Below are 72,089 nucleotides of genomic sequence, written 5' to 3' on the forward strand. Positions count from 1 at the left end.
GCTGCAACATCACCTCACGACTCTTGAATTCAATCCCTCTGCTAATGAACGATAATACTCCATAGGCCTTCTTACAAACTCTATCCACCTGAGTGGCAACCTTCAAAGATCTATGTACATAGACCCCAAGATCCCTCTGTTCCTCCACCTGACCAAGAACCCTACCATTAACCCTGTATTCCGCATTCTTATTTGTTCTTCCAAAATGGACAACTTCACACTTGGCAGGGTTGAACTCCATCTGCCACTCCTCAGCCCAGCTCTGCATCATATCTAAGTCCCTCTGCAGCCGACAACAGCCCTCCTCACTGTCCACAACTCCACCTATCTTTGTATCATCTGCAAATTTACTGACCCACCCTTCGACTCCCTCATCTAAGTCATTAATAAAAATTACAAACAGCAGAGGACCCAGAACTGATCCCTGCGGAACTCCACTTGTAACTGGACTCTATGCTGAATATTTACCATCTACTACCACTCTCTGACTTCGACCGGTTAGCCAGTTTTCTATCCAATTGGCCAAATTTCCCTCTATCCCATGCCTCCTGACTTTCCGCATAAGCCTACCATGGGGAACCTTATCAAATGCCTTACTAAAATCCATGTACACTACATCCACTGCTCTACCCTCATCCACATGCTTGGTCACCTCCTCGAAGAATTCAATAAGACTTGTAAGGCAAGACCTACCCTTCACAAATCCGTGCTGGCTGTCCCTAATCAAGCAGTGCCGTTCCAGATACTCGTAAATCCTATCCCTCAGTACCCTTTCCATTACTTTGCCTACCACAGAAGTAAGACTAACTGGCCTGTAATTCCCGGGGTTATCCCTATTCCCTTTTTTGAACAGGGGCACAACATTCGCTACTCTCCAGTCCCCTGGTACCACCCCAGTTGCCAGTGAAGACGAGAAGATCATTGCCAACGGTACTGCAATTTCCTCTCTTGCTTCCCACATAATCCTAGGATATATCCCGTCAGGCCCGGGGGACTTGTCTATCCTCAAGTTGTTCAAAATGTCCAACACATCTTCCTTCCTAACAGATATCTCTTCTAGCTTATCAGTCCGTTTCTCACTCTCCTCTTCAACAATACAGTCCCTCTCATTCGTAAATACTGAAGAGAAGTACTTGTTCAAGACCTCTCCTATCTCTTCCGACTCAATACACAGTCTCCCACCACTGTCCTTGATCGGACCTACCCTCGTTCTCGTCATTCTCAGGTTTCTCACATACGCATAGAATGCCTTGGGGTTATCCTTGATCCTATCCGCCAGGGATTTTTCATGCCCTCTCTTAGCTCTCCTAATCCCTTTCTTCAGGTCCCTTCTGGCTATCCTGTATCCCTCCAATGCTCTGTCTGAACCTTGTTTCCTCAACCTTATGTAAGCCTCCTTCTTCCTCTTTACTAGACATTCAACCTCCCTCGTCAACCAAGGCTCCCTCACACGACCATTTCTTTCCTGCCTGATCGGTACATACATATCAAGGACACGTCGTATCTGCTCCTTGAAAAAGTCCCACATTTCCACCACATCCTTCCCTGACAGCCTATGCTCCCAACGTATGCTCCTCAAATCCTGTCTTACAGCATCGTAATTTCCCTTCCGCCAATTGTAAAAACTTCCTTGTTGTGCGCACCTATCCCTCTCCATAACCAAGGTGAAAGTGACAGAATTGTGGTCGCCATCACCAAAATGTTCACCCACTAACAAGCCCACCACTTGTCCCGGTTCGTTACCGAGTACCAAATCCAATATGGCCTCCCCTCTGGTTGGACAATCTACATACTGCGTTAGAAAAGCTTCCTGGACACACTGCACAAACACCGCCCCATCCAATCTACTTGATCTAAAGAGCTTCCAATCAATATTTGGGAAGTTGAAGTCGCCCATGACTACGACCCTGTGGCTTCTGCACCTTTCCAAAATCTGTTTCCCAATCTGTTTCTCCACATCTTTGCTGCTATTGGGGGGCCTATAATAAACACCCAACAAGGTGACTGCACCTTTCCTATTTCTGACTTCAGCCCATACTACCTCCAGAGGCAGATCTCCCTCAAACTTCCTTTCTGCAGCCGTTATACCATTTCTAATTAGCAATGCCACCCCCCCTCCTTTTTTGCCACCCTCCCTAATCTTACTGAAACATCTGTAACCAGGAACCTCCAACAGCCATTCTTGTCCCTCATCTATCCATGTTTCCGTGATGGCTACAACATCGTAGTCCCAGGTACCGATCCATGCCTTAAGTTCACCCACCTTATTTCTGATACTCCTTGCATTGAAGTATACGCACTTGAGCCCATCTCTGTGTCCGTAAGTAGTCCCTGTCAGTGCTACCTTCTCCACAGCCTCCCTACAGTCTTGGACATCCTGACACACAGCTAGCTTACTTGCTGGACTACAAGTCCGGATCCCATCCCCCTGCCAAATTAGTTTAAACCCCCCCGAAGAGTGCTAGCAAACCTACCCCCCAGGATATTGGTGCCCTTCTGGTTCAGGTGCAACCCGTCCTGTTTATACAGGTCCCACCTTCCCCAGAATGCAGTCCAATTGTCCAAATATCTGAAGCCCTCCCTCCTACACCATCCTTGCAGCCACGTGTTCAACTGCACTCTCTCCCTATTCTTTGCCTCTCTGTCACGTGGCACCGGCAACAACCCAGAGATGACGACTCTGTCTGTCCTAGCTTTTAGCTTCCAGCCTAACTCCTTGAGCTCTTGAATGACCTCCCCGCCCCTCTTCCTACCTATGTCGTTGGTGCCAATGTGTACCACGACTTCTGGCTGCACACCCTCCCCCTTAAGGATTCTGAAGACACGGTCCGAGACGTCTCGGACCCTAGCACCCGGGAGGCAACAAACCATCCGAGAGTCTCGCCCATGTCCACAGAACCGCCTGTCCGTCCCTCTAACTAGAGAGTCCCCTATAACTAGCGCTCTCTTCTTCTCTCCCTTTCCCTTCTGAATCTCAGAGCCACAGACCCCTTCACTGCAGCTTACACCTGCAAGGCTGTCCCCCCCAACAGTTTCCAAAGCTGCATACTTATTTTTTAGGGGAACGACTACAGGGGAACCCTGCACTGCCTGTTTCTTCCCCTTCCCACCTCTAACTGTTACCCAGCTACCTCTGTTCTCTGGCGTAACTATGTCCCTGTAGCTTCTATCGATCACCCTCTCAGCCTCTCGAATAATCCTCAGCTCATCCAGTTCCAGTTCCAGTTCCCTAACTCGTTCGGTGAGGATCAGGATCTGACTGCATTTCCTGCACACAAAGTCGGCAGGAGTATCGGTGGTCACCCCTACCTCAAACATCCTGCAGGAGGAACATTCCACCGCCTGTGCTGCCATGACTGTACACTGTCTCCAAAAACAAGAACACTGAGTCAATAACCTGTGGACTTTAAAGTTAGGTTAGAGGAGGAGGGTGGGAGGGAGGCCCTACGAAAGTAGGACCTGGGGTCTAGAACACACCCACTCAAATACTAATCACTTACCTTCCCGCCCAGCTATGCGCTCCAACCTCACTTCCGCTGCCCGCTACAGGTAAGTAATTTTGAAACAAACTGTCTTACCTTAGCTGTAGTCTCCCGGGTTCGTTTTTCCTCGGCCGCTGCTCCCACTCAAATGACCGTTGGTGAATTAAAGAGGGAGTATTTATGTCAATGTAACACACCCAGGGAAGAGCAGACTGACCTCACTCTGTCAATGTAACACACACAGGGAAGAGCAGACTGACCCCACTCTGTCAATGTAACACACCCAGGGAAGAGCAGACTGACCCCACTCTGTCAATGTAACACACCGAGGGAAGAGCAGACTGACCCCTTTCTGTCAACGTTTCACACCCAGGGAAGATCAGACTGACCCAACTCTGTCAATGTAACACATTCTGGGAAGAGCAGACTGACGCAACTCTGTCATTGTCACACACCCAGGGAAGAGCAGACTGACCCATCTCTGTCATTGTAACACACCCAGGGAAGAGCAGACTGACCTCACTCTGTCAATGTAACACACCCAGGGAAGAGCAGACTGAACCCCCTCTGTCAATGTAACACACCCAGGGAACAGAAGATTGAACTGGCTAGGTCAATGTAACATACCCAGGAAAGAGCAGACTAAACCCAATCTGTCAATGTAACACACCCAGGGAAGAGCAGACTGACCCCACTCTGTCAATGTAACACACCCAGGGAAGAGCAGATTGACCCCACTCTGTCAATGTCACGCACCCAGGGAAGAGCAGACTGACCGCACTCTGTCAATGTCACGCACCCAGGGAAGAGCAGACTGACCCCACTGTGTCAATATAACATACACAGGGAAGAGCTGACTGACCACACTCTGCCATTGCAACACACCCAGGGAAGAGCAGACTGAGTTCTCTCTGTCAATGTAACACACCCAGGGAAGAGCAGACTGACCTCACTCTGTCAATGCAACACACCCAGGGAAGAGCAGACTAACCCCACTCTGTCAATGTAACACACCCAGGGAAAGGCAGACGGACCCTGTTCTGTCAATGTAACACACCCAGGGAAGAGCATACTGACCCCACTCTGTCAGTATAACACACACAGGGAAGAGCAGACTGACCCCACTCTGTCAATGTAACACACCCAGGGAAGAGCAGACTGACCCCACTCTGTCAAAGTAACACACTCAGGGAAGAGCAGACTGTCCCCACTCTGTCAAAGTAACACACTCAGGGAAGAGCAGACTGACCCCACTCTGTCATTGTAACACACCCAGGGAAGAGCAGACTGACCTCACTCTGTCAATGTAACACACCCAGGGAAGAGCAGACTAACCCCACTCTGTCAATGTAACACACCCAGGAAAAGGCAGACGGACCCTGTTCTGTCAATGTAACGCACCCAGGGAAGAGCAGACTGACCCCACTCTGTCAGGATAACACACCCAGGGAAGAGCAGACTGACCCCACTCTGTCAATGTAACACACCCAGGGAAGAGCAGACTGACCCCACTCTGTCAATGTAAGACACACAGGGAAGAGTAGACTGACCCCACTCTGTCAATGTAACACACCCAGGGAAGAGCAGACTCACCCCACTCTGTCAATGTAAAACACCCAGGGAAGAGCAGACTGACCCCTTTCTGTCAACGTTACACACCCAGGGAGGATCAGACTGACCCAACTCTGTCAATGTAACACATTCTGCGAAGAGCAGACTGACCCCACTCTGTCAATGCAACACACCCAGGGAAGAGCAGACTGACCCCACTCTATCATTGTAACACACCCAGGGAAGAGCAGACTGACCTCACTCTGTCAATGTAACACACCCAGGGAAGAGCCGACTGACCCCATTCTGTCAATGTAACACACACAGGGAAGAGCAGACTGACCCCACTCTGTCAATGTAACTCACCCAGGGAAGAGAAGATTGCCCCCCCTTTGTCAATGTAACACACCCAGTGGAGACCAGACTGACCCCTCTATCTCAATGTAACTCACCTAGGGAAGAGCAGACTGACCCCACTCTGTCAAAGTAACACACTCGGGGAAGTGCAGACTGACCCCTCTCTGTCAATGTAACACACCCAGGGAAGAGCAGACTGACCCCACCCTGTCAATGTAACACACCCAGGGAAGAGCAGACTGACCCCACTCTGTCAATGTAACACACCCAGGGAAGAGCAGACTGACCCCACCCTGTCAATGTAACACACCCTGGAAAGAGCAGACACACCCCACTCTGTCAATGTAACATACTCAGGGAATAGTAGTCTGACCCCACTCTGTCAATGTATCACACCCAGGGGAGAGCAGACTGAACCAACCCTGTCAATGAAACTCACCCAGGGAAGAGCAGACGGACCCCACTCTGTCAATGTCACACACCGAGGGAAGAGCAGACTGACCCCACTCTTGCAATGTAACAAACCCTGGGAGAACAGACTGACCCCACTCTGTCAATGTAACACACCCAGGGAAGAGCAGACTGAAACCACTCAATCAATGTAACACACCCAGGGAAGAACAGACTGACCCCACTCTGTCAATGTAATACACCCAGGGAAGAGCAGACTGACCCCACTCTGTCAATGTAACAAACCATGGGAGAACAGACTGACCCCACTCTGTCAATGTAACACACCCAGGGAAGGGCAGACTGACACCACTCTGTCAATGTAACACACCCAGGGAAGGGCAGACTGACACCACTCTGTCAATGTAACACACCCAGGGAAGAGCAGACTGACACCACTCTGTCAATGTAACCCACCCAGGGAAGAGCAGATTGACCCCACTCTGTCAATGTAACACACCCAGGGAAGAGCAGACTGACCCCATTCTGTCAATGTAACACACCCAGGGAAGAGCAGACTGACCCCACTCTGTCAAAGTAACACACCCAGGGAAGAGAAGACTGACCCCACTCTGTCAATGTAACAGCCAGGGAAGAGCAGACTGACCCCTCTCTGTCAATGTAACACACCCAGGGAAGAACAGACTGACCCCACTGTGTCAATGTAACAAACTTGGGGAAGAGCAGACTGACCCCAATCTGTCAATGTAACACACCCAGGGATGAGCAGACTGACCCCACTCTGTCAATGTAACCCACCCATAAAAGAGCAGACTTTCCCCACTCTGTCAATGTGACACGCCCTGGGAAGAGCACACTGACCCAACTCTGTCAATGTAACACACCCTGGGAAGAGCAGACTGACCAAACTCTGTCAATGTAACAAACCCAGGGAAGAGCAGTCTGACCCCACTCTTTCAATGTATCACACCCAGGGGAGAGCAGACTGAACCAACCCTGTCAATGTAACTCACCCAGGGAAGAGCAGACTGACCTCACTCTGTCAATGTAACACACCCAGGGAAGAGCAGACTGACCCCATTCTGTCAATGTAACACACACAGGGAAGAGCAGACTGACCCCACTCTGTCAATGTCACTCACCCAGGGAAGAGAAGATTGCCCCCCCTTTGTCAATGTAACACACCCAGGGGAGACCAGACTGAACCCTCTATCTCAATGTAACTCACGTGGGGAAGAGCAGACTGACCCCACTCTGTCAAAGTAAAACACTCAGGGAAGAGCAGACTGTCCCCACTCTGTCAAAGTAACACACTCAGGGAAGAGCAGACTGACCTCACTCTGTCAATGTAACACACCCAGGGAACAGCAGACTGTCCCCACTCTGTCAAAGTAACACACTCGGGGAAGTGCAGACTGACCCCCCTCTGTCAATGTAACACACCCAGGGAAGAGCAGACTGACCCCACCCTGTCAATGTAACACACCCAGGGAAGAGCAGACTGACCCCACTCTGTCAATGTAACACACCCAGGGAAGAGCAGACTGACCCCACTCTGTCAATGTAACACACTCAGGGAAGAACACACTGACCCCACTCTGTCAATGTAACGCACCCAGGGAAGAGAAGATTGACCCCCCACTGTCAATGTAACGCACCCAGGGTAGAGCGGAATGACCCCACTCTGTCAATTTAAATCACCCAGGGAAGAGCAGACTGACACCACTCTGTCAGTATATCACACCCAGGGAAGAGCAGACTGACCCCACTCTGTCAATGTAACACACCCAGGGAAGAGCAGACTGACCCCACTCTGTCAATGTAAGACACCCAGGGAAGAGTAGACTGACCCCACTCTGTCAATGTAATACACCCAGGGTAGAGCAGACTGACCTCACTCTGTCAATGTAACACACCCAGGGAAGAGCAGACTGTCCCCACTCTGTCAATGTAACACACCCAGGGAAGAGCAGACTGACCCCAATCTGTCAATGTAACACACCCTGGGAAGAGCAGACTGACCCCACTCTGTCACTGTAACACACCCAGAGAAGAGCAGAATGACCTCTTCTGCAAAGTTACTCACACAGTGAACTGCAGACTTACCCCACTCTGTCAATGTAACCCACCCAGTGAAGTGCACATTGACCCCACTCTGTCATTGTTACACACCCAGAGAATAACAGACTGACCCCACTCTGTCAATTTAACACACCCAGGGAAGAGCAGACTGACCCCACTCTGTCAATGGAACACACCCAGGGGAGAGCAGACTGACACCACCCTGTCACTGTTACACTCCCAGGGAAAAACAGACTGACGCCACTCTGTCAATATAACACACCCAAGGAAGAGCAGACTGACCCAACACAGTCAATTCAACACACCCAAGGAAGAACAGACTGACCCCACTCTGTCAATGTAACACACTCAGGGAAGAGCAGACTGACCCCAATCTGTCAATGTAACACACCCAGGGAAGAGAAGACTGACCCCACTCTGTCAATGTAACAAACCCAGGGAAGAGCAGACGGACCTCACTCTGTCAATGTAACACACCCAGGGAAGAGCAGACTGACCCCACTCTGTCAATGTAACACACCCAGGGAAGAGCAGACTGAACTCACTCTGTCAATGTAACACAACCAGGGAAGATCAGACTGACCCCACTCTGTCAATGCAACACACGCAGGGAAGAGCAGACTGAATTCATTCTGTCAATGTAACCCACACATAAAAGAGCAGACTGAACCCACTCTGTCAATGTGACACGCCCTGGGAAGAGCAGACTGACCACACTCTGTCAATGTAACACACCCTGGGAAGAGCAGACTGACCCCCACTCTGTCAATGTAACACACTCAGGCAAGTGCACACTGACCCCACTCTGTCATTGTAACACAGCAAGGGAAGAGCAGACTGACCCCACTCTGTCAATGTAACAAACCCTGGGGGAAAAGACTGACCCCACTCTGTCAATGTAACACACCCAGGGAAGAGCAGACTGACCCCAATCTGTCAATGTAACACACCCAGGGAAGAGAAGACTGACCCAACACAGTCAATTCAACACACCCAAGGAAGAACAGACTGACCCCACTCTGTAAATGTCACGCACCCAGGGAAGAGCAGACTGACCCCACTCTGTCAATGTAACACACCCAGGGAAGAGCAGACTGACCCCACTCTGTCAATGTCACGCACCCAGGGAAGAGCACACTGACCGCACTCTGTCAATGTAACACACCCAGGGAAGAGCAGACTGACCCCACTCTGTCAATGTAACACGCCCTGGGAAGAGCAGACTGACCCCAATCTGTCAATGTAACACACCCTGGGAAGAGCAGACTGACCCCACTCTGTCACTGTAACACACCCAGAGAAGAGCAGAATGACCTCTTCTGCAAAGTTACTCACACAGTGAACTGCAGACTTACCCCACTCTGTCAATGTAACCCACCCAGTGAAGTGCACATTGACCCCACTCTGTCATTGTTACACACCCAGGGAATAACAGACTGACCCCACTCTGTCAATTTAACACACCCAGGGAAGAGCAGACTGACCCCACTCTGTCAATGGAACACACCCAGGGGAGAGCAGACTGACACCACCCTGTCACTGTTACACTCCCAGAGAAGAACAGACTGACGCCACTCTGTCAATGTAACACACCCAAGGAAGAGCAGACTGACCCAACACAGTCAATTCAACACACCCAAGGAAGAACAGACTGACCCCACTCTGTCAATGTAACACACTCAGGGTAGAGCAGACTGACCCCAATCTGTCAATGTAACACACCCAGGGAAGAGAAGACTGACCCCACTCTGTCAATGTAACAAACCCAGGGAAGAGCAGACGGACCTCACTCTGTCAATGTAACACACCCAGGGAAGAGCAGACTGACCCCACTCTGTCAATGTAACACACCCAGGGAAGAGCAGACTGAACTCACTCTGTCAATGTAACATAAACAGGGAAGATCAGACTGACCCCACTCTGTCAATGCAACACACGCAGGGAAGAGCAGACTGAATTCATTCTGTCAATGTAACCCACACATAAAAGAGCAGACTGAACCCACTCTGTCAATGTGACACGCCCTGGGAAGAGCAGACTGACCACACTCTGTCAATGTAACACACCCTGGGAAGAGCAGACTGACCCCCACTCTTTCAATGTAACACACTCAGGGAAGTGCACACTGACCCCACTCTGTCATTGTAACACAGCAAGGGAAGAGCAGACTGACCCCACTCTGTCAATGTAACAAACCCTGGGAGAAAAGACTGACCCCACTCTGTCAATGTAACACTCCCAGGGAAGAGCAGACTGACCCCAATCTGTCAATGTAAAACACCCAGGGAAGAGCAGACTGACCCCACTCTGTCATTGTAACACACCCAGGGAAGAGCAGACGGACCTCAATCTGTCAATGTAACACACCCAGGGAAGAGCAGACTAACCTCACTCTGTCAATGTAACACACCCAGGGAAAGTCAGACGGACCCTGTTCTGTCAATGTAACACACCCAGGGAAGAGCATACTGACCCCACTCTGTCAATGTAACGCACCCAGGGAAGAGCAGACTGACCCCACTCTGTCAATATCACAGACCCAGGGAAGAGCAGACTGACCCCACTCTGTCAATGTAACACACCCAGGGAAGAGCAGACTGACCCCACTCTGTCAATGTAACACACTCAGGGAAGAACACACTGACCCAACTCTGTCAATGTAACGCACCCAGGGAAGAGAAGATTGACCCCCCTCTGTCAATGTAACGCACCCAGGGTAGAGCGGAATGACCCCACTCTGTCAATTTAAATCACCCAGGGAAGAGCAGACTGACCCCACTCTGTCAATGTAATACACCCAGGGTAGAGCAGACTGACCTCACTCTGTCAATGTAACACACCCAGGGAAGAGCAGACTGTCCCCACTCTGTCAATGTAACACTCCCAGGGAAGAGCAGACTGACCCCAATCTGTCAATGTAAAACACCCAGGGAAGAGCAGACTGACCCCACTCTGTAAATGTCACGCACCCAGGGAAGAGCAGACTGACCCCACTCTGTCAATGCAACACACCCAGGGAAGAGCAGACTGACCCCACTCTGTCAATGTAACACACCCAGGGAAGAGCAGACTGACCCCACTCTGTCAATGTAACACACCCTGGGAAGAGCAGAATGACCCCAATCTGTCAATGTAACACACCCTGGGAAGAGCAGACTGACCCCACTCTGTCACTGTAACACACCCAGAGAAGAGCAGAATGACCTCTTCTGCAAAGTTACTCACACAGTGAACTGCAGACTTACCCCACTCTGTCAATGTAACCCACCCAGTGAAGTGCACATTGACCCCACTCTGTCATTGTAACACACCCAGGGAAGAGCAGACTGACCCCACTCTGTCAATGTAACACACAATGGGAGAACAGACTGACCCCACTCTGTCAATGTAACACACCCAGGGAAGAGCAGACAGATACCACTCTGTCAATGTAACACACCAAGGGAAGAACAGACTGACCCCACTCTGTCAATTTAACACACCCAGGGAAGAGCAGACTGACCCCACTCTGTCAATGGAACACACCCAGGGGAGAGCAGACTGACACCACCCTGTCACTGTTACACTCCCAGGGAAGAACAGACTGACGCCACTCTGTCAATTTAACACACCCAAGGAAGAGCAGACTGACCCAACACAGTCAATTCAACACACCCAAGGAAGAAGAGACAGACCCCACTCTGTCAATGTAACACACTCAGGGAAGAGCAGACTGACCTCAATCTGTCAGTATATCACACCCAGGGAAGAGCAGACTGACCCCACTCTGTCAATGTAACACACCCAGGGAAGAGAAGACTGACCCCACTCTGTCAATGTAACAAACCCAGGGAAGAGCAGACGGACCTCACTCTGTCAATGTAACACACCCAGGGAAGAGCAGACTGACCCCACTCTGTCAATGTAACACACCCAGGGAAGAGCAGACTGAACTCACTCTGTCAATGTAACACAACCAGGGAAGGTCAGACTGACCCCACTCTGTCAATGCAACACACGCAGGGAAGAGCAGACTGAATTCATTCTGTCAATGTAACCCACACATAAAAGAGCAGACTGAACCCACTCTGTCAATGTGACACGCCCTGGGAAGAGCAGACTGACCACACTCTGTCAATGTAACACACCCTGGGAAGAGCAGACTGACCCCCACTCTGTCAATGTAACACACACAGGGAAGTGCACACTGACCCCACTCTGTCATTGTAACACAGCAAGGGAAGAGCAGACTGACCCCACTCTGTCAATGTAACAAACCCTGGGAGAAAAGACTGTCCCCACTCTGTCAATGTAACACACCCAGGGAAGAGCAGACTTAACCCACTCTGTCAATGTAACACACCCAGGGAAGAACAGACTGACCCCACTCTGTCAATATAAAACACCCAGGGAAGAGCAGATTGACCCCACTCAGTCAATGTAACCCTCCCATAAAAGAGCAGACTGACCCCACTCTGTCAATGTGACACGCCCTGGGAAGAGCAGACTCACCACACTCTGTCAATGCAACACACCCTGGGAAGAGCAGACTTACCCCCACTCTGTTAATGTAACACACCCAGGGAAGTGCGCACAGACCACACTCTGTCATTGTAACACACTAAGGGAAGAGCAGACTGACCCCACTGTGGCCATGTAACACACTTGGGGAAGAGCAGACTGACCCCAATCAGTCAATGTAACACACCCAGGGAAGAGAAGACTGACCCCACTCTGTCAATGTAACCCTCCCAGGGAAGAGCAGACTGACCCCACTCTGTCAATGTAACACACCCAGGGAAGAGCAGACTGACCCCACTCTGTCAATGTAACCCACCCATAAAAGAGCAGACTGACCCCACTCTGTCAATGTAACACAGCCAGGGAAGAGCAGACTGACCCCAATCTGTCAATGTAACACGCCCAGGGAAAAACAGACTGACCCACATGTGTCAATGTAACACACCCAGGGAAGAGCAGACTGACCCCACTCTGTCAGTATATCACACCCAGGGAAGAGCAGACTGACCCCACTCTGTCAATGTAACACACCCAGGGAAGATCAGACTGACCCCACTCTGTCAATGTAACACACCCAGGGAAGAGTAGACTGACCCCACTCTGTCAAGGTAATACACCCAGGGTAGAGCAGACTGACCTCACTCTGTCAATGTAACACACCCAGGGAAGAGCAGACTGTCCCCACTCTGTCAATGTAACACACCCAGGGAAGAGCAGACTGACCCCACTCTGTCAATGTAAAACACCGAGGGAAGAGCAGACTGACCCCACTCTGTCAATGTCACGCACCCAGGGAAGAACAGACTGACCCCACTCTGTCAATGTAACACACCCAGGGAAGAGCAGACTGACCCCACTCTGTCAATGTCACGCAACCAGGGAAGAGCACACTGTCCGCTCTCTGTCAATGTAACACACCCAGGGAAGAGCAGACTGACCCCACTCTGTCAATGTAACACACCCTGGGAAGAGCAGACTGACCCCACTCTGTCACTGTAACACACCCAGGGAAGAGCAGACTGACCCCACTCTGTCAATGTAACAAACCCAGGGAAGAGCACACTGACCCCACTCTGTCAATGTAACAGACGCAGGGAAGAGCAGACTGACCGCACTCAGTCAACGTAACCCACCCAGGGAAGAGCAGACTGACCCCAGTCTGTCAATCTAACGCACCCTGGGAAGAGCAGACCGACCCCACTCTGTCACTGTAACACACCCAGGGACGAGCAGACTCACCCCACTCTGTCAATGTAACACGCCCAGGGAAGGGTAGACTGACCCCACTCTGTCAATGAAACACACCCAAGGAAGAGCAGACTGACCCCACTCTGTCAATGTAACACACCCTGGGAAGAGCAGACTGACCGCACTCTGTCAATGTAACACATGCAGGGAAGAGTAGACTGACCCCACTCTGTCAATGTAACACACCCAGGGAAGAGCAGACGGACCTCACTCTGTCAATGTAACACACCCTGGGAAGAGCAGACTGACCACACTCTGTCAATGTAACACACCCAGGGAAGAGCAGACTGACCCCAGTCTGTCAATGTAAGACACCCAGTGAAGAGTAGACTGACCCCACTCTGTCAATGTAACACACCCAGGGAAGAGCAGACTGACCCCACTCTGTCAATGTAACACACCCAGGGAAGAGCAGACTGACCCCACTCTGTCAATGTAACACACCCAGGGAAAAGCAGACTGACCCCACTCTGTCAATGTAAAACACCCAGGGAAGAGCAGACTGACCCCTTTCTGTCAACGTTTCACACCCAGGGAAGATCAGACTGACCCAACTCTGTCAATGTAACACATTCTGGGAAGAGCAGACTGACCCCACTCTGTCATTGTAACACACCCAGGGAAGAGCAGACTGACCCCTCTCTGTCATTGTAACACACCCAGGGAAGAGCAGACTGACCTCACTCTGTCAATGTAACACACCCAGGGAAGAGCAGACTGAGCCCCCTCTGTCAATGTAACGCACCCAGGGAACAGAAGATTGACCTGGCTAGGTCAATGTAACATACCCAGGGAAGAGCAGACTGACCCCAATCTGTCAATGTAACACACCCAATGAAGAGCAGACTGACCCCACTCTGTCAATGTCACGCACCCAGGGAAGAGCAAACTGACCGCACTCTGTCAATGTCACGCACCCAGGGAAGAGCAGACTGACCCCCCTGTGTCAATGTAACACACCCAGGGAAGAGCAGACTGACCCCACACTTTCAATGTAACACATCCAGGGAAGAGCACACTGACCCCTCTCTGTCAATGTAACACACCCAGGGAAGAGCAGACTGACCCCACTCTGTCAATGTAACACACCCAGGGAAGAGCAGACTGACCCCACTCTGTCAATGTCACGCACCCAGGGAAGAGCAGACTGACCACACTCTGTCAATGTAACACACCCTGGGAAGAGCAGACTGACCCCCACTCTGTCAATGAAACACACACAGGGAAGTGCACACTGACCCCACTCTGTCATTGTAACACAGCAAGGGATGAGCAGACTGACCCCACTCTGTCAATGTAACAAACCCTGGGAGAAAAGACTGTCCCCACTCTGTCAATGTAACACACCCAGGGAAGAGCAGACTGAACCCACTCTGTCAATGTAACACACCCAGGGAAGAACAGACTGACCCCACTCTGTCAATATAAAACACCCAGGGAAGAGCAGATTGACCCCACTCAGTCAATGTAACCCTCCCATAAAAGAGCAGACTGACCCCACTCTGTCAATGTGACACGCCCTGGGAAGAGCAGACTGACCACACTCTGTCAATGCAACACACCCTGGGAAGAGCAGACTTACCCCCACTCTGTTAATGTAACACACCCAGGGAAGGGCGCACAGACCACACTCTGTCATTGTAACACACTAAGGGAAGAGCAGACTGACCCCACTGTGTCAATGTAACACAATTGGGGAAGAGCAGACTGACCCCAATCAGTCAATGTAACACACCCAGGGAAGAGAAGACTGACCCCACTCTGTCAATGTAACCCTCCCAGGGAAGAACAGACTGACCCAACTCTGTCAATGTAACACACCCAGGGAAGAGCAGACTGACCCCACTCTGTCAATGTAACCCACCCATAAAAGAGCAGACTGACCCCACTCTGTCAATGTAACACAGCCAGGGAAGAGCAGACTGACCCCAATCTGTCAATGTAACACGCCCAGGGAAAAACAGACGGACCCATATGTGTCAATGTAACACACCCAGGGAAGAGCAGACTGACCCCACTCTGTCAGTATATCACACCCAGGGAAGAGCAGACTGACCCCACTCTGTCAATGTAACACACCCAGGGAAGATCAGACTGACCCCACTCTGTCAATGTAACACACCCAGGGAAGAGTAGACTGACCCCACTCTGTCAATGTAATACACCCAGGGTAGAGCAGACTGACCTCACTCTGTCAATGTAACACACCCAGGGAAGAGCAGACTGAACCCACTCTGTCAATGTAACACACCCTGGGAAGAGCAGACTGACCCCACTCTGTCAATGTAAAACACCGAGGGAAGAGCAGACTGACCCCACTCTGTCAATGTAACACACCCAGGGAAGAGCAGACTGACCTCACTCTGTCAATGTAACACACCCAGGGAAGAGCAGACTGACCCCACTCTGTCAATGTAACAAACCCAGGGAAGATCACACTGACCCCACTCTGTCAATGTAACAGACGCAGGGAAGAGCAGGCTGACCGCACTCAGTCAACGTAACCCACCCAGGGAAGAGCAGACTGACCTCACTCTGTCAATGTAACACACCCTGGGAAGAGTTGACTGACCCCACTCTGTCACTGTAACACACCCAGGGAAGAGCAGACTGACCCCACTCTGTCAATGTAACAAACCCAGGGAAGAGCACACTGACCCCACTCTGTCAATGTAACACACCCAGGGAAGAGCAGACTGACCTCACTCTGTCAATGTAACAAACCCAGGGAAGAGCACACTGACCCCACTCTGTCAATGTAACAGACGCAGGGAAGAGCAGGCTGACCGCACTCAGTCAACGTAACACACCCAGGGAAGAGCAGACTGACCCCAGTCTGTCAATCTAACGCACCCTGGGAAGAGCAGACCGACCCCACTCTGTCACTGTAACACACCCAGGGACGAGCAGACTGACCCCACTCTGTCAATGTAACACGCCCAGGGAAGGGTAGACTGACCCCACACTGTCAATGAAACACACCCAAGGAAGAGCAGACTGACCCCACTCTGTCAATGTAACACACCCTGGGAGGAGCAGACTGACCCCACTCTGTCAATGTAACACACCCTGGGAAGAGCAGACTGGCCGCACTCTGTCAATGTAACACATGCAGGGAAGAGTAGACTGACCCCACTCTGTCAATGTAACACATCCAGGGAAGAGCAGACGGACCTCACTCTGTCAATGTAACACACCCTGGGAAGAGCAGAATGACCACACTCTGTCAATGTAACACACCCAGGGAAGAGCAGACTGACCCCACTCTGTCAATGTAAGACACCCAGTGAAGAGTAGACTGACCCCACTCTGTCAATGTAACACACCCAGGGAAGAGCAGACTGACCTCACTCTGTCAATGTAACACACCCAGGGAAGAGCAGACTGACCCCACTCTGTCAAAGTAACACACCCAGGGAACAGCAGACTGACCCCACTCTGTCAATGTAAAACACCCAGGGAAGAGCAGACTGACCCCTTTCTGTCAACGTTTCACACCCAGGGAAGATCAGACTGACCCAACTCTGTCAATGTAACACATTCTGGGAAGAGCAGACTGACCCAACTCTGTCATTGTAACACACCCAGGGAAGAGCAGACTGACCCCTCCCTGTCATTGTAACACACCCAGGGAAGAGCAGACTGACCTCACTCTGTCAATGTAACACACCCAGGGAAGAGCAGACTGAGCCCCCTCTGTCAATGTAACGCACCCAGGGAACAGAAGATTGACCTGGCTAGGTCAATGTAACATACCCAGGGAAGAGCAGACTGACCCCAATCTGTCAATGTAACACACCCAGGGAAGAGCAGACTGACCCCACTCTGTCAATGTCACGCACCCAGGGAAGAGCAGACTGACAGCACTCTGTCAATGTCACGCACCCAGGGAAGAGCAGACTGACCCCTCTCTGTCGATGTAACACACCCAGGGAAGAGCAGACTGACCCCTCTCTGTCAATGTAACACACCCAGGGAAGAGCAGACTGACCCCACTCTGTCAATGTAACACACCCAGGGAAGAGCAGACTGACCCCACTCTGTCAATGTCACGCACCCAGGGAAGAGCAGACTGACCGCGCACTGTCAATGTAACACACCCAGGGAAGAGCAGATTGACCCCACTGTGTCAATGTAACACACCCAGGGAAGAGCAGACTGACCCCATACTTTCAATGTAACCCACCGAGGGAAGAGCAGACTGACCTCTCTCTGTCAATGTAACACACCCAGGGAAGAGCAGACTGAAACCACTCTGGCAATGTAACACAGCCAGGGAAGAGCATACTGACCCCTTTCTCTCAACGTTATAAACCCAGGGCAGATCAGACTGACCCAACTCTGTCAATGTAACACACACTGGGAAGAGCAGACTGACCCCACTCTGTCAATGTAACACACCCAGGGAAGAGCAGACTGACCCCACTCTGTCATTGTAACACACCCAGGGAAGAGCAGACGGACCTCAATCTGTCAATGTAACACACCCAGGGAAGAGCAGACTAACCTCACTCTGTCAATGTAACACACCCAGGGAAAGTCAGACGGACCCTGTTCTGTCAATGTAACACACCCAGGGAAGAGCATACTGACCCCACTCTGTCAATGTAACGCACCCAGGGAAGAGCAGACTGACCCCACTCTGTCAATATCACAGACCTAGGGAAGAGCAGACTGACCCCACTCTGTCAATGTAACAAACCCAGGGAAGAGCAGACTGACCCCACTCTGTCAATGTAACACACTCAGGGAAGAACACACTGACCCCACTCTGTCAATGTAACGCACCCAGGGAAGAGAAGATTGAACCCCCTCTGTCAATGTAACGCACCGAGGGTAGAGCGGAATGACCCCACTCTGTCAATTTAAATCACCCAGGGAAGAGCAGACTGACCCCACTCTGTCAGTATATCACACCCAGGGAAGAGCAGACTGACCCCACTCTGTCAATGTAACACACCCAGGGAAGAGCAGACTGACCCCACTCTGTCAATGTAAGACACCCAGGGAAGAGTAGACTGATCCCACTCTGTCAATGTAATACACCCAGGGTAGAGCAGACTGACCTCACTCTGTCAATGTAACACACCCAGGGAAGAGCAGACTGTCTCCACTCTGTCAATGTAACACACCCTGGGAAGAGCAGACTGACCCCAATCTGTCAATGTAAAACACCCAGGGAAGAGCAGACTGACCCCACTCTGTAAATGTCACGCACCCAGGGAAGAGCAGACTGACCCCACTCTGTCAATGTAACACACCCAGGGAAGAGCAGACTGACCCCACTCTGTCAATGTAACACACCCTGGGAAGAGCAGACTGACCCCACTCTGTCAATGTAACACACCCAAGGAAGAGCAGACTGACCCCACTCTGTCAATGTAACGCACCCAGGGAAGAGCAAACTGACCCCACTCTGTCAATGAAACACACCCAGGGAAGAGCAGACTGACCCCACTCTGTCAATGTCACGCACCCAGGGAAGAGCAGACTGACCACACTCTGTCAATGTAACACACCCTGGGAAGAGCAGACTGACCCACACTCTGTCAATGAAACACACACAGGGAAGTGCACACTGACCCCACTCTGTCATTGTAACACAGCAAGGGAAGAGCAGACTGACCCCACTCTGTCAATGTAACAAACCCTGGGAGAAAAGACTGTCCCCACTCTGTCAATGTAACACACCCAGGGAAGAGCAGACTGAACCCACTCTGTCAATGTAACACACCCAGGGAAGAACAGACTGACCCCACTCTGTCAATATAAAACACCCAGGGAAGAGCAGATTGACCCCACTCAGTCAATGTAACCCTCCCATAAAAGAGCAGACTGACCCCACTCTGTCAATGTGACACGCCCTGGGAAGAGCAGACTGACCACACTCTGTCAATGCAACACACCCTGGGAAGAGCAGACTGACCCCCACTCTGTTAATGTAACACACCCAGGGAAGGGCGCACAGACCACACTCTGTCATTGTAACACACTAAGGGAAGAGCAGACTGACCCCACTGTGTCAATGTAACACAATTGGGGAAGAGCAGACTGACCCCAATCAGTCAATGTAACACACCCAGGGAAGAGAAGACTGACCCCACTCTGTCAATGTAACCCTCCCAGGGAAGAACAGACTGACCCAACTCTGTCAATGTAACACACCCAGGGAAGAGCAGACTGACCCCACTCTGTCAATGTAACCCACCCATAAAAGAGCAGACTGACCCCACTCTGTCAATGTAACACAGCCAGGGAAGAGCAGACTGACCCCAATCTGTCAATGTAACACGCCCAGGGAAAAACAGACGGACCCATATGTGTCAATGTAACACACCCAGGGAAGAGCAGACTGACCCCACTCTGTCAGTATATCACACCCAGGGAAGAGCAGACTGACCCCACTCTGTCAATGTAACACACCCAGGGAAGATCAGACTGACCCCACTCTGTCAATGTAACACACCCAGGGAAGAGTAGACTGACCCCACTCTGTCAATGTAATACACCCAGGGTAGAGCAGACTGACCTCACTCTGTCAATGTAACACACCCAGGGAAGAGCAGACTGAACCCACTCTGTCAATGTAACACACCCTGGGAAGAGCAGACTGACCCCACTCTGTCAATGTAAAACACCGAGGGAAGAGCAGACTGACCCCACTCTGTCAATGTAACACACCCAGGGAAGAGCAGACTGACCTCACTCTGTCAATGTAACACACCCAGGGAAGAGCAGACTGACCCCACTCTGTCAATGTAACAAACCCAGGGAAGAGCACACTGACCCCACTCTGTCAATGTAACAGACGCAGGGAAGAGCAGGCTGACCGCACTCAGTCAACGTAACCCACCCAGGGAAGAGCAGACTGACCTCACTCTGTCAATGTAACACACCCTGGGAAGAGCAGACTGACCCCACTCTGTCACTGTAACACACCCAGGGAAGAGCAGACTGACCCCACTCTGTCAATGTAACAAACCCAGGGAAGAGCACACTGACCCCACTCTGTCAATGTAACACACCCAGGGAAGAGCAGACTGACCTCACTCTGTCAATGTAACAAACCCAGGGAAGAGCACACTGACCCCACTCTGTCAATGTAACAGACGCAGGGAAGAGCAGGCTGACCGCACTCAGTCAACGTAACCCACCCAGGGAAGAGCAGACTGACCCCAGTCTGTCAATCTAACGCACCCTGGGAAGAGCAGACCGACCCCACTCTGTCACTGTAACACACCCAGGGACGAGCAGACTGACCCCACTCTGTCAATGTAACACGCCCAGGGAAGGGTAGACTGACCCCACACTGTCAATGAAACACACCCAAGGAAGAGCAGACTGACCCCACTCTGTCAATGTAACACACCCTGGGAGGAGCAGACTGACCCCACTCTGTCAATGTAACACACCCTGGGAAGAGCAGACTGACCGCACTCTGTCAATGTAACACATGCAGGGAAGAGTAGACTGACCCCACTCTGTCAATGCAACACATCCAGGGAAGAGCAAACGGACCTCACTCTGTCAATGTAACACACCCTGGGAAGAGCAGACTGACCACACTCTGTCAATGTAACACACCCAGGGAAGAGCAGACTGACCCCACTCTGTCAATGTAAGACACCCAGTGAAGAGTAGACTGACCCCACTCTGTCAATGTAACACAACCAGGGAAGAGCAGACTGACCTCACTCTGTCAATGTAACACACCCAGGGAAGAGCAGACTGACCCCACTCTGTCAAAGTAACACACCCAGGGAACAGCAGACTGACCCCACTCTGTCAATGTAAAACACCCAGGGAAGAGCAGACTGACCCCTTTCTGTCAACGTTTCACACCCAGGGAAGATCAGACTGACCCAACTCTGTCAATGTAACACATTCTGGGAAGAGCAGACTGACCCAACTCTGTCATTGTAACACACCCAGGGAAGAGCAGACTGACCCCTCCCTGTCATTGTAACACACCCAGGGAAGAGCAGACTGACCTCACTCTGTCAATGTAACTCACCCAGGGAAGAGCAGACTGAGCCCCCTCTGTCAATGTAACGCACCCAGGGAACAGAAGATTGACCTGGCTAGGTCAATGTAACATACCCAGGGAAGAGCAGACTGACCCCAATCTGTCAATGTAACACACCCAGGGAAGAGCAGACTGACCCCACTCTGTCAATGTCACGCACCCAGGGAAGAGCAGACTGACAGCACTCTGTCAATGTCACGCACCCAGGGAAGAGCAGACTGACCCCTCTCTGTCAATGTAACACACCCAGGGAAGAGCAGACTGACCCCACTCTGTCAATGTAACACACCCAGGGAAGAGCAGACTGACCCCACTCTGTCAATGTCACGCACCCAGGGAAGAGCAGACTGACCGCGCACTGTCAATGTAACACACCCAGGGAAGAGCAGATTGACCCCACTGTGTCAATGTAACACACCCAGGGAAGAGCAGACTGACCCCATACTTTCAATGTAACCCACCGAGGGAAGAGCAGACTGACCTCTCTCTGTCAATGTAACACACCCAGGGAAGAGCAGACTGAAACCACTCTGGCAATGTAACACAGCCAGGGAAGAGCATACTGACCCCTTTCTCTCAACGTTATAAACCCAGGGCAGATCAGACTGACCCAACTCTGTCAATGTAACACACACTGGGAAGAGCAGACTGACCCCACTCTGTCAATGTAACACACCCAGGGAAGAGCAGACTGACCCCACTCTGTCATTGTAACACACCCAGGGAAGAGCAGACGGACCTCAATCTGTCAATGTAACACACCCAGGGAAGAGCAGACTAACCTCACTCTGTCAATGTAACACACCCAGGGAAAGTCAGACGGACCCTGTTCTGTCAATGTAACACACCCAGGGAAGAGCATACTGACCCCACTCTGTCAATGTAACGCACCCAGGGAAGAGCAGACTGACCCCACTCTGTCAATATCACAGACCTAGGGAAGAGCAGACTGACCCCACTCTGTCAATGTAACAAACCCAGGGAAGAGCAGACTGACCCCACTCTGTCAATGTAACACACTCAGGGAAGAACACACTGACCCCACTCTGTCAATGTAACGCACCCAGGGAAGAGAAGATTGACCCCCCTCTGTCAATGTAACGCACCGAGGGTAGAGCGGAATGACCCCACTCTGTCAATTTAAATCACCCAGGGAAGAGCAGACTGACCCCACTCTGTCAGTATATCACACCCAGGGAAGAGCAGACTGACCCCACTCTGTCAATGTAACACACCCAGGGAAGAGCAGACTGACCCCACTCTGTCAATGTAAGACACCCAGGGAAGAGTAGACTGATCCCACTCTGTCAATGTAATACACCCAGGGTAGAGCAGACTGACCTCACTCTGTCAATGTAACACACCCAGGGAAGAGCAGACTGTCTCCACTCTGTCAATGTAACACACCCTGGGAAGAGCAGACTGACCCCAATCTGTCAATGTAAAACACCCAGGGAAGAGCAGACTGACCCCACTCTGTAAATGTCACGCACCCAGGGAAGAGCAGACTGACCCCACTCTGTCAATGTAACACACCCAGGGAAGAGCAGACTGACCCCACTCTGTCAATGTAACACACCCTGGGAAGAGCAGACTGACCCCACTCTGTCAATGTAACACACCCAAGGAAGAGCAGACTGACCCCACTCTGTCAATGTAACGCACCCAGGGAAGAGCAAACTGACCCCACTCTGTCAATGAAACACACCCAGGGAAGAGCAGACTGACCCCACTCTGTCAATGTCACGCACCCAGGGAAGAGCAGACTGACCACACTCTGTCAATGTAACACACCCTGGGAAGAGCAGACTGACCCACACTCTGTCAATGAAACACACACAGGGAAGTGCACACTGACCCCACTCTGTCATTGTAACACAGCAAGGGAAGAGCAGACTGACCCCACTCTGTCAATGTAACAAACCCTGGGAGAAAAGACTGTCCCCACTCTGTCAATGTAACACACCCAGGGAAGAGCAGACTGAACCCACTCTGTCAATGTAACACACCCAGGGAAGAACAGACTGACCCCACTCTGTCAATATAAAACACCCAGGGAAGAGCAGATTGACCCCACTCAGTCAATGTAACCCTCCCATAAAAGAGCAGACTGACCCCACTCTGTCAATGTGACACGCCCTAGGAAGAGCAGACTGACCACACTCTGTCAATGCAACACACCCTGGGAAGAGCAGACTTACCCCCACTCTGTTAATGTAACACACCCAGGGAAGGGCGCACAGACCACACTCTGTCATTGTAACACACTAAGGGAAGAGCAGACTGACCCCACTGTGTCAATGTAACACAATTGGGGAAGAGCAGACTGACCCCAATCAGTCAATGTAACACACCCAGGGAAGAGAAGACTGACCCCACTCTGTCAATGTAACCCTCCCAGGGAAGAACAGACTGACCCAACTCTGTCAATGTAACACACCCAGGGAAGAGCAGACTGACCCCACTCTGTCAATGTAACCCACCCATAAAAGAGCAGACTGACCCCACTCTGTCAATGTAACACAGCCAGGGAAGAGCAGACTGACCCCAATCTGTCAATGTAACACGCCCAGGGAAAAACAGACGGACCCATATGTGTCAATGTAACACACCCAGGGAAGAGCAGACTGACCCCACTCTGTCAGTATATCACACCCAGGGAAGAGCAGACTGACCCCACTCTGTCAATGTAACACACCCAGGGAAGATCAGACTGACCCCACTCTGTCAATGTAACACACCCAGGGAAGAGTAGACTGACCCCACTCTGTCAATGTAATACACCCAGGGTAGAGCAGACTGACCTCACTCTGTCAATGTAACACACCCAGGGAAGAGCAGACTGAACCCACTCTGTCAATGTAACACACCCTGGGAAGAGCAGACTGACCCCACTCTGTCAATGTAAAACACCGAGGGAAGAGCAGACTGACCCCACTCTGTCAATGTAACACACCCAGGGAAGAGCAGACTGACCCAACTCTGTCAATGTAACACACCCAGGGAAGAGCAGACTGACCCCACTCTGTCAATGTAACAAACCCAGGGAAGAGCACACTGACCCCACTCTGTCAATGTAACAGACGCAGGGAAGAGCAGGCTGACCGCACTCAGTCAACGTAACCCACCCAGGGAAGAGCAGACTGACCTCACTCTGTCAATGTAACACACCCTGGGAAGAGCAGACTGACCCCACTCTGTCACTGTAACACACCCAGGGAAGAGCAGACTGACCCCACTCTGTCAATGTAACAAACCCAGGGAAGAGCACACTGACCCCACTCTGTCAATGTAACACACCCAGGGAAGAGCAGACTGACCTCACTCTGTCAATGTAACAAACCCAGGGAAGAGCACACTGACCCCACTCTGTCAATGTAACAGACGCAGGGAAGAGCAGGCTGACCGCACTCAGTCAACGTAACCAACCCAGGGAAGAGCAGACTGACCCCAGTCTGTCAATCTAACGCACCCTGGGAAGAGCAGACCGACCCCACTCTGTCACTGTAACACACCCAGGGACGAGCAGACTGACCCCACTCTGTCAATGTAACACGCCCAGGGAAGGGTAGACTGACCCCACACTGTCAATGAAACACACCCAAGGAAGAGCAGACTGACCCCACTCTGTCAATGTAACACACCCTGGGAGGAGCAGACTGACCCCACTCTGTCAATGTAATACACCCTGGGAAGAGCAGACTGACCGCACTCTGTCAATGTAACACATGCAGGGAAGAGTAGACTGACCCCACTCTGTCAATGTAACACATCCAGGGAAGAGCAAACGGACCTCACTCTGTCAATGTAACACACCCTGGGAAGAGCAGACTGACCACACTCTGTCAATGTAACACACCCAGGGAAGAGCAGACTGACCCCACTCTGTCAATGTAAGACACCCAGTGAAGAGTAGACTGACCCCACTCTGTCAATGTAACACAACCAGGGAAGAGCAGACTGACCTCACTCTGTCAATGTAACACACCCAGGGAAGAGCAGATTGACCCCACTGTGTCAATGTAACACACCCAGGGAAGAGCAGACTGACCCCATACTTTCAATGTAACCCACCGAGGGAAGAGCAGACTGACCTCTCTCTGTCAATGTAACACACCCAGGGAAGAGCAGACTGAAACCACTCTGGCAATGTAACACAGCCAGGGAAGAGCATACTGACCCCTTTCTCTCAACGTTATAAACCCAGGGCAGATCAGACTGACCCAACTCTGTCAATGTAACACACACTGGGAAGAGCAGACTGACCCCACTCTGTCAATGTAACACACCCAGGGAAGAGCAGACTGACCCCACTCTGTCATTGTAACACACCCAGGGAAGAGCAGACGGACCTCAATCTGTCAATGTAACACACCCAGGGAAGAGCAGACTAACCTCACTCTGTCAATGTAACACACCCAGGGAAAGTCAGACGGACCCTGTTCTGTCAATGTAACACACCCAGGGAAGAGCATACTGACCCCACTCTGTCAATGTAACGCACCCAGGGAAGAGCAGACTGACCCCACTCTGTCAATATCACAGACCTAGGGAAGAGCAGACTGACCCCACTCTGTCAATGTAACAAACCCAGGGAAGAGCAGACTGACCCCACTCTGTCAATGTAACACACTCAGGGAAGAACACACTGACCCCACTCTGTCAATGTAACGCACCCAGGGAAGAGAAGATTGACCCCCCTCTGTCAATGTAACGCACCGAGGGTAGAGCGGAATGACCCCACTCTGTCAATTTAAATCACCCAGGGAAGAGCAGACTGACCCCACTCTGTCAGTATATCACACCCAGGGAAGAGCAGACTGACCCCACTCTGTCAATGTAACACACCCAGGGAAGAGCAGACTGACCCCACTCTGTCAATGTAAGACACCCAGGGAAGAGTAGACTGATCCCACTCTGTCAATGTAATACACCCAGGGTAGAGCAGACTGACCTCACTCTGTCAATGTAACACACCCAGGGAAGAGCAGACTGTCTCCACTCTGTCAATGTAACACACCCTGGGAAGAGCAGACTGACCCCAATCTGTCAATGTAAAACACCCAGGGAAGAGCAGACTGACCCCACTCTGTAAATGTCACGCACCCAGGGAAGAGCAGACTGACCCCACTCTGTCAATGTAACACACCCAGGGAAGAGCAGACTGACCCCACTCTGTCAATGTAACACACCCTGGGAAGAGCAGACTGACCCCACTCTGTCAATGTAACACACCCAAGGAAGAGCAGACTGACCCCACTCTGTCAATGTAACGCACCCAGGGAAGAGCAAACTGACCCCACTCTGTCAATGAAACACACCCAGGGAAGAGCAGACTGACCCCACTCTGTCAATGTCACGCACCCAGGGAAGAGCAGACTGACCACACTCTGTCAATGTAACACACCCTGGGAAGAGCAGACTGACCCACACTCTGTCAATGAAACACACACAGGGAAGTGCACACTGACCCCACTCTGTCATTGTAACACAGCAAGGGAAGAGCAGACTGACCCCACTCTGTCAATGTAACAAACCCTGGGAGAAAAGACTGTCCCCACTCTGTCAATGTAACACACCCAGGGAAGAGCAGACTGAACCCACTCTGTCAATGTAACACACCCAGGGAAGAACAGACTGACCCCACTCTGTCAATATAAAACACCCAGGGAAGAGCAGATTGACCCCACTCAGTCAATGTAACCCTCCCATAAAAGAGCAGACTGACCCCACTCTGTCAATGTTACACGCCCTAGGAAGAGCAGACTGACCACACTCTGTCAATGCAACACACCCTGGGAAGAGCAGACTTACCCCCACTCTGTTAATGTAACACACCCAGGGAAGGGCGCACAGACCACACTCTGTCATTGTAACACACTAAGGGAAGAGCAGACTGACCCCACTGTGTCAATGTAACACAATTGGGGAAGAGCAGACTGACCCCAATCAGTCAATGTAACACACCCAGGGAAGAGAAGACTGACCCCACTCTGTCAATGTAACCCTCCCAGGGAAGAACAGACTGACCCAACTCTGTCAATGTAACACACCCAGGGAAGAGCAGACTGACCCCACTCTGTCAATGTAACCCACCCATAAAAGAGCAGACTGACCCCACTCTGTCAATGTAACACAGCCAGGGAAGAGCAGACTGACCCCAATCTGTCAATGTAACACGCCCAGGGAAAAACAGACGGACCCATATGTGTCAATGTAACACACCCAGGGAAGAGCAGACTGACCCCACTCTGTCAGTATATCACACCCAGGGAAGAGCAGACTGACCCCACTCTGTCAATGTAACACACCCAGGGAAGATCAGACTGACCCCACTCTGTCAATGTAACACACCCAGGGAAGAGTAGACTGACCCCACTCTGTCAATGTAATACACCCAGGGTAGAGCAGACTGACCTCACTCTGTCAATGTAACACACCCAGGGAAGAGCAGACTGAACCCACTCTGTCAATGTAACACACCCTGGGAAGAGCAGACTGACCCCACTCTGTCAATGTAAAACACCGAGGGAAGAGCAGACTGACCCCACTCTGTCAATGTAACACACCCAGGGAAGAGCAGACTGACCCAACTCTGTCAATGTAACACACCCAGGGAAGAGCAGACTGACCCCACTCTGTCAATGTAACAAACCCAGGGAAGAGCACACTGACCCCACTCTGTCAATGTAACAGACGCAGGGAAGAGCAGGCTGACCGCACTCAGTCAACGTAACCCACCCAGGGAAGAGCAGACTGACCTCACTCTGTCAATGTAACACACCCTGGGAAGAGCAGACTGACCCCACTCTGTCACTGTAACACACCCAGGGAAGAGCAGACTGACCCCACTCTGTCAATGTAACAAACCCAGGGAAGAGCACACTGACCCCACTCTGTCAATGTAACACACCCAGGGAAGAGCAGACTGACCTCACTCTGTCAATGTAACAAACCCAGGGAAGAGCACACTGACCCCACTCTGTCAATGTAACAGACGCAGGGAAGAGCAGGCTGACCGCACTCAGTCAACGTAACCCACCCAGGGAAGAGCAGACTGACCCCAGTCTGTCAATCTAACGCACCCTGGGAAGAGCAGACCGACCCCACTCTGTCACTGTAACACACCCAGGGACGAGCAGACTGACCCCACTCTGTCAATGTAACACGCCCAGGGAAGGGTAGACTGACCCCACACTGTCAATGAAACACACCCAAGGAAGAGCAGACTGACCCCACTCTGTCAATGTAACACACCCTGGGAGGAGCAGACTGACCCCACTCTGTCAATGTAATACACCCTGGGAAGAGCAGACTGACCGCACTCTGTCAATGTAACACATGCAGGGAAGAGTAGACTGACCCCACTCTGTCAATGTAACACATCCAGGGAAGAGCAAACGGACCTCACTCTGTCAATGTAACACACCCTGGGAAGAGCAGACTGACCACACTCTGTCAATGTAACACACCCAGGGAAGAGCAGACTGACCCCACTCTGTCAATGTAAGACACCCAGTGAAGAGTAGACTGACCCCACTCTGTCAATGTAACACAACCAGGGAAGAGCAGACTGACCTCACTCTGTCAATGTAACACACCCAGGGAAGAGCAGACTGACCCCACTCTGTCAAAGTAACACACCCAGGGAACAGCAGACTGACCCCACTCTGTCAATGTAAAACACCCAGGGAAGAGCAGACTGACCCCTTTCTGTCAACGTTTCACACCCAGGGAAGATCAGACTGACCCAACTCTGTCAATGTAACACATTCTGGGAAGAGCAGACTGACCCAACTCTGTCATTGTAACACACCCAGGGAAGAGCAGACTGACCCCTCCCTGTCATTGTAACACACCCAGGGAAGAGCAGACTGACCTCACTCTGTCAATGTAACTCACCCAGGGAAGAGCAGACTGAGCCCCCTCTGTCAATGTAACGCACCCAGGGAACAGAAGATTGACCTGGCTAGGTCAATGTAACATACCCAGGGAAGAGCAGACTGACCCCAATCTGTCAATGTAACACACCCAGGGAAGAGCAGACTGACCCCACTCTGTCAATGTCACGCACCCAGGGAAGAGCAGACTGACAGCACTCTGTCAATGTCACGCACCCAGGGAAGAGCAGACTGACCCCTCTCTGTCAATGTAACACACCCAGGGAAGAGCAGACTGACCCCTCTCTGTCAATGTAACACACCCAGGGAAGAGCAGACTGACCCCACTCTGTCAATGTAACACACCCAGGGAAGAGCAGACTGACCCCACTCTGTCAATGTCACGCACCCAGGGAAGAGCAGACTGACCGCGCACTGTCAATGTAACACACCCAGGGAAGAGCAGATTGACCCCACTGTGTCAATGTAACACACCCAGGGAAGAGCAGACTGACCCCATACTTTCAATGTAACACACCGAGGTAAGAGCAGACTGACCTCTCTCTGTCAATGTAACACACCCAGGGAAGAGCAGACTGAAACCACTCTGGCAATGTAACACAGCCAGGGAAGAGCATACTGACCCCTTTCTCTCAACGTTATAAACCCAGGGCAGATCAGACTGACCCAACTCTGTCAATGTAACACACACTGGGAAGAGCAGACTGACCCCACTCTGTCAATGTAACACACCCAGGGAAGAGCAGACTGACCCCACTCTGTCATTGTAACACACCCAGGGAAGAGCAGACGGACCTCAATCTGTCAATGTAACACACCCAGGGAAGAGCATACTGACCCCACTCTGTCAATGTAACGCACCCAGGGAAGAGCAGACTGACCCCACTCTGTCAATATCACAGACCTAGGGAAGAGCAGACTGACCCCACTCTGTCAATGTAACAAACCCAGGGAAGAGCAGACTGACCCCACTCTGTCAATGTAACACACTCAGGGAAGAACACACTGACCCCACTCTGTCAATGTAACGCACCCAGGGAAGAGAAGATTGACCCCCCTCTGTCAATGTAACGCACCGAGGGTAGAGCGGAATGACCCCACTCTGTCAATTTAAATCACCCAGGGAAGAGCAGACTGACCCCACTCTGTCAGTATATCACACCCAGGGAAGAGCAGACTGACCCCACTCTGTCAATGTAACACACCCAGGGAAGAGCAGACTGACCCCACTCTGTCAATGTAAGACACCCAGGGAAGAGTAGACTGATCCCACTCTGTCAATGTAATACACCCAGGGTAGAGCAGACTGACCTCACTCTGTCAATGTAACACACCCAGGGAAGAGCAGACTGTCTCCACTCTGTCAATGTAACACACCCTGGGAAGAGCAGACTGACCCCAATCTGTCAATGTAAAACACCCAGGGAAGAGCAGACTGACCCCACTCTGTCAATGTAACACACCCAGGGAAGAGCAGACTGAACCCACTCTGTCAATGTAACACACCCTGGGAAGAGCAGACTGACCCCACTCTGTCAATGTAAGACGCCCTGGGAAGAGCAGACTGACCCCACTCTGTCAATGTAACACGCCCTGGGAAGAGCAGACTGACCCCAATCTGTCAATGTAACACACCCTGGGAAGAGCAGACTGACCCCACTCTGTCACTGTAACACACCCAGAGAAGAGCAGAATGACCTCTTCTGCAAAGTTACTCACACTGTGAACTGCAGACTTACCCCACTCTGTCAATGTAACCCACCCAGTGAAGTGCACATTGACCCCACTCTGTCATTGTAACACACCCAGGGAAGAGCAGACTGACTCCACTCTGTCAATGTAAAACACAATGGGAGAACAGACTGACCCCACTCTGTCAATGTAACACACCCAGTGAAGAGCAGACAGATACCACTCTGTCAATGTAACACACCAAGGGAAGAACAGACTGACCCCACTGTGTCAATTTAACACACCCAGGGAAGAGCAGACTGACCCAACACTGTCAATGGAACACACCCAGGGGAGAGCAGACTGACACCACCCTGTCACTGTTTCACTCCCAGGGAAGAACAGACTGACTCCACTCTGTCAATGTAACACACCCAGGGAAGAGCAGACTGACCCAACACAGTCAATTCAACACACCCAAGGAAGAACAGACTGACCCCACTCTGTCAATGTAACACACTCAGGGAAGAGCAGACTGACCCCAATCTGTCAATGTAACACACCCAGGGAAGAGAAGACTGACCCCACTCTGTCAATGTAACAAACCCAGGGAAGAGCAGACGGACCTCACTCTGTCAATGTAACACACCCAGGGAAGAGCAGACTGACCCCACTCTGTTAATGTAACAAACCCAGGGAAGAGCAGACTGAATTCACTCTGTCAATGTAACACAACCAGGGAAGATCAGACTGACCCCACTCTGTCAATGCAACACACGCAGGGAAGAGCAGACTGAATTCATTCTGTCAATGTAACCCACACATAAAAGAGCAGACTGAACCCACTCTGTCAATGTGACACGCACTGGGAAGAGCAGACTGACCACACTCTGTCAATGTAACACACCCTGGGAAGAGCAGAATGACCCCCACTCTGTCAATGTAACACACTCAGGGAAGTGCACACTGACCCCACTCTGTCATTGTAACACAGCAAGGGAAGAGCAGACTGACCCCACTCTGTCAATGTAACAAACCCTGGGAGAAAAGACTGACCCCATTCTGTCATTGTAACAGACCCAGGGAAGAGCAGACGGACCTCAATCTGTCAATGTAACACACCCAGGGAAGAGCAGACTAACCTCACTCTGTCAATGTAACACACCCAGGGAAAGTCAGACGGACCCTGTTCTGTCAATGTAACACACCCAGGGAAGAGCATACTGACCCCACTCTCTCAATGTAACGCACCCAGGGAAGAGCAGACTGACCCCACTCTGTCAATATCACAGACCCAGGGAAGAGCAGACTGACCCCACTCTGTCAATGTAACACACCCAGGGAAGAGCAGACTGACCCCACTCTGTCAATGTAACACACTCAGGGAAGAACACACTGACCCAACTCTGTCAATGTAACGCACCCAGGGAAGAGAAGATTGACCCCCCTCTGTCAATGTAACGCACCCAGGGTAGAGCGGAATGACCCCACTCTGTCAATTTAAATCACCCAGGGAAGAGCAGACTGACCCCACTCTGTCAGTATATCACACCCAGGGAAGAGCAGACTGACCCCACTCTGTCAATGTAACACACCCAGGGAAGAGCAGACTGACCCCACTCTGTCAATGTAAGACACCCAGGGAAGAGTAGACTGACCCCACTCTGTCAATGTAATACACCCAGGGTAGAGCAGACTGACCTCACTCTGTCAATGTGACACACCCAGGGAAGAGCAGACTGTCCCCACTCTGTCAATGTAACACACCCAGGGAAGATCAGACTGACCCAACTCTGTCAATGTAACACATTCTGGGAAGAGCAGACTGACCCAACTCTGTCATTGTAACACACCCAGGGAAGAGCAGACTGACCCCTCTCTGTCATTGTAACACACCCAGGGAAGAGCAGACTGACCTCACTCTGTCAATGTAACACACCCAGGGAACGGCAGACTGAGCCCCCTCTGTCAATGTAACGCACCCAGGGAAGAGCAGACTGACCCCACTCTGTCAATGTCACGCACCCAGGGAAGAGCACACTGACCGCACTCTGTCAATGTAACACACCCAGGGAAGAGCAGACTGACCCCACTCTGTCAATGTAACACACCCTGGGAGAGCAGACTGACCCCACTCTGTCATGTAACACACCCAGGGAAGAGCAGACTGACCCCACTCTGTCAATGTAACACACCCAGGGAAGAGCAGACTGACCCCACTCAGTCAACATAACCCACCCAGGGAAGAGCAGACTGACCCCAGTCTGTCAATCTAACGCACCCTGGGAAGAGCAGACCGACCCCACTCTGTCACTGTAACACACCCAGGGAAGAGCAGACTGACCACACTCTGTCAATGTAACACACCCTGGGAGGAGCAGACTGACCCCACTCTGTCAATGTAACACACCCTGGGAAGAGCAGACTGACCGCACTCTGTCAATGTAACACATGCAGGGAAGAGTCGACTGACCCCACTCGGTCAATGTAACAAATCCAGGGAAGAGCAGACGGAACTCACTCTGTCAATGTAACACACCCTGGGAAGAGCAGACTGACCACACTCTGTCAATGTAACACACCCAGGGAAGAGCAGACTGACCCCACTCTGTCAATCTAAGACACCCAATGAAGAGTTGACTGACCCCACTCTGTCAATGTAACACACCCAGGGAAGAGCAGACTGACCTCACTCTGTCAATGTAACACACCCAGGGAAGAGCAGACTGACCCCACTCTGTCAATGTAACACACCCAGGGAAAAGCAGACTGACCCCACTCTGTCAATGTAAAACACCCAGGGAAGAGCAGACTGACCCCTTTCTGTTAACGTTTCACACCCAGGGAAGATCAGACTGACCCAACTCTGTCAATGTAACACATTCTGGGAAGAGCAGACTGACCCAACTCTGTCATTGTAACACACCCAGGGAAGAGCAGACTGACCCCTCTCTGTCATTGTAACACACGCAGGGAAGAGCAGACTGACCTCACTCTGTCAATGTAACACACCCAGGGAAGAGCAGACTGAGCCCCCTCTGTCAATGTAACGCACCCAGGGAACAGAAGATTGACCTGGCTAGGTCAATGTAACATACCCAGGGAAGAGCAGACTGACCCCAATCTGTCAATGTAACACACCCAGGGAAGAGCAGACTGACCCCACTCTGACAATGTCACGCACCCAGGGAAGAGCAGACTGACCACACTCTGTCAATGTCACGCACCCAGGGAAGAGCAGACTGACCCCACTGTGTCAATGTAACACACCCAGGGAAGAGCAGACTGACCCCACACTTTCAATGTAACACATCCAGGGAAGAGCAGACTGACCCCTCTCTGTCAATGTAACACACCCAGGGAAGAGCAGACTGACCCCACTCTGTCAATGTAACACACCCAGCGAAGAGCAGACTGACCCCACTCTGTCAATGTCACGCACCCAGGGAAGAGCAGACTGACCGCGCACTGTCAATGTAACACACCCAGGGAAGAGCAGATTGACCCCACTGTGTAAATGTAACACACCCAGGGAAGAGCAGACTGACCCCATACTTTCAATGTAACCCACCGAGGGAAGAGCAGACTGACCTCTCTCTGTCAATGTAACACACCGAGGGAAGAGCAGACTGAAACCACTCTGGCAATGTAACACAGCCAGGGAAGAGCAGACTGACCCCTTTCTCTCAACGTTATAAACCCAGGGCAGATCAGACTGACCCAACTCTGTGAATGTAACACACACTGGTAAGAGCAGACTGACCCCACTCTGTCAATGTAACACACCCAGGGAAGAGCAGACTGACCCCACTCTGTGATTGTAACACACCCAGGGAAGAGCAGACGGACCTCAATCTGTCAATGTAACACACCCAGGGAAGAGCAGACTAACCTCACTCTGTCAATGTAACACACCCAGGGAAAGTCAGACGGACACTGTTCTGTCAATGTAACACACCCAGGGAAGAGCATACTGACCCAACTCTGTCAATGTAACGCACCCAGGGAAGAGCGGACTGACCCCACTCTGTCAATATCACAGACCCAGAGAAGAGCAGACTGACCCCACTCTGTCAACGTAACACACCCAGGGAAGAGCAGACTGACCCCACTCTGTCAATGTAACACACTCAGGGAAGAACACACTGACCCCACTCTGTCAATGTAACGCACCCAGGGAAGAGAAGATTGACCCCCCCTCTGTCAATGTAACGCACCCAGGGTAGAGCGGAATGACCCCACTCTGTCAATGTAACTCACCCAGGGATTAGCAGACTGACCCCACTCTGTCAATGTAAGAAACACAGGGAAGAGCAGACTGACCTCACTCTGTCAATGTAACACACCCAGGGAAGAGCAGACTGTCCCCACTCTGTCAATGTAACACACCCAGGGAAGAGCAGACTGACCCCAATCTGTCAATGTAAAACACCCATGGAAGAGCAGACTGACCCCACTCTGACAATGTCACGCACCCAGGGAAGAGCAGACTGACCCCACTCTGTCAATGTAACACACCCAGGGAAGAGCAGACTGACCCCACTCTGTCAATGTCACGCACCCAGGGAAGAGCACACTGACAGCACTCTGTCAATTTAACACACCCAGGGAAGAGCAGACTGACCCCACTCTGTCAATGTAACACACCCTGGGAAGAGCAGACTGACCCCAATCTGTCAATGTAACACACCCTGGGAAGAGCAGACTGACCCCACTCTGCCACTGTAACACACCCAGAGAAGAGCAGAATGACCTCTTGTGCAAAGTTACTCACACAGTGAACTGCAGACTTACCCCACTCTGTCAATGTAACCCACCCAGTGAAGTGCACATTGACCCCACTCTGTCATTGTAACACACCCAGGGAAGAGCAGACTGACCCCACTCTGTCAATGTAACACACAATGGGAGAACAGACTGACCCCACTCTGTCAATGTAACACACCCAGGGAAGAGCAGACAGATACCACTCTGTCAATGTAACACACCAAGGGAAGAACAGACTGACCCCACTCTGTCAATTTAACACACCCAGGGAAGAGCAGACTGACCCCACTCTGTCAATGGAACACACCCAGGGGAGAGCAGACTGACACCACCCTGTCACTGTAACACTCCCAGGGAAGAACAGACTGACGCCACTCTGTCAATGTAACACACCCAAGGAAGAGCAGACTGACCCAACACAGTCAATTCAACACACCCAAGGAAGAACAGACTGTCCCCACTCTGTCAATGTAACACACTCAGGGAAGAGCAGACTGACCCCAATCTGTCAATGTAACACACCCAGGGAAGAGAAGACTGACCCCACTCTGTCAATGTAACAAACCCAGGGAAGAGCAGACTGACCTCACTCTGTCAATGTAACACACCCAGGGAAGTGCAGACTGACCCCACTCTGTCAATGTAACGAACCCAGGGAAGAGCAGACTGAACTCACTCTGTCAATGTAACACAACCAGGGAAGATCAGACTGACCCCACTCTGTCAATGCAACACACGCAGGGAAGAGCAGACTGAATTCATTCTGTCAATGTAACCCACACATAAAAGAGCAGACTGAACCCACTCTGTCAATGTGACACGCCCTGGGAAGAGCAGACTGACCACACTCTGTCATTGTAACACAGCAAGGGAAGAGCAGACTTACCCCACTCTGTCAATGTAACAAAACCCTGGGAGAAAAGACTGTCCCCACTCTGTCAATGTAACACACCCAGGGAAGAGCAGACTGAACCCACTCTATCAATGTAACACACCCAGGGAAGAACAGACTGACCCCACTCTGTCAATATAAAACACCCAGGGAAGAGCAGATTGACCCCACTCAGTCAATGTAACCCTCCCATAAACGAGCAGACTGACCCCACTCTGTCAATGTAACACACCCAGGGAAGAGCAGACTGACCCCACTTTGTCAATGTAAAACACCCAGGGAAGAGCAGACTGACCCCTTTCTGTCAACATTTCACACACAGGGAAGATCAGACTGACCGAACTCTGTCAATGTAACACATTCTGGGAAGAGCAGACTGACCCAACTCAGTCATTGTAACACACCCAGGGAAGAGCAGACTGACCCCTCTCTGTCATTGTAACACACCCAGGGACGAGCAGACTGACCTCACTCTGTCAATGTAACACACCCAGGGAAATGCAGACTGAGCCCCCTCTGTCAATGTAACACACCCAGGGAACAGAAGATTGGCCTGGCTAGGTCAATGTAACATACCCAGGGAAGAGCAGACTGACCCCACTCTGTCAATGTAACACACCCAGGGAAGAGCAGACTGACCCCACTCTGTCAATGTCACGCACCCAGGGAAGAGCAGACTGACCCCACTGTGTCAATGTAACACACCCAGGGAAGAGCAGACTGACCCCATACTTTCAATGTAACCCACCGAGGGAAGAGCAGACTGACATCTCACTGTCAATGTAACACACCCGGGGAAGAGCAGACTGAAACCACTCTGGCAATGTAACACACCCAGGGAAGAGCAGACTGACCCCTTTCTCTCAACGTTATAAACCCAGGGAAGATCAGACTGACCCAACTCTGTCAATGGAACACACACTGGGAAGAGCAGACTGACCCCACTCTGTCAATGTAACACACCCAGGGAAGAACAGACTGACCCCACTCTGTCAATGTAACACACACAGGGAAGAGCAGACGGACCCCACTCTGTCAATGTAACACTCCCAGGGAAGAGCAGACTAACCTCACTCTGTCAATGTAACACACCCAGGGAAAGGCAGACGGACCCTGTTCTGTCAATGTAACACACTCAGGGAAGAGCATACTGACCCCACTCTGTCAATGTAACGCACCCAGGGAAGAACAGACTGACCCCACTCTGTCAATAGCTCAGACCCAGGGAAGAGCAGACTGACCCCACTCTGTCAATGTAACACACCCAGGGAAGAGCAGACTGACCCCACTCTGTCAATGTAACACACTCAGGGAAGAACACACTGACCCCACTCTGTCAATGTAACGCACCCAGGGAAGAGAAGATTGACCCCCCTCTGTCAATGTAATGAACCCAGGGTAGAGCGGAATGACCCCACTCTGTCAATTTAAATCACCCAGGGAAGAGCAGACTGACCCCACTCTGTCAGTATATCACACCCAGGGAAGAGCAGACTGACCCCACTCTGTCAATGTAACTCACCCAGGGAAGAGCAGACTGACCACACTCTGTCAATGTAACTCACCCAGGGAAGAGCAGACTGACCCCACTCTGTCAATGTAAGACACCCAGGGAAGAGTAGACTGACCCCACTCTGTCAATGTAATACACCCAGGGTAGAGCAGACTGACCTCACTCTGTCAATGTAACACACTCAGGGAAGAGCAGACTGTCCCCACTCTGTCAATGTAACACACCCAGGGAAGAGCAGACTGACCCCAATCTGTCAATGTAAAACACCCAGGGAAGAGCAGACTGACCCCACTCTGTCAATGTCACACACCCAGGGAAGAGCAGACTGACCCCACTCTGTCAATGTAACACACCCAGGGAAGAGCAGACTGACCCCACTCTGTCAATGTCGCGCACCCAGGGAAGAGAAGACTGACCGCACACTGTCAATGTAACACACCCAGGGAAGAGCAGATTGACCCCACTGTGTCAATGTAACACACCCAGGGAAGAGCAGACTGACCCCACACTTTCAATGTAACCCACCGAGGGAAGAGCAGACTGACCCCTCTCTGGCAATGTAACACACCCAGGGAAGAGCAGACTGACCTCACCCGGTCAAATATAACAGACACAGGGAAGAGCAGACTGACCACACTCTGTCATTGCAACACACCCTGGGAAGAGCAGACTGACCCCTTTCTGTCAACGTTATACACCCAGGGAAGATCAGACTGACCCAACTCTGTCAATGTAACACACCGCGGGAAGAGCAGACTGACCCCACTCGGTCAATGTAAAACACCCAAGGAAGAGCAGACTGACCCCACTCTGTCATTGTAACACACCCAGGGAAGAGCAGACTGACCCCTCTCTGTCAATGTAACACACCCAGGGAAGAGCAGACTGACCCCGCTCTGTCAATGTAACACACCCAGGGAAGAGCAGACTGACCCCACTGTATCAATGTAACACACCCAGGGAAGAGCAGACTGACCCCACACATTCAATGGAACACATCCAGGGAAGAGCAGACTGACCCCTCTCTGTCAATGTAACACACCCAGGGAAGAGCAGACTGACCCCACTCTGTAAATGTAACACACCCAGGGAACAGCAGACTGACCCCACTCTGTCAATGTCACGCACCCAGGGAAGAGCAGACTGACCCCACCCTGTCAAAGTAACACACCCAGGGAAGATCAGACTGACCCAACTCTGTCAATGTAACACATTCTGGGAAGAGCAGACTGACCCAACTCTGTCATTGTAACACACCCAGGGAAGAGCTGACTGACCCCTCTCTGTCATTGTAACACACCCAGGGAAGAGCAGACTGACCTCACTCTTTCAATGTATCACACCCAGGGAAATGCAGACTGAGCCCCCTCTGTCAATGTAACACACCCAGGGAACAGAAGATTGACCTGGCTGGGTCAATATAACATACCCAGGGAAGAGCAGACTGACCCCACTCTGTCAATGTAACACACCCAGGGAAGAGCAGACTGACCCCACTCTGTCAATGTCACGCACCCAGGGAAGAGCAGACTGACCGCACTCTGTCAATGTCACGTCCCCAGGGAAGAGCAGACTGACCCCACTGTGTCAATGTAACAAACCCAGGGAAGAGCAGACTGACCCCACACTTTCAATGTAACACATCCAGGGAAGAGCAGACTGACCCCTCTCTGTCAATGTAACACACCCAGGGAAGAGCAGACTGACCCCACTCTGTCAATGTAAAACACCCAGGGAAGAGCAGACTGACCCCACTCTGTCAATGTCACGCACCCAGGGAAGAGCAAACTGACCGCGAACTGTCAATGTAACACACCCAGGGAAGAGCAGATTGACCCCACTGTGTCAATGTAACACACCCAGGGAAGAGCAGACTGACCCCATACTTTCAATGTAACCCACCGAGGGAAGAGCAGACTGACCTCTCTCTGTCAATGTAACACACCCAGGGAAGAGCAGACTGAAACCACTCTGGCAATGTAACACACCCAGGGAAGAGGAGACTGACCCCTTTCTCACAACGTTATAAACCCAGGGAAGATCAGACTGACCCAACTCTGTCAATGTAACACACACTGGGAAGAGCAGACTGACCCCACTCTGTCAATGTAACACACCCAGGGAAGGACAGACTGACCCCACTCTGTCATTGTAACACACCCAGGGAAGAGCAGTCGGACCTCAATCTGTCAATGTAACACTCCCAGGGAAGAGCAGACTAACCTCACTCTGTCAATTTAACACACCCAGGGAAAGGCAGACGGACCCTGTTCTGTCAATGTAACACACTCAGGGAAGAGCATACTGACCCCACTCTGTCAATGTAACGCACTCAGGGAAGAACAGACTGACACCACTCTGTCAATAGCACAGACCCAGGGAAGAGCAGACTGACCCCACTCTGTCAATGTAACACACCCAGGGAAGAGCAGACTGACCCCACTCTGTCAATGTAACACACTCAGGGAAGAACACACTGACCCCACTCTGTCAATGTAACGCACCCAGGGAAGAGAAGATTGACCCCCCTCTGTCAATGTAACGCACCCAGGGTAGAGCGGAATGACCCCACTCTGTCAATTTAAATCACCCAGGGAAGAGCAGACTGACCCCACTCTGTCAGTATATCACACCCAGGGAAGAGCAGACTGACCCCACTCTGTCAATGTAACTCACCCAGGGAAGAGCAGACTGACCCCACTCTGTCAATGTAAGACACCCAGGGAAGAGTAGACTGACCCCACTCTGTCAATGTAATACACCCAGGGTAGAGAGGACTGACCTCACTCTGTCAATGTAACACACCCAGGGAAGAGCAGACTGTCCCCACTCTGTCAATGTAACACACCCAGGGAAGAGCAGACTGACCCCACTCTTTCAATGTAAAACACCCAGGGAAGAGCAGACTGACCCCACTCTGTCAATGTCACGCACCCAGGGAAGAGCAGACTGACCCCACTCTGTCAATGTAACACACCCAGGGAAGAGCAGACTGACCCCACTCTGTCAATGTCACGCACCCAGGGAAGAGCACACTGACCGCACTCTGTCAATGTAACACACCCAGGGAAGAGCAGACTGACCCCACTCTGTCAATGCAACACACCCTGGGAAGAGCAGACTGACCCCAATCTGTCAATATAACACACCCTGGGAAGAGCAGACTGACCCCACTCTGTCACTGTAACACACCCAGGGAAGAGCAGACTGACCCCACTCTGTCAATGTAACAAACCCATGGAAGAGCAGACTGACCCCACTCTGTCAATGTAACAGACGCTGGTAAGAGCAGACTGACCGCACTCAGTCAATGTAACCCACCCAGGGAAGAGCAGACTGACCCCACTCTGTCACTGTAACACACCCAGGGAAGAGCAGACTGACCCCACTCTGTCAATGTAACAAACCCATGGAAGAGCAGACTGACCCCACTCTGTCAATGTAACAGACGCTGGTAAGAGCAGACTGACCGCACTCAGTCAATGTAACCCACCCAGGGAAGAGCAGACTGACCCCACTCTGTCAATGTAACACACCCAGGGAAGAGCAGACTGACCCCAATCTGTCAATGTAACACACCCAGGGAAGAGCAGACTGACCACACTCTGTCAATGTAACTCACCCAGGGAAGAGCAGACTGACCCCACTCTGTCAATGTAAGACACCCAGGGAAGAGTAGACTGACCCCACTCTGTCAATGTAATACACCCAGGGTAGAGCAGACTGACCTCACTCTGTCAATGTAACACACCCAGGCAAGAGCAGACTGTCCCCACTCTGTGAATGTAACACACCCAGGGAAGAGCAGACTGACCCCAATCTGTCAATGTAAAACACCCAGGGAAGAGCAGACTGACCCCACTCTGTCAATGTAACACACTCAGGGAAGAACACACTGACCCCACTCTGTCAATGTAACGCACCCAGGGAAGAGAAGATTGACCCCCCTCTGTCAATGTAACGCACCCAGGGTAGAGCGGAATGACCCCACTCTGTCAATTCAAATCACCCAGGGAAGAGCAGACTGACCCCACTCTGTCAGTATATCACACCCAGGGAAGAGCAGACTGACCCCACTCTGTCAATGTAACTCACCCAGGGAAGAGCAGACTGACCACACTCTGTCAATGTAACTCACCCAGGGAAGATCAGACTGACCCCACTCTGTCATTGTAAGACACCCAGGGAAGAGTAGACTGACCCCACTCTGTCAATGTAATACACCCAGGGTAGAGCAGACTGACCTCACTCTGTCAATGTAACACACTCAGGGAAGAGCAGACTGTCCCCACTCTGTCAATGTAACACACCCAGGGAAGAGCAGACTGACCCCAATCTGTCAATGTAAAACACCCAAGGAAGAGCAGACTGACCCCACTCTGTCAATGTCACGCACCCAGGGAAGAGCAGACTGACCCCACTCTGTCAATGTAACACACCCAGGGAAGAGCAGACTGACCCCACTCTGTCAATGTCACGCACCCAGGGAAGAGCACACTGACCGCACTCTGTCAATGTAACACACCCAGGGAAGAGCTGACTGACCCCACTCTGTCAATGTAACACACCCTGGGAAGAGCAGACTGACCCCAATCTGTCAATATAACACACCCTGGGAAGAGCAGACTGACCCCACTCTGTCACTGTAACACACGCAGGGAAGAGCAGACTGACCCCACTCTGTCAATGTAACAGACGCTGGTAAGAGCAGACTGACCGCACTCAGTCAATATAACCCACCCAGGGAAAAGCAGACTGTCCCCACTCTGTCAATCTAATGCACCCTGGGAAGAGCAGACTGACCCCACTCTGTCACTGTAACACACCCAGGGACGAGCACACTGACCCCACTCTGTCAATGTAACACGCCCAGGGAAGGGTAGACTGAAGCCACTCTGTCAATGAATCACACCCAAGGAAGAGCAGACTGACCCCACTCTGTCAATGTAACATACCCGGGGAGGAGCAGACTGACCCCACTCTGTCAATGTAACACACCCTGGGAAGAGCAGACTGACCGCACTCTGTCAATGTAACACACGCAGGGAAGAGTAGACTGCCCCAACCCTGTCAATGTAACACACACAGGGAAGAGCAGACGGACCCCACTCTGTCAATGTAACACACCCTGGGAGGAGCAGACTGACCCCACTCAGTCAATGTAACACACACAGGGAAGAGCAGACGGACCCCACCCTGTCAATGTAAGACACCCAGTGCAGAGTAGACTGATCCCACTCTGTCAATGTAACACACCCAGGGAAGAGCAGACTGACCTCACTCTGTCAATGTAACACACCCAGGGAAGAGCAGACTGACCCCACTCTGTCAAAGTAAAACACCCAGGGAAGAGCAGACTGACCCCTTTCTGTCAACGTTTCACACACAGGGAAGATCAGACTGACCCAACTCTGTCAATGTAACACATTCTGGGAAGAGCAGGCTGACCCAACTCTGTCATTGTAACACACCCAGGGAAGATCAGACTGACCCCTCTCTGTCATTGTAACACAACCAGGGAAGAGCAGACTGACCTCACTCTGTCAATGTAACACACCCAGGGAAGAGCATACTGAGCCCCCTCTGTCAATGTAACACAACCAGGGAACAGACGATTGACCTGGCTAGGTCAATGTAACATACCCAGGGAAGAGCAGACTAACCCCACTCTGTCAATGTAAAACACCCAGGGAAGAGCAGACTGACCCCACTCTGTCAATGTAACACACCCAGGGAAGAGCAGACTGACCCCACTCTGTCAATGTCACGCACCCAGGGAAGAGCAGACTGACCGCACTCTGTCAATGTCACGCACCCAGGGAAGAGCAGACTGACCCCACTGTGTCAATGTCACACACCCAGGGAAGAGCAGACTGACCCCACACATTCAATGTAACACATCCAGGGAAGAGCAGACTGACCCCTCTCTGTCAATGTAACACACCCAGGGAAGAGCAGACTGACCCCACTCTGTCAATGTAACACACCCAGGGAAGAGCAGACTGACCCCACTCTGTCAATGTCGCGCACCCAGGGAAGAGAAGACTGACCGCACACTGTCAATGTAACACACCCTGGGAAGAGCAGATTGACCCCACTGTGTCAATGTAACACACCCAGGGAAGAGCAGACTGACCCCACACTTTCAATGTAACCCACCGAGGGAAGAGCAGACTGACCCCTCTCTGGCAATGTAACATACCCAGGGAAGAGCAGACTGACCTCACCCAGTCAAATATAACAGACACAGGGAAGAGCAGACTGACCACACTCTGTCATTGCAACACACCCAGGGAAGAGCAGACTGACCCCTTTCTGTCAACGTTATACACCCAAGGAAGATCAGACTGACCCAACTCTGTCAATGTAACACACCGCGGGAAGAGCAGACTGACCCCACTCGGTCAATGTAAAACACCCAAGGAAGAGCAGACTGACCCCACTCTGTCATTGTAACACACCCAGGGAAGAGCAGACTGACCCCTCTCTGTCAATGTAACACACCCAGGGAAGAGCAGACTGACCCCACTCTGTCAATGTAACACACCCAGGGAAGAGCAGACTGACCCCACTGTATCAATGTAACACACCCAGGGAAGAGCAGACTGACCCCACACATTCAATGGAACACATCCAGGGAAGAGCAGACTGACCCCTCTCTGTCAATGTAACACACCCAGGGAAGAGCAGACTGACCCCACTCTGTAAATGTAACACACCCAGGGAACAGCAGACTGACCCCACTCTGTCAATGTCACGCACTCAGGGAAGAGCAGACTGACCCCACCCTGTCAAAGTAACACACCCAGGGAAGATCAAACTGACCCAACTCTGTCAATGTAACACATTCTGGGAAGAGCAGACTGACCCAACTCTGTCATTGTAACACACCCAGGGAAGAGCAGACTGACCCCTCTCTGTCATTGTAACACACCCAGGGAAGAGCAGACTGACCTCACTCTGTCAAAGTAACACACCCAGGGAAATGCAGACTGAGCCCCCTCTGTCAATGTAACACACACAGGGAACAGAAGATTGACCTGGCTAAGTCAATATAACATACCCAGGGAAGAGCAGACTGACCCCACTCTGTCAATGTAACACATCCAGGGAAGAGCAGACTGACCCCACTCTGTCAATGTCACGCACCCAGGGAAGAGCAGACTGACCCCACTCTGTCAATGTCACGTCCCCAGGGAAGAGCAGACTGACCCCACTGTGTCAATGTAACACACCCAGGGAAGAGCAGACTGACCCCACACTTTCAATGTAACACATCCAGGGAAGAGCAGACTGACCCCTCTCTGTCAATGTAACACACCCAGGGAAGAGCAGACTGACCCCACTCTGTCAATGTAAAACACCCAGGGAAGAGCAGACTGACCCCACTCTGTCAATGTCACGCACCCAGGGAAGAGCAAACTGACCGCGAACTGTCAATGTAACACACCCAGGGAAGAGCAGATTGACCCCACTGTGTCAATGTAACACACCCAGGGAAGAGCAGACTGACCCCATACTTTCAATGTAACCCACCGAGGGAAGAGCAGACTGACCTCTCTCTGTCAATGTAACACACCCAGGGAAGAGCAGACTGAAACCACTCTGGCAATGTAACACACCCAGGGAAGAGCAGACTGACCCCTTTCTCACAACGTTATATACCCAGGGAAGATCAGACTGACCCAACTCTGTCAATGTAACACACACTGGGAAGAGCAGACTGACCCCACTCTGTCAATGTAACACACCCAGGGAAGAACAGACTGACCCCACTCTGTCATTGTAACACACCCAGGGAAGAGCAGTCGGACCTCAATCTGTCAATGTAACACTCCCAGGGAAGAGCAGACTAACCTCACTCTGTCAATGTAACACACCCAGGGAAAGGCAGACGGACCCTGTCCTGTCAATGTAACACACTCAGGGAAGAGCATACTGACCCCACTCTGTCAATGTAACGCACTCAGGGAAGAACAGACTGACACCACTCTGTCAATAGCACAGACCCAGGGAAGAGCAGACTGACCCCACTCTGTCAATGTAACACACCCAGGGAAGAGCAGACTGACCCAACTCTGTCAATGTAACACACTCAGGGAAGAACACACTGACCCCACTCTGTCAATGTAACGCACCCAGGGAAGAGAAGATTGACCCCCCTCTGTCAATGTAACGCACCCAGGGTAGAGCGGAATGACCCCACTCTGTCAATTTAAATCACCCAGGGAAGAGCAGACTGACCCCACTCTGTCAGTATATCACACCCAGGGAAGAGCAGACTGACCCCACTCTGTCAATGTAACTCACCCAGGGAAGAGCAGACTGACCCCACTCTGTCAATGTAAGACACCCAGGGAAGAGTAGACTGACCCCACTCTGTCAATGTAATACACCCAGGGTAGAGAGGACTGACCTCACTCTGTCAATGTAACACACCCAGGGAAGAGCAGACTGTCCCCACTCTGTCAATGTAACACACCCAGGGAAGAGCAGACTGACCCCACTCTGTCAATGTAAAACACCCAGGGAAGAGCAGACTGACCCCACTCTGTCAATGTCACGCACCCAGGGAAGAGCAGACTGACCCCACTCTGTCAATGTAACACACCCAGGGAAGAGCAGACTGACCCCACTCTGTCAATGTCACGCACCCAGGGAAGAGCACACTGACCGCACTCTGTCAATGTAACACACCCAGGGAAGAGCAGACTGACCCCACTCTGTCAATGCAACACACCCTGGGAAGAGCAGACTGACCCCAATCTGTCAATATAACACACCCTGGGAAGAGCAGACTGACCCCACTCTGTCACTGTAACACACCCAGGGAAGAGCAGACTGACCCCACTCTGTCAATGTAACAAACCCATGGAAGAGCAGACTGACCCCACTCTGTCAATGTAACAGACGCTGGTAAGAGCAGACTGACCGCACTCAGTCAATGTAACCCACCCAGGGAAGAGCAGACTGACCCCACTCTGTCACTGTAACACACCCAGGGAAGAGCAGACTGACCCCACTCTGTCAATGTAACAAACCCATGGAAGAGCAGACTGACCCCACTCTGTTAATGTAACAGACGCTGGTAAGAGCAGACTGACCGCACTCAGTCAATGTAACCCACCCAGGGAAGAGCAGACTGACCCCACTCTGTCAATGTAACACACCCAGGGAAGAGCAGACTGACCCCACTCTGTCAATGTAACACACCCAGGGAAGAGCAGACTGACCCCACCCTGTCAATGTAAGACACCCAGTGCAGAGTAGACTGATCCCACTCTGTCAATGTCACGCACCCAGGGAAGAGCACACTGACCGCACTCTGTCAATGTAACACACCCAGGGAAGAGCTGACTGACCCCACTCTGTCAATGTAACACACCCTGGGTAGAGCAGACTGACCCCAATCTGTCAATATAACACACCCTGGGAAGAGCAGACTGACCCCACTCTGTCACTGTAACACACCCAGGGAAGAGCATACTGACCCCACTCTGTGAATGTAACAGACGCTGGTAAGAGTAGACTGACCGCACTCAGTGAATGTAACCCACCCAGGGAAGAGCAGACTGACCCCACTCTGTCAATGAAACACACCCAAGGAAGAGCAGACTGACCCCACTCTGTCACTGTAACACACCCAGGGAAGAGCAGACTGACCCCACTCTGTCAATGTCACGCACCCAGGGAAGAGCACACTGACCGCACTCTGTCAATGTAACACACCCAGGGAAGAGCAGACTGACCCCACTCTGTCAATGCAACACACCCTGGGAAGAGCAGACTGACCCCAATCTGTCAATATAACACACCCTGGGAAGAGCAGACTGACCCCACTCTGTCACTGTAACACACCCAGGGAAGAGCAGACTGACCCCACTCTGTCAATGTAACAAACCCATGGAAGAGCAGACTGACCCCACTCTGTCAATGTAACACACCCAGGGAAGAGCAGACTGACCCCACTCTGTCAATGTCACGCACCCAGGGAAGAGCACACTGACCGCACTCTGTCAATGTAACACACCCAGGGAAGAGCAGACTGACCCCACTCTGTCAATGTAACAAACCCATGGAAGAGCAGACTGACCCCACTCTGTCAATGTAACAGACGCTGGTAAGAGCAGACTGACCGCACTCAGTCAATGTAACCCACCCAGGGAAGAGCAGACTGACCCCACTCTGTCAATGTAACACACCCAGGGAAGAGCAGACTGACCCCACTCTGTCAATGTCACGCACCCAGGGAAGAGCACACTGACCGCACTCTGTCAATCTAATGCACCCTGGGAAGAGCAGACTGACCCCACTCTGTCACTGTAACACACCCAGGGACGAGCAGACTGACCCCACTCTGTCAATGTAACACGCCCAGGGAAGGGTAGACTGACCCCACTCTGTCAATGAAACACACCCAAGGAAGAGCAGACTGACCCCACTCTGTCAATGTAACACACCCAGGGAGGAGCAGACTGACCCCACTCTGTCAATGTAACACACCCAGGGAAGAGCAGACTGACCCCACTCTGTCACTGTAACACACCCAGGGACGAGCAGACTGACCCCACTCTGTCAATGTAACACGCCCAGGGAAGGGTAGACTGACACCACTCTGTCAATGAAACACACCCAAGGAAGAGCAGACTGACCCCACTCTGTCAATGTAACACGCCCAGGGAAGGGTAGACTGACCCCACTCTGTCAATGAAACACACCCAAAGAAGAGCAGACTGACCCCACTCTGTCAATGTAACACACCCGGGGAGGAGCAGACTGACCCCACTCTGTCAATGTAACACACCCTGGGAAGAGCCGACTGACCGCACTCTGTCAATGTAACACACGCAGGGAAGAGTAGACTGACCCCACTCTGTCAATGTAACACACGCAGGGAAGAGTAGACTGACCCCACTCTGTCAATGCAACACACACAGGGAAGAGCCGACGGACCCCACTCTGTCAATGTAACACACCCTGGGAGGAGCAGACTGATCCCACTCTGTCAATGTAACACACCCAGGGAAGAGCAGACTGACCTCACTCTGTCAATGTAACACACCCAGGGAAGAGCAGACTGACCCCACTCTGTCACTGTAACACACCCCGGGAAGAGCAGACTGACCCCACTCTGTCAATGTCACGCACCCAGGGAAGAGCAGACTGACCCCACTCTGTCAATATCACGTCCCCAGGGAAGAGCAGACTGACCCCACTGTGTCAATGTAACACACCCAGGGAAGAGCAGACTGACCCCACACTTTCAATGTAACACATCCAGGGAAGAGCAGACTGACCCCTCTCTGTCAATGTAACACACCCAGGGAAGAGCAGACTGACCCCACTCTGTCAATGTAAAACACCCAGGGAAGAGCAGACTGACCCCACTCTGTCAATGTCACGCACCCAGGGAAGAGCAAACTGACCGCGAACTGTCAATGTAACACACCCAGGGAAGAGCAGATTGACCCCACTGTGTCAATGTAACACACCCAGGGAAGAGCAGACTGACCCCATACTTTCAATGTAACCCACCGAGGGAAGAGCAGACTGACCTCTCTCTGTCAATGTAACACACCCAGGGAAGAGCAGACTGAAACCACTCTGGCAATGTAACACACCCAGGGAAGAGCAGACTGACCCCTTTCTCACAACGTTATATACCCAGGGAAGATCTGACTGACCCAACTCTGTCAATGTAACACACACTGGGAAGAGCAGACTGACCCCACTCTGTCAATGTAACACACCCAGGGAAGAACAGACTGACCCCACTCTGTCATTGTAACACACCCAGGGAAGAGCAGTCGGACCTCAATCTGTCAATGTAACACTCCCAGGGAAGAGCAGACTAACCTCACTCTGTCAATGTAACACACCCAGGGAAAGGCAGACGGACCCTGTCCTGTCAATGTAACACACTCAGGGAAGAGCATACTGACCCCACTCTGTCAATGTAACGCACTCAGGGAAGAACAGACTGACACCACTCTGTCAATAGCACAGACCCAGGGAAGAGCAGACTGACCCCACTCTGTCAATGTAACACACCCAGGGAAGAGCAGACTGACCCAACTCTGTCAATGTAACACACTCAGGGAAGAACACACTGACCCCACTCTGTCAATGTAACGCACCCAGGGAAGAGAAGATTGACCCCCCTCTGTCAATGTAACGCACCCAGGGTAGAGCGGAATGACCCCACTCTGTCAATTTAAATCACCCAGGGAAGAGCAGACTGACCCCACTCTGTCAGTATATCACACCCAGGGAAGAGCAGACTGACCCCACTCTGTCAATGTAACTCACCCAGGGAAGAGCAGACTGACCCCACTCTGTCAATGTAAGACACCCAGGGAAGAGTAGACTGACCCCACTCTGTCAATGTAATACACCCAGGGTAGAGAGGACTGACCTCACTCTGTCAATGTAACACACCCAGGGAAGAGCAGACTGTCCCCACTCTGTCAATGTAACACACCCAGGGAAGAGCAGACTGACCCCACTCTGTCAATGTAAAACACCCAGGGATGAGCAGACTGACCCCACTCTGTCAATGTCACGCACCCAGGGAAGAGCAGACTGACCCCACTCTGTCAATGTAACACACCCAGGGAAGAGCAGACTGACCCCACTCTGTCAATGTCACGCACCCAGGGAAGAGCACACTGACCGCACTCTGTCAATGTAACACACCCAGGGAAGAGCAGACTGACCCCACTCTGTCAATGCAACACACCCTGGGAAGAGCAGACTGACCCCAATCTGTCAATATAACACACCCTGGGAAGAGCAGACTGACCCCACTCTGTCACTGTAACACACCCAGGGAAGAGCAGACTGACCCCACTCTGTCAATGTAACAAACCCATGGAAGAGCAGACTGACCCCACTCTGTCAATGTAACAGACGCTGGTAAGAGCAGACTGACCGCACTCAGTCAATGTAACCCACCCAGGGAAGAGCAGACTGACCCCACTCTGTCACTGTAACACACCCAGGGAAGAGCAGACTGACCCCACTCTGTCAATGTAACAAACCCATGGAAGAGCAGACTGACCCCACTCTGTTAATGTAACAGACGCTGGTAAGAGCAGACTGACCGCACTCAGTCAATGTAACCCACCCAGGGAAGAGCAGACTGACCCCACTCTGTCAATGTAACACACCCAGGGAAGAGCAGACTGACCCCACTCTGTCAATGTAACACACCCAGGGAAGAGCAGACTGACCCCACCCTGTCAATGTAAGACACCCAGTGCAGAGTAGACTGATCCCACTCTGTCAATGTCACGCACCCAGGGAAGAGCACACTGACCGCACTCTGTCAATGTAACACACCCAGGGAAGAGCTGACTGACCCCACTCTGTCAATGTAACACACCCTGGGTAGAGCAGACTGACCCCAATCTGTCAATATAACACACCCTGGGAAGAGCAGACTGACCCCACTCTGTCACTGTAACACACCCAGGGAAGAGCATACTGACCCCACTCTGTGAATGTAACAGACGCTGGTAAGAGTAGACTGACCGCACTCAGTGAATGTAACCCACCCAGGGAAGAGCAGACTGACCCCACTCTGTCAATGAAACACACCCAAGGAAGAGCAGACTGACCCCACTCTGTCACTGTAACACACCCAGGGACGAGCAGACTGACCCCACTCTGTCAATCTAATGCACCCTGGGAAGAGCAGACTGACCCCACTTTGTCACTGTAACACACCCAGGGACGAGCAGACTGACCCCACTCTGTCAATGTAACACGCCCAGGGAAGGGTAGACTGACCCCACTCTGTCAATGAAACACACCCAAGGAAGAGCAGACTGACCCCACTCTGTCAATGTAACACACCCAGGGAGGAGCAGACTGACCCCACTCTGTCAATGTAACACACCCAGGGAAGAGCAGACTGACCCCACTCTGTCACTGTAACACACCCAGGGACGAGCAGACTGACCCCACTCTGTCAATGTAACACGCCCAGGGAAGGGTAGACTGACACCACTCTGTCAATGAAACACACCCAAGGAAGAGCAGACTGACCCCACTCTGTCAATGTAACACGCCCAGGGAAGGGTAGACTGACCCCACTCTGTCAATGAAACACACCCAAAGAAGAGCAGACTGACCCCACTCTGTCAATGTAACACACCCGGGGAGGAGCAGACTGACCCCACTCTGTCAATGTAACACACCGAGGGAAGAGCCGACTGACCGCACTCTGTCAATGTAACACAAGCAGGGAAGAGTAGACTGACCCCACTCTGTCAATGTAACACACGCAGGGAAGAGTAGACTGACCCCACTCTGTCAATGCAACACACACAGGGAAGAGCCGACGGACCCCACTCTGTCAATGTAACACACCCTGGGAGGAGCAGACTGATCCCACTCTGTCAATGTAACACACCCAGGGAAGAGCAGACTGACCTCACTCTGTCAATGTAACACACCCAGGGAAGAGCAGACTGACCCCACTCTGTCACTGTAACACACCCCGGGAAGAGCAGACTGACCCCACTCTGTCAATGTAACAAACCCATGGAAGAGCAGACTGACCCCACTCTGTCACTGTAACAGACGCTGGTAAGAGCAGACTGACCGCACTCAGTCAATGTAAACCACCCAGGGAAGAGCAGACTGACCCCACTCTATCAATGTAACACACCCAGGGAAGAGCAGACTGACCCCACTCTGTCAATGTAACACACCCAGGGAAGAGCAGACTGACCCGACCCTGTCAATGTAAGACACCCAGTGCAGAGTAGACTGATCCCACTCTGTCAATGTCACGCACCCAGGGAAGAGCACACTGACCGCACTCTGTCAATGTAAAACACCCAGGGAAGAGCTGACTGACCACACTCTGTCAATGTAACACACCATGGGAAGAGCAGACTGACCCCAATCTGTCAATATAACACACCCTGGGAAGAGCAGACTGACCCCACTCTGTCACTGTAACACACCCAGGGAAGAGCATACTGACCCCACTCTGTCAATGTAACAAACCCATGGAAGAGCAGACTGACCCCACTCTGTGAATGTAACAGACGCTGGTAAGAGCAGACTGACCGCACTCAGTCAATGTAACCCACCCAGGGAAGAGCAGACTGACCCCACTCTGTCAATCTAATGCACCCTCGGAAGAGTAGACTGACCCCACTCTGTCACTGTTACACACCCAGGGACGAGCAGACTGACCCCACTCGGTCAATGTAACACGCCCAGGGAAGGGTAGACTGACCCCACTCTGTCAATGAAACACACCCAAGGAAGAGCAGACTGACCCCACTCTGTCAATGTAACATACCCGGGGAGGAGCAGACTGACCCCACTCTGTCAATGCAACACACCCTGGGAAGAGCAGACTGATCGCACTCTGTCAATGTAACACACGCAGGGAAGAGTAGACTGACCCCACTCTGTCAATGTAACACACGCAGGGAAGAGTAGACTGACCCCACTCTGTCAATGTAACACACACAGGGAAGAGCAGACGGACCCCACTCTGTCAATGTAACACACCCTGGGAGGAGCAGACTGACCCCATTCTGTCAATGTAACACACCCAGGGAAGAGCAGACTGACCCCACCCTGTCAATGTAAGACACCCAGTGCAGAGTAGACTGATCCCACTCTGTCAATGTAACACACCCAGGGAAGAGCAGACTGACCTCACTCTGTCAATGTAACACACCCAGGGAAGAGCAGACTGACCCCACTCTGTCAATGTAAAACACCCAGGGAAGAGCAGACTGACCCCTTTCTGTCAACGTTTCACACTCAGGGAAGATCAGACTGACCCAACTCTGTCAATGTAACACATTCTGGGAAGAGCAGGCTGACCCAACTCTGTCAATGTAACACACCCAGGGAAGAGCAGACTGACCCCTCTCTGTCATTGTCACACCCCCAGGGAAGAGCAGACTGACCTCACTCTGTCAATGTAACACACCCAGGGAAGAGCAGACTAAGCCCCCTCTGTCAATGTAACACAACCAGGGAACAGACGATTGACCTGGCTAGGTCAATGTAACATACCCAGGGAAGAGCAGACTAACCCCACTCTGTCAATGTAACACACCCAGGGAAGAGCAGACTGACCCCACTCTGTCAATGTAACACACCCAGGGAAGAGCAGACTGACCCCACTCTGTCAATGTCACCCACCCAGGGAAGAGCAGACTGACCGCACTCTGTAAATGTAACACACCCAGGGAACAGCAGACTGACCCCACTCTGTCAATGTCACGCACTCAGGGAAGAGCAGACTGACCCCACCCTGTCAAAGTAACACACCCAGGGAAGATCAAACTGACCCAACTCTGTCAATGTAACACATTCTGGGAAGAGCAGACTGACCCAACTCTGTCATTGTAACACACCCAGGGAAGAGCAGACTGACCCCTCTCTGTCATTGTAACACACCCAGGGAAGAGCAGACTGACCTCACTCTGTCAAAGTAACACACCCAGGGAAATGCAGACTGAGCCCCCTCTGTCAATGTAACACACACAGGGAACAGAAGATTGACCTGGCTAAGTCAATATAACATACCCAGGGAAGAGCAGACTGACCCCACTCTGTCAATGTAACACATCCAGGGAAGAGCAGACTGACCCCACTCTGTCAATGTCACGCACCCAGGGAAGAGCAGACTGACCCCACTCTGTCAATGTCACGTCCCCAGGGAAGAGCAGACTGACCCCACTGTGTCAATGTAACACACCCAGGGAAGAGCAGACTGACCCCACACTTTCAATGTAACACATCCAGGGAAGAGCAGACTGACCCCTCTCTGTCAATGTAACACACCCAGGGAAGAGCAGACTGACCCCACTCTGTCAATGTAAAACACCCAGGGAAGAGCAGACTGACCCCACTCTGTCAATGTCACGCACCCAGGGAAGAGCAAACTGACCGCGAACTGTCAATGTAACACACCCAGGGAAGAGCAGATTGACCCCACTGTGTCAATGTAACACACCCAGGGAAGAGCAGACTGACCCCATACTTTCAATGTAACCCACCGAGGGAAGAGCAGACTGACCTCTCTCTGTCAATGTAACACACCCAGGGAAGAGCAGACTGAAACCACTCTGGCAATGTAACACACCCAGGGAAGAGCAGACTGACCCCTTTCTCACAACGTTATATACCCAGGGAAGATCAGACTGACCCAACTCTGTCAATGTAACACACACTGGGAAGAGCAGACTGACCCCACTCTGTCAATGTAACACACCCAGGGAAGAACAGACTGACCCCACTCTGTCATTGTAACACACCCAGGGAAGAGCAGTCGGACCTCAATCTGTCAATGTAACACTCCCAGGGAAGAGCAGACTAACCTCACTCTGTCAATGTAACACACCCAGGGAAAGGCAGACGGACCCTGTCCTGTCAATGTAACACACTCAGGGAAGAGCATACTGACCCCACTCTGTCAATGTAACGCACTCAGGGAAGAACAGACTGACACCACTCTGTCAATAGCACAGACCCAGGGAAGAGCAGACTGACCCCACTCTGTCAATGTAACACACCCAGGGAAGAGCAGACTGACCCAACTCTGTCAATGTAACACACTCAGGGAAGAACACACTGACCCCACTCTGTCAATGTAACGCACCCAGGGAAGAGAAGATTGACCCCCCTCTGTCAATGTAACGCACCCAGGGTAGAGCGGAATGACCCCACTCTGTCAATTTAAATCACCCAGGGAAGAGCAGACTGACCCCACTCTGTCAGTATATCACACCCAGGGAAGAGCAGACTGACCCCACTCTGTCAATGTAACTCACCCAGGGAAGAGCAGACTGACCCCACTCTGTCAATGTAAGACACCCAGGGAAGAGTAGACTGACCCCACTCTGTCAATGTAATACACCCAGGGTAGAGAGGACTGACCTCACTCTGTCAATGTAACACACCCAGGGAAGAGCAGACTGTCCCCACTCTGTCAATGTAACACACCCAGGGAAGAGCAGACTGACCCCACTCTGTCAATGTAAAACACCCAGGGAAGAGCAGACTGACCCCACTCTGTCAATGTCACGCACCCAGGGAAGAGCAGACTGACCCCACTCTGTCAATGTAACACACCCAGGGAAGAGCAGACTGACCCCACTCTGTCAATGTCACGCACCCAGGGAAGAGCACACTGACCGCACTCTGTCAATGTAACACACCCAGGGAAGAGCAGACTGACCCCACTCTGTCAATGCAACACACCCTGGGAAGAGCAGACTGACCCCAATCTGTCAATATAACACACCCTGGGAAGAGCAGACTGACCCCACTCTGTCACTGTAACACACCCAGGGAAGAGCAGACTGACCCCACTCTGTCAATGTAACAAACCCATGGAAGAGCAGACTGACCCCACTCTGTCAATGTAACAGACGCTGGTAAGAGCAGACTGACCGCACTCAGTCAATGTAACCCACCCAGGGAAGAGCAGACTGACCCCACTCTGTCACTGTAACACACCCAGGGAAGAGCAGACTGACCCCACTCTGTCAATGTAACAAACCCATGGAAGAGCAGACTGACCCCACTCTGTTAATGTAACAGACGCTGGTAAGAGCAGACTGACCGCACTCAGTCAATGTAACCCACCCAGGGAAGAGCAGACTGACCCCACTCTGTCAATGTAACACACCCAGGGAAGAGCAGACTGACCCCACTCTGTCAATGTAACACACCCAGGGAAGAGCAGACTGACCCCACCCTGTCAATGTAAGACACCCAGTGCAGAGTAGACTGATCCCACTCTGTCAATGTCACGCACCCAGGGAAGAGCACACTGACCGCACTCTGTCAATGTAACACACCCAGGGAAGAGCTGACTGACCCCACTCTGTCAATGTAACACACCCTGGGTAGAGCAGACTGACCCCAATCTGTCAATATAACACACCCTGGGAAGAGCAGACTGACCCCACTCTGTCACTGTAACACACCCAGGGAAGAGCATACTGACCCCACTCTGTGAATGTAACAGACGCTGGTAAGAGTAGACTGACCGCACTCAGTGAATGTAACCCACCCAGGGAAGAGCAGACTGACCCCACTCTGTCAATGAAACACACCCAAGGAAGAGCAGACTGACCCCACTCTGTCACTGTAACACACCCAGGGAAGAGCAGACTGACCCCACTCTGTCAATGTCACGCACCCAGGGAAGAGCACACTGACCGCACTCTGTCAATGTAACACACCCAGGGAAGAGCAGACTGACCCCACTCTGTCAATGCAACACACCCTGGGAAGAGCAGACTGACCCCAATCTGTCAATATAACACACCCTGGGAAGAGCAGACTGACCCCACTCTGTCACTGTAACACACCCAGGGAAGAGCAGACTGACCCCACTCTGTCAATGTAACAAACCCATGGAAGAGCAGACTGACCCCACTCTGTCAATGTAACACACCCAGGGAAGAGCAGACTGACCCCACTCTGTCAATGTCACGCACCCAGGGAAGAGCACACTGACCGCACTCTGTCAATGTAACACACCCAGGGAAGAGCAGACTGACCCCACTCTGTCAATGTAACAAACCCATGGAAGAGCAGACTGACCCCACTCTGTCAATGTAACAGACGCTGGTAAGAGCAGACTGACCGCACTCAGTCAATGTAACCCACCCAGGGAAGAGCAGACTGACCCCACTCTGTCAATGTAACACACCCAGGGAAGAGCAGACTGACCCCACTCTGTCAATGTCACGCACCCAGGGAAGAGCACACTGACCGCACTCTGTCAATCTAATGCACCCTGGGAAGAGCAGACTGACCCCACTCTGTCACTGTAACACACCCAGGGACGAGCAGACTGACCCCACTCTGTCAATGTAACACGCCCAGGGAAGGGTAGACTGACCCCACTCTGTCAATGAAACACACCCAAGGAAGAGCAGACTGACCCCACTCTGTCAATGTAACACACCCAGGGAGGAGCAGACTGACCCCACTCTGTCAATGTAACACACCCAGGGAAGAGCAGACTGACCCCACTCTGTCACTGTAACACACCCAGGGACGAGCAGACTGACCCCACTCTGTCAATGTAACACGCCCAGGGAAGGGTAGACTGACACCACTCTGTCAATGAAACACACCCAAGGAAGAGCAGACTGACCCCACTCTGTCAATGTAACACGCCCAGGGAAGGGTAGACTGACCCCACTCTGTCAATGAAACACACCCAAAGAAGAGCAGACTGACCCCACTCTGTCAATGTAACACACCCGGGGAGGAGCAGACTGACCCCACTCTGTCAATGTAACACACCCTGGGAAGAGCCGACTGACCGCACTCTGTCAATGTAACACACGCAGGGAAGAGTAGACTGACCCCACTCTGTCAATGTAACACACGCAGGGAAGAGTAGACTGACCCCACTCTGTCAATGCAACACACACAGGGAAGAGCCGACGGACCCCACTCTGTCAATGTAACACACCCTGGGAGGAGCAGACTGATCCCACTCTGTCAATGTAACACACCCAGGGAAGAGCAGACTGACCTCACTCTGTCAATGTAACACACCCAGGGAAGAGCAGACTGACCCCACTCTGTCACTGTAACACACCCCGGGAAGAGCAGACTGACCCCACTCTGTCAATGTCACGCACCCAGGGAAGAGCAGACTGACCCCACTCTGTCAATATCACGTCCCCAGGGAAGAGCAGACTGACCCCACTGTGTCAATGTAACACACCCAGGGAAGAGCAGACTGACCCCACACTTTCAATGTAACACATCCAGGGAAGAGCAGACTGACCCCTCTCTGTCAATGTAACACACCCAGGGAAGAGCAGACTGACCCCACTCTGTCAATGTAAAACACCCAGGGAAGAGCAGACTGACCCCACTCTGTCAATGTCACGCACCCAGGGAAGAGCAAACTGACCGCGAACTGTCAATGTAACACACCCAGGGAAGAGCAGATTGACCCCACTGTGTCAATGTAACACACCCAGGGAAGAGCAGACTGACCCCATACTTTCAATGTAACCCACCGAGGGAAGAGCAGACTGACCTCTCTCTGTCAATGTAACACACCCAGGGAAGAGCAGACTGAAACCACTCTGGCAATGTAACACACCCAGGGAAGAGCAGACTGACCCCTTTCTCACAACGTTATATACCCAGGGAAGATCTGACTGACCCAACTCTGTCAATGTAACACACACTGGGAAGAGCAGACTGACCCCACTCTGTCAATGTAACACACCCAGGGAAGAACAGACTGACCCCACTCTGTCATTGTAACACACCCAGGGAAGAGCAGTCGGACCTCAATCTGTCAATGTAACACTCCCAGGGAAGAGCAGACTAACCTCACTCTGTCAATGTAACACACCCAGGGAAAGGCAGACGGACCCTGTCCTGTCAATGTAACACACTCAGGGAAGAGCATACTGACCCCACTCTGTCAATGTAACGCACTCAGGGAAGAACAGACTGACACCACTCTGTCAATAGCACAGACCCAGGGAAGAGCAGACTGACCCCACTCTGTCAATGTAACACACCCAGGGAAGAGCAGACTGACCCAACTCTGTCAATGTAACACACTCAGGGAAGAACACACTGACCCCACTCTGTCAATGTAACGCACCCAGGGAAGAGAAGATTGACCCCCCTCTGTCAATGTAACGCACCCAGGGTAGAGCGGAATGACCCCACTCTGTCAATTTAAATCACCCAGGGAAGAGCAGACTGACCCCACTCTGTCAGTATATCACACCCAGGGAAGAGCAGACTGACCCCACTCTGTCAATGTAACTCACCCAGGGAAGAGCAGACTGACCCCACTCTGTCAATGTAAGACACCCAGGGAAGAGTAGACTGACCCCACTCTGTCAATGTAATACACCCAGGGTAGAGAGGACTGACCTCACTCTGTCAATGTAACACACCCAGGGAAGAGCAGACTGTCCCCACTCTGTCAATGTAACACACCCAGGGAAGAGCAGACTGACCCCACTCTGTCAATGTAAAACACCCAGGGATGAGCAGACTGACCCCACTCTGTCAATGTCACGCACCCAGGGAAGAGCAGACTGACCCCACTCTGTCAATGTAACACACCCAGGGAAGAGCAGACTGACCCCACTCTGTCAATGTCACGCACCCAGGGAAGAGCACACTGACCGCACTCTGTCAATGTAACACACCCAGGGAAGAGCAGACTGACCCCACTCTGTCAATGCAACACACCCTGGGAAGAGCAGACTGACCCCAATCTGTCAATATAACACACCCTGGGAAGAGCAGACTGACCCCACTCTGTCACTGTAACACACCCAGGGAAGAGCAGACTGACCCCACTCTGTCAATGTAACAAACCCATGGAAGAGCAGACTGACCCCACTCTGTCAATGTAACAGACGCTGGTAAGAGCAGACTGACCGCACTCAGTCAATGTAACCCACCCAGGGAAGAGCAGACTGACCCCACTCTGTCACTGTAACACACCCAGGGAAGAGCAGACTGACCCCACTCTGTCAATGTAACAAACCCATGGAAGAGCAGACTGACCCCACTCTGTTAATGTAACAGACGCTGGTAAGAGCAGACTGACCGCACTCAGTCAATGTAACCCACCCAGGGAAGAGCAGACTGACCCCACTCTGTCAATGTAACACACCCAGGGAAGAGCAGACTGACCCCACTCTGTCAATGTAACACACCCAGGGAAGAGCAGACTGACCCCACCCTGTCAATGTAAGACACCCAGTGCAGAGTAGACTGATCCCACTCTGTCAATGTCACGCACCCAGGGAAGAGCACACTGACCGCACTCTGTCAATGTAACACACCCAGGGAAGAGCTGACTGACCCCACTCTGTCAATGTAACACACCCTGGGTAGAGCAGACTGACCCCAATCTGTCAATATAACACACCCTGGGAAGAGCAGACTGACCCCACTCTGTCACTGTAACACACCCAGGGAAGAGCATACTGACCCCACTCTGTGAATGTAACAGACGCTGGTAAGAGTAGACTGACCGCACTCAGTGAATGTAACCCACCCAGGGAAGAGCAGACTGACCCCACTCTGTCAATGAAACACACCCAAGGAAGAGCAGACTGACCCCACTCTGTCACTGTAACACACCCAGGGACGAGCAGACTGACCCCACTCTGTCAATCTAATGCACCCTGGGAAGAGCAGACTGACCCCACTTTGTCACTGTAACACACCCAGGGACGAGCAGACTGACCCCACTCTGTCAATGTAACACGCCCAGGGAAGGGTAGACTGACCCCACTCTGTCAATGAAACACACCCAAGGAAGAGCAGACTGACCCCACTCTGTCAATGTAACACACCCAGGGAGGAGCAGACTGACCCCACTCTGTCAATGTAACACACCCAGGGAAGAGCAGACTGACCCCACTCTGTCACTGTAACACACCCAGGGACGAGCAGACTGACCCCACTCTGTCAATGTAACACGCCCAGGGAAGGGTAGACTGACACCACTCTGTCAATGAAACACACCCAAGGAAGAGCAGACTGACCCCACTCTGTCAATGTAACACGCCCAGGGAAGGGTAGACTGACCCCACTCTGTCAATGAAACACACCCAAAGAAGAGCAGACTGACCCCACTCTGTCAATGTAACACACCCGGGGAGGAGCAGACTGACCCCACTCTGTCAATGTAACACACCGAGGGAAGAGCCGACTGACCGCACTCTGTCAATGTAACACAAGCAGGGAAGAGTAGACTGACCCCACTCTGTCAATGTAACACACGCAGGGAAGAGTAGACTGACCCCACTCTGTCAATGCAACACACACAGGGAAGAGCCGACGGACCCCACTCTGTCAATGTAACACACCCTGGGAGGAGCAGACTGATCCCACTCTGTCAATGTAACACACCCAGGGAAGAGCAGACTGACCTCACTCTGTCAATGTAACACACCCAGGGAAGAGCAGACTGACCCCACTCTGTCACTGTAACACACCCCGGGAAGAGCAGACTGACCCCACTCTGTCAATGTAACAAACCCATGGAAGAGCAGACTGACCCCACTCTGTCACTGTAACAGACGCTGGTAAGAGCAGACTGACCGCACTCAGTCAATGTAAACCACCCAGGGAAGAGCAGACTGACCCCACTCTATCAATGTAACACACCCAGGGAAGAGCAGACTGACCCCACTCTGTCAATGTAACACACCCAGGGAAGAGCAGACTGACCCGACCCTGTCAATGTAAGACACCCAGTGCAGAGTAGACTGATCCCACTCTGTCAATGTCACGCACCCAGGGAAGAGCACACTGACCGCACTCTGTCAATGTAAAACACCCAGGGAAGAGCTGACTGACCACACTCTGTCAATGTAACACACCATGGGAAGAGCAGACTGACCCCAATCTGTCAATATAACACACCCTGGGAAGAGCAGACTGACCCCACTCTGTCACTGTAACACACCCAGGGAAGAGCATACTGACCCCACTCTGTCAATGTAACAAACCCATGGAAGAGCAGACTGACCCCACTCTGTGAATGTAACAGACGCTGGTAAGAGCAGACTGACCGCACTCAGTCAATGTAACCCACCCAGGGAAGAGCAGACTGACCCCACTCTGTCAATCTAATGCACCCTCGGAAGAGTAGACTGACCCCACTCTGTCACTGTTACACACCCAGGGACGAGCAGACTGACCCCACTCGGTCAATGTAACACGCCCAGGGAAGGGTAGACTGACCCCACTCTGTCAATGAAACACACCCAAGGAAGAGCAGACTGACCCCACTCTGTCAATGTAACATACCCGGGGAGGAGCAGACTGACCCCACTCTGTCAATGCAACACACCCTGGGAAGAGCAGACTGATCGCACTCTGTCAATGTAACACACGCAGGGAAGAGTAGACTGACCCCACTCTGTCAATGTAACACACGCAGGGAAGAGTAGACTGACCCCACTCTGTCAATGTAACACACACAGGGAAGAGCAGACGGACCCCACTCTGTCAATGTAACACACCCTGGGAGGAGCAGACTGACCCCATTCTGTCAATGTAACACACCCAGGGAAGAGCAGACTGACCCCACCCTGTCAATGTAAGACACCCAGTGCAGAGTAGACTGATCCCACTCTGTCAATGTAACACACCCAGGGAAGAGCAGACTGACCTCACTCTGTCAATGTAACACACCCAGGGAAGAGCAGACTGACCCCACTCTGTCAATGTAAAACACCCAGGGAAGAGCAGACTGACCCCTTTCTGTCAACGTTTCACACTCAGGGAAGATCAGACTGACCCAACTCTGTCAATGTAACACATTCTGGGAAGAGCAGGCTGACCCAACTCTGTCAATGTAACACACCCAGGGAAGAGCAGACTGACCCCTCTCTGTCATTGTCACACCCCCAGGGAAGAGCAGACTGACCTCACTCTGTCAATGTAACACACCCAGGGAAGAGCAGACTAAGCCCCCTCTGTCAATGTAACACAACCAGGGAACAGACGATTGACCTGGCTAGGTCAATGTAACATACCCAGGGAAGAGCAGACTAACCCCACTCTGTCAATGTAACACACCCAGGGAAGAGCAGACTGACCCCACTCTGTCAATGTAACACACCCAGGGAAGAGCAGACTGACCCCACTCTGTCAATGTCACCCACCCAGGGAAGAGCAGACTGACCGCACTCTGTCAATGTCACGCACCCAGGGAAGAGCAGACTGACCCCACTGTGTCAATGTAACACACCCAGGGAAGAGCAGACTGACGCCACACATTCAATGTAACACATCCAGGGAAGAGCAGACTGACCCCTCTCTGTCAATGTAACACACCCAGGGAAGAGCAGACTGACCCCACTCTGTCAATGTAACACACCCAGGGAAGAGCAGACTGACCCCACTCTGTCAATGTCACGCACCCAGGGAAGAGCAGACTGACCCCACTGTGTCAATGTAACACACCCAGGGAAGAGCAGACTGACGCCACACATTCAATGTAACACATCCAGGGAAGAGCAGACTGACCCCTCTCTGTCAATGTAACACACCCAGGGAAGAGCAGACTGACCCCACTCTGTCAATGTAACACACCCAGGGAAGAGCAGACTGACCCCACTCTGTCAATGTCACGCACCCAGGGAAGAGCAGACTGACCGCACACTGTCAATGTAACACACCTAAGGAAGAGCAGACTGACCCCACTCTGTCATTGTAACACACCCAGGGAAGAGCAGACTGACCCCTCTCTGTCAATGTAACACACCCAGGGAAGAGCAGACTGACCCCACTCTGTCAATGTAACACACCCAGGGAAGAGCAGACTGACCCCACTGTGTCAATGTAACACACCCAGGGAAGAGCAGACTGACCCCACACATTCAATGGAACACATCCAGGGAAGAGCAGACTGACCCCATTGTGTCAATGTAACACACCCGGGGAACAGCAGACTGACCCCACTCTGTCAATGTCACGCACCCAGGGAAGAGCAGACTGACCCCACCCTGTCAAAGTAACACACCCAGGGAAGATCAGACTGACCCAACTCTGTCAATGTAACACATTCTGGGAAGAGCAGACTGACCGAACTCTGTCATTGTAACACACCCAGGGAAGAGCAGACTGACCCCTCTCTGTCATTGTAACACACCCAGGGAAGAGCAGACTGACCTCACTCTGTCAATGTAACACACCCAGGGAAATGCAGACTGAGCCCACTCTGTCAATGTAACACACCCAGGGAAGAGCAGACTGAGCCCCCTCTGTCAATGTAACACACCCAGGGAACAGAAGATTGACCTGGCTAGGTCAATGTAACCTACCCAGGGAAGAGCAGACTGACCCCACTCTGTCAATGTAACACACCCAGGGAAGAGCAGACTGACCCCACTCTGTCAATGTCACGCACCCAGGGAAGAGCAGACTGACCGCACTCTGTCAATGTCACGTCCCCAGGGAAGAGCAGACTGACCCCACTGTGTCAATGTAACACACCCAGGGAAGAGCAGACTGACCCCACACTTTCAATGTAACACATCCAGGGAAGAGCAGACTGACCCCTCTCTGTCAATGTAACACACCCAGGGAAGACCAGACTGACCCCACTCTGTCAATGTAACACACCCAGGGAAGAGCAGACTGACCCCACTCTGTCAATGTCACGCACCCAGGGAAGAGCAAACTGACCGCGAACTGTCAATGTAACACACCCAGGGAAGAGCAGATTGTGCCCACTGTGTCAATGTAACACACCCAGGGAAGAGCAGACTGACCCCATACTTTCAATGTAACCCACCGAGGGAAGAGCAGACAGACCTCTCTCTGTCAATGTAACACACCCAGGGAAGAGCAGACTGAAACCACTCTGTCAATGTAACACACCCAGGGAACAGAAGATTGACCTGGCTAGGTCAATGTAACATACCCAGGGAAGAGCAGACTGACCCCACTCTGTCAATGTAACACACCCAGGGAAGAGAAGACTGACCCCACTCTTTCAATGTCACGCACCCAGGGAAGAGCAGACTGACAGCACTCTGTCAATGTCACGTCCCCAGGGAAGAGCAGACTGACCCCACACTTTCAATGTAACACATCCAGGGAAGAGCAGACTGACCCCTCTCTGTCAATGTAACACACCCAGGGAAGAGCAGACTGACCCCACTCTGTCAATGTAACACACCCAGGGAAGAGCAGACTGACCCCACTCTGTCAATGTCACGCACCCAGGGAAGAGCAAACTGACCGCGAACTGTCAATGTAACACACACAGGGAAGAGCAGATTGACCCCACTGTGTCAATGTAACACACCCAGGGAAGAGCAGACTGACCCCATTCTTTCAATGTAACCCACCGAGGGAAGAGCAGACTGACCTCTCTCTGTCAATGTAACACAACCAGGGAAGAGCAGACTGAAACCACTCTGGCAATGTAACACACCCAGGGAAGAGCAGACTGACCCCTTTCTCTCAACGTTATAAACCCAGGGAAGATCAGACTGACCCAACTCTGTCAATGTAACACACACTGGGAAGAGCAGACTGACCCCACTCTGTCAATGTAACACACTCAGGGAAGAGCAGACTGACCCCACTCTGTCAATGTAACACACCCAGGGAAGAGCAGACTGACCCCTTTCTCTCAACGTTATAAACCCAGGGAAGATCAGACTGACCCAACTCTGTCAATGTAACACACACTGGGAAGAGCAGACTGACCCCACTCTGTCAATGTAACACACTCAGGGAAGAGCAGACTGACCCCACTCTGTCAATGTAACACACCCAGGGAAGAGCAGACTGACCCCACTCTGTCAATGTAACACACCCAGGGAAGAGCAGACTGACCCCACTCTGTCAATGTAACACACACAGGGAAGAGCAGACGGACCCCACTCTGTCAATGTAACACACCCTGGGAGGAGCAGACTGACCCCACTCTGTCAATGTAACACACCCAGGGAAGAGCAGACTGACCCCACCCTGTCAATGTCAGACACCCAGTGCAGAGTAGACTGATCCCACTCTGTCAATGTAACACACCCAGGGAAGAGCAGACTGACCTCACTCTGTCAATGTAACACACCCAGGGAAGAGCAGACTGACCCCACTCTGTCAATGTAAAACACCCAGGGAAGAGCAGACTGACCCAACTCTGTCAATGTAACACATTCTGGGAAGAGCAGGCTGACCCAACTCTGTCAATGTAACAAACCCAGGGAAGAGCAGACTGACCCCTCTCTGTCATTGTAACACCCCCAGGGAAGAGCAGACTAACCTCACTCTGTCAATGTAACACACCCAGGGAAGAGCAGACTAAGCCCCCTCTGTCAATGTAACACAACCAGGGAACAGACGATTGACCTGGCTAGGTCAATGTAACATACCCAGGGAAGAGCAGACTAACCCCACTCTGTCAATGTAACACACCCAGGGAAGAGCAGACTGACCCCACTCTGTCAATGTCACACACCCATGGAAGAGCAGACTGACCCCACTCTGTCAATGTCACGCACCCAGGGAAGAGCAGACTGACCGCACTCTGTCAATGTCACGCACCCAGGGAAGAGCAGACTGACCCCACTGTGTCAATGTAACACACCCAGGGAAGAGCAGACTGACCCCACACATTCAATGTAACACATCCAGGGAAGAGCAGACTGACCCCTCTCTGTCAATGTAACACACCCAGGGAAGAGCAGACTGACCCCACTCTGTCAATGTCACGCACCCAGGGAAGAGCAAACTGACCGCGAACTGTCAATGTAACACACACAGGGAAGAGCAGATTGACCCCACTGTGTCAATGTAACACACCCAGGGAAGAGCAGACTGACCCCATACTTTCAATGTAACCCACCGAGGGAAGAGCAGACTGACCTCTCTCTGTCAATGTAACACACCCAGGGAAGAGCAGACTGAAACCACTCTGGCAATGTAACACACCCAGGGAAGAGCAGACTGACCCCTTTCTCTCAACGTTATAAACCCAGGGAAGATCAGACTGACCCAACTCTGTCAATGTAACACACACTGGGAAGAGCAGACTGACCCCACTCTGTCAATGTAACACACTCAGGGAAGAGCATACTGACCACACTCTGTCAATGTAATGCACCCAGGGAAGAACAGACTGACCCCACTCTGTCAATAGCACAAACCCAGGGAAGAGCAGACTGACCCCATACTTTCAATGTAACCCACCGAGGGAAGAGCAGACTGACCTCTCTCTGTCAATGTAACACATCCAGGGAAGAGCAGACTGAAACCACTCTGTCAATGTAACACACCCAGGGAACAGAAGATTGACCTGGCTAGGTCAATGTAACATACCCAGGGAAGAGCAGACTGACCCCACTCTGTCAATGTAACACACCCAGGGAAGAGCAGACTGACCCCACTCTGTCAATGTAACACACCCAGGGAAGAGCAGTCTGACCCCACTCTGTCAATGTCACGCACCCAGGGAAGAGCAAACTGACCGCGAACTGTCAATGTAACACACACAGGGAAGAGCAGATTGACCCCACTGTGTCAATGTAACACACCCAGGGAAGAGCAGACTGACCCCATACTTTCAATGTAACCCACCGAGGGAAGAGCAGACTGACCTCTCTCTGTCAATGTAACACACCCAGGGAAGAGCAGACTGAAACCACTCTGGCAATGTAACACACCCAGGGAAGAGCAGACTGACCCGTTTCTCTCAACGTTATAAACCCAGGGAAGATCAGACTGACCCAACTCTGTCAATGTAACACACACTGGGAAGAGCATACTGACCCCACTCTGTCAATGTAACACACTCAGGGAAGAGCATACTGACCCCACTCTGTCAATGTAACGCACCCAGGGAAGAACAGACTGACCCCACTCTGTCAATAGCACAAACCCAGGGAAGAGCAGACTGACCCCACTCTGTCAATGTAACACACCCAGGGAAGAGCAGACTGACCCCACTCTGTCAATGTAACATACTCAGGGAATAACACACTGACCCCACTCTGTCAATGTAACGCACCCAGGCAAGAGAAGATTGACCCCCCTCTGTCAATGTAACGCACCCAGGGTAGAGCAGAATGACCCCACTCTGTCAATTTAAATCACCCAGGGAAGAGCAGACTGACCCCACTCTGTCAGTATATCACACCCAGGGAAGAGCAGACTGACCCCACTCTGTCAATGTAACTCACCAAGGGAAGAGCAGACTGACCCCACTCTGTCAATGTAACACAACCAGGGAAGAGCAGACTGTCCCCACTCTGTCAATGTAACACACCCAGGGAAGAGCAGACTGACCCCAATCTGTCAATGTAAAACACCCAGGGAAGAGCAGACTGACCCCACTCTGTCAATGTCACGCACCCAGGGAAGAGCAGACTGACCCCACTCTGTCAATGTAACACACCCAGGGAAGAGCAGACTGACCCCACTCTGTCAATGTCACGCACCCAGGGAAGAGCACACTGACCGCACTCTGTCAGGATAACACACCCAGGGAAGAGCAGACTGACACCACTCTGTCAATGTAAGACACACAGGGAAGAGTAGACTGAGCCCACTCTGTCAATGTAATACACCCAGGGTCGAGCAGACTGACCCCACTCTGTCAATGTAACACACCCAGGGAAGAGCAGACTGACCCCACTCTGTCAATGTCACGCACCCAGGGAAGAGCAAACTGACCGCGAACTGTCAATGTAACACACCCAGGGAAGAGCAGATTGACCCCACTGCGTCAATGTAACACACCCAGGGAAGAGCAGACTGACCCCATACTTTCAATGTAACCCACCGAGGGAAGAGCAGACTGACCTCTCTCTGTCAATGTAACACATCCAGGGAAGAGCAGACTGAAACCACTCTGTCAATGTAACACACCCAGGGAACAGAAGATTGACCTGGCTAGGTCAATGTAACATACCCAGGGAAGAGCAGACTGACCCCACTCTGTCAATGTAACACACCCAGGGAAGACCAGACTGACCCCACTCTGTCAATGTCACGCTCCCAGGGAAGAGCAGACTGACCGCACTCTGTCAAAAATCACGTCCCCAGGGAAGAGCAGACTGACCCCACTGTGTCAATGTAACACACCCAGGGAAGAGCATACTGACCCCACACTTTCAATGTAACACATCCAGGGAAGAGCAGACTGTCCCCTCTCTGTCAATGTAACACACCCAGGGAAGAGCAGACTGACCCCACTCTGTCAATGTAACACACCCAGGGAAGAGCAGACTGACCCCACTCTGTCAATGTCACGCACCCAGGGAAGAGCAAACTGACCGCGAACTGTCAATGTAACACACACAGGGAAGAGCAGATTGACCCCACTGTGTCAATGTAACACACCCAGGGAAGAGCAGACAGACCCCATACTTTCAATGTAACCCACCGAGGGAAGAGCAGACTGACCTCTCTCTGTCAATGTAACACACCCAGGGAAGAGCAGACTGAAACCACTCTGGCAATGTAACACACCCAGGGAAGAGCAGACTGACCCCTTTCTCTCAACGTTATAAACCCAGGGAAGATCAGACTGACCCAACTCTGTCAATGTAACACACACTGGGAAGAGCAGACTGACCCCACTCTGTCAATGTAACACACTCAGGGAAGAGCATACTGACCCCACTCTGTCAATGTAACGCACCCAGGGAAGAACAGACTGACCCCACTCTGTCAATAGCACAAACCCAGGGAAGAGCAGACTGACCCCACTCTGTCAATGTAACACACCCAGGGAAGAGCAGACTGACCCCACACATTCAATGTAACACACTCAGGGAAGAACACACTGACCCCACTCTGTCAATGTACCGCACCCAGGCAAGAGAAGATTGACCGCCCTCTGTCAATGTAACGCACCCAGGGTAGAGCAGAATGACCCCACTCTGTCAATTTAAATCACCCAGGGAAGGGCAGACTGACCCCACTCTGTCAGTATATCACACCCAGGGAAGAGCAGACTGACCCCACTCTGTCAATGTAACTCACCAAGGGAAGAGCAGACTGACCACACTCTGTCAATGTAAGACACCCAGGGAAGAGTAGACTGACCCCACTCTGTCAATGTAATACACCCAGGGTAGAGCAGACTGACCTCACTCTGTCAATGTAACACACCCAGGGAAGAGCAGACTGTCCCCACTCTGTCAATGTAACACACCCAGGGAAGAGCAGACTGACCCAAATCTGTCAATGTAAAACACCCAGGGAAGAGCAGACTGACCTCACTCTGTCAATGTCACGCACCCAGGGAAGAGCAGACTGACCCCACTCTGTCAATGTAACACACCCAGGGAAGAGCAGACTGACCCCACTCTGTCAATGTCACGCACCCAGGGAAGAGCACACTGACCGCACTCTGTCAATGTAACACACCCAGGGAAGAGCAGACTGACCCCACTCTGTCAATGTAACACACCCTGGGAAGAGCAGACTGACCCCAATCTGTCAATATAACACACCCTGGGAAGAGCAGACTGACCCCACTCTGTCACTGTAACACACCCATGGAAGAGCAGACTGACCCCACTCTGTCAATGTAACAAACCCATGGAAGAGCAGACTGACCCACTCTGTCAATGTAACAGACGCTGGTAAGAGCAGACTGACCGCACTCAGTCTATGTAACCCACCCAGGGAAGAGCAGACTGACCCCACTCTGTCAATCTAATGCACCCTGGGAAGAGCAGACTTACCCCACTCTGTCACTGTAACACACCCAGGGACGAGCAGACTGACCCCACTCTGTCAATGTAACATACCCTGGGAGGAGGAGACTGACCCCACTCTGTCAATGTAACACACCTTGGGAAGAGCAGACTGACCGCACTCTGTCAATGTAACACACGCAGGGAAGAGTAGACTGACCCCACTCTGTCAATGTAACACACGCAGGGAAGAGTAGACTGACCCCACTCTGTCAATGTAACACACACAGGGAAGAGCAGACGGACCCAACTCTGTCAATGTAACACACCCTGGGAGGAGCAGAGTGACCCCACTCTGTCAATGGAACCCACCCAGTGAAGAGCAGACTGACCCCTCTCCCTCCATGTAACACACCCAGGGAAGAGCAGACTGACCCCACTCTGTCAATGGAACCCACCCAGTGAAGAGCAGACTGACCCCTCTCCCTCCATGTAACTCACTCAGGGAA

Source organism: Chiloscyllium punctatum, chromosome 50 (genome assembly GCF_047496795.1).
Source record: "Chiloscyllium punctatum isolate Juve2018m chromosome 50, sChiPun1.3, whole genome shotgun sequence".
NCBI classification, from domain to species: domain Eukaryota; kingdom Metazoa; phylum Chordata; class Chondrichthyes; order Orectolobiformes; family Hemiscylliidae; genus Chiloscyllium; species Chiloscyllium punctatum.